Source organism: Panicum virgatum, chromosome 9N (assembly GCF_016808335.1).
Source record: "Panicum virgatum strain AP13 chromosome 9N, P.virgatum_v5, whole genome shotgun sequence".
Taxonomy (NCBI): Eukaryota; Viridiplantae; Streptophyta; class Magnoliopsida; order Poales; family Poaceae; genus Panicum; species Panicum virgatum.
In genome coordinates, this window is record NC_053153.1 from 21911551 (window position 1) to 21980132 (window position 68582).

The following is a 68582-nucleotide window of genomic DNA, read 5'->3' on the forward strand; positions in this document are numbered from 1 at the left end:
TGGATCCTTAGACCTGAGATCGCCATTGTTTCTCACTGTATGTAGTGGTGCATCTTGGGGCTACTAAACGCTACTCCGTGACTGGGTAGTTACAAAAGTAACTTACAGGTGTGTCATGAAACATGGAATGGGATGTGAGCGAATCAAGATGGAATTTGCCCCTCCTAGATAACGGGAGAGATATCTCAGGGCCCCTCGAGATAGTTGGATTTGAAAGTGCATGGCCATGCCAAAGTGATTAAAGAGTTAATCATGATGACTAAAGGTTAGTTATGAATAGAATTCACTATTAGATCGAGAGAATGGTCGAGCTATCACAAAGGTGGCACACATCTCGCTTTTGAGCTTGACTGGTATCGTGTGGCAAAGGGATCGGTGTATGAGTATATCTAAGGTTCAGCCGATATGATCTTTATGTGTATTTGTGAGTCACTATGCCCTGCTAGGTGCCGCTATTGACTTGTGATTCGGAAATGATTTCCGATCACGACCACCTACACATGAACCTAACGGGTCACACACTTAAGGGGTTTGGAATGTTGGAAATCTTGCATGTATGATTGTCTCTAGTGTAAGTGGGAGATTGTTGGTGATATGCCCAAGAGCCCATCATCACAATACGGTTTAAAGGCCCAAAAGGATATTGATCCAAGAGGGATTAGGGTTACTAATGGGCCTATGAGATAGAAGCCCATTAGTACGCCCTATATATACGAGGGAGGGGCTAGGGGGCGAAACCCTGAGCTGCGCCACCTCCCTAGCCGCCGCCGCCCCTCCCTCTCTCTCTCGGCCGCCGCCCTTGCCATGCGTGCGGTGCTAGCACACCGACGCCCGGCGTTTCATCCCCGTACGTGTGGACTCCGTGGAGGCGCTGCTGCGACTGCTGCGCTGATCGGCTGCTGGGATCAAGTACGAGGAGCTCGGTTCGTGGGACGTGATCGACTACTTCCTCTACATCGACGCGCGACTTCTTCCGCTGCGCTGCGCGTCTAGTGGTAACGATCTATGATCTTCTACTCGCAAGCGTCTTGGGTATATGCGGTAGTGGTGCTAGCGTAACCTACCCGTTTACCTACACTTTTAACTCAAACAAAGAACTTCGGTGCTATGGAAGGATGGAGTGTTGTTTGATGCAACTTTATGGAGGTGATTAGGGACGGGTCATAGGGAGATGGCCAAGGAAACTTCATGTTTCACAAGGAAATACAGTAGTGTTTTCTAGCCTAAAGAACACGTTGAATTATCATCTTTCTAGCCTAGCTACAAGATATGACATACAGAAGTATCGGTTATAGGTTCTTAAGAAGCACATTAAAAGACACTAAAACTCATGAAAATTGTAGATTATGACAAACGCTCAAGTAAGCACATCAACATTTTCTGTGCTTGACCCTCAAAAAGTAAACATTTCTGTGCTAGACATGACACTATTTCTATAACACAAAATATAATACCAAGCACATTGCCAACTAAATTGGTAACAATTGCACACTGAGCTGCAGTACTAACTAAATTGCTAACTACATTGCAATATCAAATTTTGCTTACTAATTTGTAACTAACATGTAATCACAAGCTAAAAGAGCAAATGGAAATTTAGAAAGAAAATTATACCTTGAACGAAAGGGAGTCGACGAGGGCCTACGCGGCAGGCCTGTGCGGCGGGGCACCGCGGACACGCTAGGCCGAGCAGCCAAGCATCGCCACCGCGCCGGCAGGGGCCTCACGAGCCGCCGAGGCTCGGCGACTGCCGCTCCAAGCCGAGAGGGCCGCCGCGACGACCCTCCGCCAGGGGCCGCGCCGAGCCTTGGGCGGCTGACGCCCCGAGCCTCGGCCGGGCGCCGCGCGGAGGCCGGGGGAGGCGGCGGGGCCGGTCCCGGCGGCCGGGCCAGGCGAGGGCACCCAGCTGGGCTGGCCGCCGTGCGACCCGGGAGTGGTCGACGCCGGGCGGGGCACGCAGCGGCGAGTCGGGGCAGGGCCGGAGGGCGGGGGCGGGCGGGGCGGGCGGCGGCGCGTCGAACACGCGGGGTGGACTGAGGAGGCCGCGCCGGCTGCAGGGGATATGGGCAGCGGACCTCGGCGCCGAGATCTCTGGCGCCGAGCTCGGCGTCATGGGATTTGGCGTTGAGCAACGCCCACGTCGACGACCGCGTCAGCGGTTACGTGGATTATTGGTGCCGACCTCGGTGCCATGGCCCACGGCGCCGAGACGTTAAAGCTCGGCGCCATGGGCTGTGGCGCCGATCTCCAGGGTCCAAATGCAGAAAACGTTTCGCCAGAGGTTTATTTGTGAATTTCTTTCGCGAGAAGGACAAAAAGCAAAAAAGGCTTGGATTACTTTACGGGGTCGATAACGTGGCCGCTCCTCTTCTTCATTTTTTTTAATAAAAAACGTGACCGTTCGGTCCCGGTCGCTTGGAGCTACTACTGTCCCTTTTATCGCCCCGGTGCTGTGCCTGTGCGTGCTCGAGAGAGTCTAATGCATGACACGTGACTTCGCTGCAAAGGCTTGTAGCGGTAGCATCAGTTTGGCGAGTGGGCTTGGCTCTGCTTCGACTGGGAGCAGGCCGGTACCGTAAGCCCAATTAAGTTGAGGCAGCTCCCGGGTTCTATATTGAGCTAACACGGAGCTGCCTAATCTGTTTCTGTCAAAAAGGAGTCAACGACATGGGACCGACGGCACCTGCGGGCTGCGGCCGCGAGTTCCAGCACACGCCGTTCAGACGTCCCGCGCCTGGACGCACGAGTCCGTGAACAGAGGGGCATCATTTAGAACTCCTCCGGCCGGGCTTGACGACGCAGCACTGACCCATTCTACGCGCCGCGCCCCCACGATAACCTAAAGCCAACAAGGGAAGGGTCCCGCCTGCCAACCACCGCCAATCCGAGCCCATCTCCATTCTCCAGCCAGTCAGCCACCCATCACCAATGGTTGCTCGCTCTCTCATCACGGGGCCGCTAGTTGACGATCGCGCGCCGCGGCAAGGAAGCAGCGAACGAGCGCTGCAACTACCAATCAACGCATGTGCAGCGTCAGTAGTAATAGCGAATAAGCATTTGACTTGCACCAATGGTACACCTTATCATCGTTGGTTCCGTGATCTACTCTGCTTTCTATTTTCTTTTCGAGACAGCGGGTGTGTGGGTGAGTAAATGGGCGGGGGGTTTCACATACATATGAATGTAGAACTAAAAGAAGAAGAAGATTGAGAAAATAAAAACAAAAAAGTCGCAATATTTAATTAAAAATGTGGAACAATTATCTAGGATCTCGTGCTCAGGTGTACTGGAGGGATAAAATTTAAAAAAAAAGAAAAATTGATTGTTGTTGTTCTCCAACGTACATATGCATTCACGAAGTGGTTTTGCATCTTCCTGTGTGAGAGAAAAATACAAAATTCTATTTAAGATATTTCTGTACATAAAAAATAAAAATAAAAAAGAGAAAAAAAATGGGACCTGGTTTATAGTTCTAAAAACTTTGAAGTCTGAAGCTATAAACTTTGAAATCCAAAACTATGAACTTTGTACTAGCACAATAATAGACTTTCTGGTCCCAAAAAAACTTGGAAAACTGAAACATTGAACTTGTACTAGCACATTAGTAAACTTTTATAGCCTCCTCCCCCCACACACACAGAGAGAAAGAAAACTTTGAAATCTAAAACTATGAGCTTTGTACTAGCACATAATTATGATTTGGAGACCCAAAAATTTTGAAATCTAAAACTATGAACTTTGTACTAGCACACTAATAAACTTTATTGTCCCAAACTTTAAAATATGTAACTATGATCTTTGAACAAGTAAATATATTTTGAGTACTCATGAGCCATGAAAGAAAATAGTGATGGGTAAGAAAAAGTGTACTCACTGATCTTTGTGTACTAATCTTAGAACCAGGAACCAAGATCTTTGTGTACTAGCACATAATAAGCTTGATGCTTGAGTTAGTACAAAAAAAATGTTGAGGTATACATATCGCCAGTACAAGAATACACCCCCCAACGATTATTGTAAAACATATATAAGAGCATTTTGACTTAGTACACAAAAAAGAAAACAACATGAGCAGAAAAGCATGGGTTATTGGAAAAAAATGAAATATGTGTGCATGCAGTAGCTCAACAGGGGCATCCCAAAACTTATTTTAAAAAACTAAAAAAAAGAGTCAAGAATGAAGAAAAAGACCATTTCGAGCATTTTGAACTACTAGTAGCCTGACGCCCATTGACTCATTGACATGCTTTATGCAGTAAATTCAAAAATTTTATACTATTGGATATGAAATTTTATACAAATATATTATAAACTTTATACTTAAAACTTTACAAGCTCATTTTAGAAACTTTTAAGTAAAAATATATCTGTGGGTAAATCTGAAACTTCATATAAATAAATATGCACAGTCCAAAACTTTTAAGTAAATGCCTATAAATCTTTGAGACTGGGTATGAAAAAATTTCAAATTATATATTTAAAACTTTTGACAAAGTACAGCTTTCAACATCATTTTGAAAAACTTTGCAATCAAATTTTGGTAACTTTGCACTTTGAATTCAGGAACTATGAAGAAAACTCGTTTAAATAAGTAAAAAGATATGGATGATCAAAACTTTGAATCTAGAAAAATGGTAGAAGCCATAAATTTGAATACAGAAACTTTCTACTAGTATATTTAAACAATTGTACTCTTGGAGCCAAAACTTTGCACTCCAAATTCAAGTACTTAATGCTTGCATATTTGAAGGAACATTAAAAGTACATATTCAAAAACTTCATATCGATACTTTGAATGCTTATAAACCACATGTATTGAACTGATGGCTGAAGTTGGTCAAATAATTTCAGATACATTATTTAAAAAATGTATGCATCCTTAACTTTCAAGTTGTATACATAGCAGTTTGTAAAAAAAGCATGTGAAAAAAATTTAAGTGCACATATTAAAAATTTTAAGTGCACATTTTAAAAAAGGCTTGAAATGCACTACTCAAAACTTTATAGAATCTCTAATGTTTGGATGAACATAATTCAAAAACTTCACATTAGTATTTTCTAAAACTTATGAACCAAGTACACAAAATTTTACATTTGTAGTTCAAACAACTTGAAGATGGAAACAAACCTTTTTAATAGATACATAAAATTTTTCCAAAATAGTTTAGAAAAATTTGGAGACATATCAGAAAACTTTATATATCGCAACTTTAAATATATACATTTATAAGCTTTGTACACCACTAACTTTAAAATCACATATTAGAAACTTTCTACATAGTTCAGTAAAACTTACTAATGGTATACTTAAAACTTTTAAATACATATATGTTTTTACTAGCAAGTTATCTATTGGAAAATAGATGAGATTATTACATCTTAATTTCCTGGGAGTTTGTTGTGGCATGAAAAAATTGGGGTACTTAATTACATGGTAAAAATAGCTACCTCACTAATGCTTGAATGAAGTGGGCAGTAGGACAAAAACTTCCAAAATGAAGTTGTATAAAACTGATGGCTGAAGTACCAGGAAGAAGGCATGCAAAGCAAAAAAAAAAAATCCCTAAGTAGCAAAAGTGGTTGCCTGACCAATGCTTGCAAGAAGTGACCAGTAACACATAAATTTCTAAACTTAAGTTATATGAATTGATGGCAAAAGTATCGGGAAGAAGGCATGCAAATCAATGGTCCAGCATTGTAGAATATAAAAGAATAACACAGTAGGGGTTACTGGTTCCTAGAAAATCTAGTCTAGAAACACAATACGCACAACCTCCAATCCATTAGTTCTTTATAAGACAACTGTTCTTAGTTCATCATGCTATCATATTTTTATTCCGTAGTCAAATTAATCAGACAAGTGAACTGATACTTCGCCTACAAAAACACATTCGGCAGATGCGAGCCAAATTAGTCAAATGAAAGACAAAAACAAACAAAAACTACAAAGTAGGGGGGTGACGACGTGGCAGCGGCGCGGGCGGTGGGTGGGGGGCGAGGCGACACAGGCAGCGAGCGGGGGGATTGGATTGGGTAGGACTAGTAGTAAAATAATCCCGGGTCATTAGGGGCGCGCGCGATGGTTATCGCCGTGCGCTGTGCGGGGGCTAATACTAATCATTTGCCGCCGCGGCGCGACCGCTGGCTGACACGGGATCATTGCGCGTTCTAGCAGATGATGAGAGCGAATTTCTTAGTTGACACTCATTCGCCGGGACGCATGGCAGCGAACACCCCATATTAGTCCACCTTCCCTATTTCACTTCCCTTTTTTGGTATCCGTGTCACGTTGTTGTCCACGCCCTCTTCTGATTTTTGAATCCCGCACTGTTTTTACTCCCCCGCCTGTGGTCGGTTACCAAGACCGATTCCAATTCCTTCAACCCCTGCCGACCCTTCAGTTTCTCGATATTTTTTCACCGCCCGCCCCAAATCAGCTACGCCCGCCTCAATCTCGCCGCCACGTCGGGGTCCTCGCCGGCCGGGAGCGAGAGGGCGCGCCTCCCCTCGGCAATAACAAATCGCCGGGCGACCTCGATCTCATTGTGGCTCCCGCTCGATGAGCGAGGTAGGTAGGAGACCAGAGGGGTAAGGGGCGCACTTACTAGCTGAGTTGCCGGTGGGATCGGATCAGGGGAGACCGCGACTAGAGGCGGGAGCGGCTGCCGAGGATGCGGCGTCGAGAAGAGAGATGCAGAGGAGCGTCGCGCTCGTGCCCGCTTGCTTCGCGATGGGGGGCTGAGCTCAGCGGCGGGAGGAGGCGGGCGTGGGGATGCTTTTTGGCGCTGGTGCCTCGAGGAGGCGCTCCCCCAGGACGAATGCGCGAGGATCACCTCCTCTCTCTCTCGGTGCGGCTCCCGCATGGTGAGGAAGAAAATCACCGGCCGGCGAGGACCCCGACGTGGCGGCGAGATTGAGGCGGGCGTAGCTGATTTGGGGCGGGCGGTGAAAAAATATCGAGAAACTGAAGGGTCGGCAGGGGTTGGAGGAATTGGAATCGGTCTCGGTAACCGACCACAGGCGGGGGAGTAAAAACAGTGCGGGATTCAAAAATCAGAAGAGGGCGTGGACAACAACGTGACACAGATACAAAAAAGGGAAGTGGAATAGGGAAGGTGGACTAATATGGGGTGTTCGCTGCCCTGCGTCCCGGCAATTGAGCGTCAGCTAAGAAATTCGCTCTCATCATCTGCTAGAACGCGCAATGATCCCGTGTCAGCCAGCGACTGTCGCGCCGCGGCAGCAAATGATTAGTATTAGCCCCCGCACAGCGCACGGCGATAACCATCGCGCGCGCCCTTAATGACCCGGGATTATTTTACAACTAGTCCTACCCAATCCAATCCCCCCGCTCGCTGCCTGTGTCGCCTCGTCCCCCCACCCACCGCCCGCGCCGCTGCCACGTCGTCGTCCCCCCCCCCCACCCCCCCCCCCCCCCCCCCCCCCCCCCCCCCCCCCACTCACCGGCGAGGCGAGGCGAGGCGAGGCGAGGACACCCAGGCCCCAGCGCATCTCGCCAGCGCCGCGATGCCGTATATATCCGCGCGCCGAGCTCCAGGGTGAGCCGCCTCCCCCCTCCACCACCACCACCACCCGCCACCATCGCAAATCACCAAACTGCCCCTTCCTTCGTCGTTCGTTGAAAAAATAAGGCGAGAGCAAAACGAGGGAGGGGAGGGGAGGAGAGGGGAAAGGGAAAAGGATTTTTTGCCTTTCAGATTTTGCGGCAGCCACCGACCGCTGGTGGACCCCCGAGCTGCAGCGAGCCACCTTCCCCCGACATGACGCCGCATCTGCCCGCCGCCGCCTCCTCCTCCTCCCCCTCCACCACCACCTCCCGCGCCGCCGCCGCGGCGCACCACCACCTGCTCGGCGCCGCCGCGGGCCCGCCGTCCTCGCCGCACCACCGCCGCCGGCGGCGGCGCCGGGTCCCCGGCGGCGGCCTCCGCCCGCGCGGCGCGCCCGTCCGCTGCTGCGCTGCCGCGGCGCCCGCGCCGCAGGCCGCGGTGCCGGCGCGGGCCCGGGCCGCGCCGGGGGCCACCACGCGCGTCTTCGTGGTGTCCGACCTCCACACGGACTACCCAGAGAACATGGACTGGGTGCGCCGTCTCCCCGCCGAGGTCGGCGCCGGGGAGGGCGCCGGCGTCGACGCGCTCGTCGTCGCGGGGGACGTCGCGGAGACCAGGGACAACTTCGCGCGCACCATGGAGGTGCTCAGGGGCCGGTTCGGGGCCGTCTTCTACGTCCCCGGGAACCACGACCTCTGGCTGCGCCGCGAGGGCGGCCGCTACGTGAGTCGATCCTCCCTTCCCCTGCCCCCGCCCCCGCCCCCAGCTCCGCCTTCCTTGCCCCGCAAGCAAGGTGTTTGACGAAATGGCTTCTCGTATTTGTTCCGTTATAGGTACTTAGTCCACCTTCAACGATACAGCTAGCCGTAGCCGAATCTGAATCTGATCCAACGGTCCATTGTAACTGTTTGGCTGCCGCAGCCTGGTTGGTGCTTGCCCTTGTTTAGTGAGCTGCCAGCTTAGTACTAATTTTAGATGCGGAAAGTTTACCGATGGTTTTTTTTATTTTATTCACTGGTTTCTAGCATTACTATCTATCTGAACTACATTTCATTTGTGAATGTTGTTACACGTTGACAGTAAGGTTTACCATCACACTTAGATAATTGACACTAACAGATTGCTTATTGTTGGCTTGGGAGGGAGCTCTTAAGTATCTAATGATGCAAATTGTTAGCTACTTAGCTACCACTCATTCAGTCTTGCTTCAAAGCATGTGGACAGCTGAAAAGGATGAAATGGGGTTGCATTCTTAGCTAAAGCATAGATTAATTTTTGTACATTATATCCTTCTTTTCAGTATGGCATTTAGCTTCTTTACTGAATCAGTACAGCATTGATGTATCATTGTTGAGGCTCTCTCAGTTACTCAAATTATTCCTTCCAGATGGATTCGCTGGAGAAACTGACTGCATTGCTTGATGCGTGTAGTGAGCTGGGTGTGGATACAGGCCCAAGAATGATAGGTGACTTGGGAATCATACCATTGTTCTCATGGTATCACAAGGTCATTTAATTTTCCTTGCTTCAGTAACACTGGACATTACAGCCATATTATAATGCACTACAATCCAAGGATTACTGCTTTCTCACTTGCTTGCTTAATTTGTCTCCAGAGCTTTGACAAGGAGAAGGATGTTAACAGTGTGCGTGTCCCTTCTCTAGAGATGGTAGGCTGGCCTTTCCCTCAATACAAATGCCTCATTTGCAAATAACTGTTACAGTTTTATCAAGTATAGTCAATCAGTGCAGTTTAACATCTCTTAAATTTTTGTTTCTTGAGTATAGATAGTGAGCTGTCCCCTGCAATTTGCATCACGTGTTTTACTTACAGCTTGACATGACCCAGAACCTATTCTTTGACCTGGATGGCTAACTATAACTAGATTTGCTTTTTTTTTTACAGTGTTATGTTGATTCCATATTAGCAAAAGGATCACTTGGTTTCTTTTTGCAAAATTGGGTATCTCAAAAACCAGGCCTTCTACTAACAAACTCACTGTCTGAGTACACGTACTGAGATGCACAATGGGAAAGATTGCATTCACACACACTGAAGCACAGATATTTTATGATTAGGCAGGCCATGATTGCCCTCTTTCTTTGTTTCTTCTTAGAAAAATTGCCACAATAAATCCTAAAATTCCTTATTTCTATTAACTGATAATTCCTGGTTTTCTTTGATCAGGCTTGTAAAGACTTTCATGCTTGTAAATGGCCTTCAGACCTGGCAAACGATGATGAGTCTATTGCTCTTTACTTCGACAAATTGAATGACAAGAACCATGATGCTATTGAAGAAGTAAAAAATAGCAGCAAGCAGATACTAACATTTTCACACTTCGTTCCAAGGTGAGTTTCTTTTCGTCTTAGCTTAGCCTTACAGTTTAAGCCCCTTGTAGTTTGATTGCATTGTTTGGTGTGTGTCAATTGATCTGTTCTATGCAAGCTCTTTAATATTTATAAATTGATGACACTTGCGCATTAGAGCTAAATTAGGGGCGTGCATCTCTTTCTTTCTTTCTTTGTCACCATTCCTAGCAAATGCACTCTCTTTCTTGTTGTATTTTTTTTTATTATGATGAGAACACCTCAAACTGTTAAATGATTCTTAGCAAATGCACTCTCTTGTTGAACAGTCAGTGGATATGCTCTGTAACATAGAGGAAAAGAGTTTTTCCTATGTCTAAATACATTCAATTGCACAACCAGCTGCTATGTGAAGTGGATCCTTTAGTCTTCTAACTGGCCTTTCTTACCCCATTATATATTTGGTTTCCCTTGCTACTTCAAAATTTCAGCACTATGCTCATGATCCCAGACTGATATCTTGTCTACAAATCTACAGGCAAGAGTTGTGTCCCGAGAAACGGATGCTTTATTACCCATACCTTCCAAAGGTCATCGGCTCTGATTTCCTGGAGAGGAGGCTGAGACTTATACACAGTAACAGAAAAGATGGAGCTGCTTGCCATGTTTTTGGGCACACACATTTCTGTTGGGATTCCGTGGTTGATGAGATCAGGTACTGATCCATCCATGTTTAAGATCAAGATGCAAAATGCATATAACTCTAATGATGTAAATTTCCTCCGATTTAGGTACATACAAGCACCTTTGGCGTATCCCCGAGAAAGAAAGCGGAGAATGAATAGCCAAGGTTGGCTACCATTTTGTGTATACCGTGACGGCTTCAACCCCGAAATATATCCAGCCTTGTGGTCGGATTACTACAACAAGAACAAAAGGGAGCCTGAGAACACTCAGCTGGCGCCGTGGGTTGCCAGACATTTCGCCAAGTACCATAAGTTCCACTGACCCCTACTGGAGTTTATGTTTTGCCAAATTGGATGCTGTTCGTCCGATCAGGACGGTGTTGGAACCTGCATTTACCTGGAGGAAAAGGAGATATTGACGTTTTACCTGTACATGATTTCTTTTTCCCACTTTTACCAAAGACTTTGGGCAAGGAAGTGTCTGCCTGTGTTGAAATGTATGTTTTAGAAATCAGAATAATGTGTATAAGATTCTTCAAAGCCGTGCCGCGGAGATAGTGACATATAGATATTATTCTGGTCATCTAACCAGCCCCATTTTAGTCCACTCATGATTAGACACTAAATCTGCGTCGTTCCCCCGTATTCTGGTATGTTGGTATCATGCATTTTTCGATTCCGATTTTCCGTTTGATGGCATGTTTGAATGGGATTTCCGGGAAACGCGTGCCTGAGTGAAGGGGACTGCACACATCTGCCACAGCTCAGACATCCCTCGCTGGCTTGCTCGGTTTCTCCCTAGCGCTGTCTGACAGGCTAATCTTAACGGGAGTAATATGGAAGTAGGCTAATTTCAATGGGAGTGTTATGAGAATGTGATGAGTATTAAATTTGATGGTATGGTAGAAGAGAAAAAAAGAGTATCATGGGATGCGAGAGAAGTATCGTCACCATAACATTCCTCGGCTTACCTATGAGATATGAGAGAAGTAATCACCACAACATTCCTCGATTTACCTAGTTCAGTCTTACTAACTGTGCGATGATAGTTTCCACTGAGACCTTGTTTAGTTCGTCGTGTAAAGTTTTTGAAATAAAATCTTTTTCACATTTGAAATATTAAACATAGACTAATCACAGAACTCGTATGCAAGCTACGAGACGAATTTATTAAGAAAAATTAATCTGACATTAGCACATGTTTACTGTAGCAATTTTAGACCCTGTTTGGTTTACAAAAGACTCTAGCCCCTCCAAAAGATCCTGGGTCTAAAAAAAGTCTCACCCTATTTGTTTCCAAAAGACAAGGGACTAAACTTCATTAAATGGTGTGTTCAAAAGACATTTTTACCCCTTCTCCCTACATGCATGTGCCCAGGCGCCACCCCTCTCCCTACGCGCCATGCACTGCATGCAGACCCTCTCCATGCGCGCCATGCATTGCATGCATTACTATTTCAGTACAAATGTTACAAATCACAAATAAAGTAAACCATAATGAAATGGTGCTCATTATTACAAATAATGTCTTCCGCAACATGAATAAACCACAAAAAGCACTACTACTTCAAACTCCACAAACCATCTGCAACCCAATCCCGGAATAGGTTCATCACGGCGCTATCACTTTCATTTGTACCGATTCCTTCAGATCTTGGTACAGCAAGTGGAACATAGTTTTCATCATGGTCGCACTTGTCAAAATCTATATCCGATATCTTGCTTTCTCTAATGAAATTATGCAATGCCATGCATGCCACAATAATTTTGCTTTGCTTGCGCCGGGGGTAACTTGGAAGGTGAAACAAAATTCTCCACTTATTTTTCAGCACTCCAAACGACCTCTCTATCACATTTCTAAGTGAAGAATGACAAAAATTGAAGTGCTCCGTTTTACCTCTAGGCATTATGCCGTCACGGTACTCCTGGAAATGATATGTATGACCTTTGTACGGTGCTAGATAACCCGGTCTGTTTGGATATCCTGAGTCCCCAAGATAAAATTTGTCTGGTGGTGGATGTGGAAACTTGTGTCCAAGTCTAGTCATAGCATCATTGAACACCCTCATATCATGAACCGATCCAGGCCAGCCAGCAAGGACAAAAGTGTACCTCATATCAATGTCACATACGCACATCACATTCTGACTAATCCCTTTGTTTCTATTTCTATGTTGGACAGCGGTGTCATTTGGAACCACAACTTGAATATGTGTGCCATCTATTGCTCCTATACAATTATCTATGAATGGAGTATACTTTCGATTTTTCAACCTTGGGTGCACATTTGTGAACTGAGGGTCTTGTGGCCTAATGATATCTTGTGCTAGTTTAATCAAACATGCCAACACTTTTTCAAACTTCCTATTACATGTCTCCAAGGATCTAATAAATATGTTCCTTTGCTGCCTAACTGATTGAGGGGCACCTACTGTCCACAAAAACAGAGCTAGAGACTCTCTTGAACACATTCTTTTGGTGGACTTCAAACCATAACTCTCTACTAACACATTATGTAACTTCTCAAATAGTGGCCTGCTGACTCTAAACGTGTCATAACAATCAGTCGGGTTCCCTAGAGTTCTCATTACCCACTCAATTCCAGTTTCTATTGCTATCCTTCTTGGTGCTTTATTTGAGTAAGAGTCCAAGTGACACGTACCAATCAAGCAGGCAAGCAAAGCATTCTTTCTCCTCTCCATTTGCTGCAGCAAGGTCAGTGCAACCAAGGTATCAACTCCACTTGAATCGTCACCATCATTTCCACTAGAATCTTGCTCATCATTGGAGTCCTGAAGCAGAACAAAAACAGCATACACAATCAGCTAAACAGTTGTGAACAAGCAGCAATAGCACACATCAATGATAAACTCCAAACAGCAAACAAATAGTTCACAAATGGTTCCAAATAGCACACGACTAGTTCACAAATGGTTCCAAATAGCACACAACTAGGTCACAAATGGTTCCAAATAGCACACAACTAGGACCAAGTACATAAACAAAGAGTACACAACTCCAATTATTACAGGAAGCCAAACATAGCTAATGTCTAGGTCAAATTCTTGAGAACACAATATCTTCTCAGCCACATAAATCTGGCCTCCTTAGATTTCATGTTCATGAACATCACTCTGTTGGCCTTCTCAACAAACAACTGTGTTGCAGCAAAATATTCGATAGAATCTTCTGCAGCCCCACAATCTATAGCAAAATTCTGACATGTGGTCAACTCATCAACAGTAGTGTTAGGCCTCTTCTCCCTTGCCTGCCCAATCTTCTTAATTAACTCAGCTATGAGCTGATTGGACTTTTCACTCTCAATTGAGAATTTCTGCATGAAACCCCTCACTAGCTTGACTACTGGGCTCTTGCTCTTCTTTCCAGGACTAGTGGCTGTTGTGTCACAAGAACTACTCCCTCTTTTGCGGCTGCTTGTGCTCATGGGACTGTTGTTGAATCCATCATCACCAGAAATCCTTGCAGAACCAGGTTGAACAAAACCCTCATCAACAGAAAATTGTTCAGCATCTGGTTCTTCGTCTTCTTCATCTCCAGGGAAGTATGCAGTGGTACCATCCACTGCCACACCTTGAAACAACTCTATGAGCATGTCCATGTACTCAGGATTGCCCCTCTGAAATATCTTGGCATTTGGATTTCGCTGCATTTGAATTTAATAGTTAAGAGCATGTCCATATACACATTGCAAAATGATATCTGTATCACACAGGTACTTACTGAAATTTTTTGGTTCCACCATGCAGTTGAGGCAGCGATTTCGCCGTTCTCTCGAAAACCTTTTCCAGTTTGGCAGCCCAACCAAACCCAAGCAACATACCATCTCTTCAACGTAGTGAATCTGTTTTTAATTTGTTTGGTTGTATGTTTGAGTCCAGCCCTCTCAAAATATTTGTTCTTCAAATTCTGGTACCCTCTAGTTGTCCAAGCTCCTTTCACACAATTTCCATCCCTAAGTTCTTCAACAGCTATTTCACATAATATAAATGTATTTTGTTCTGTCCATCTAGCCTTGTCAAACTTGTTCTAGTAAAGAAAACTTAGTTCATAAGTTCAAAACAGAGGCACAATGAAATTCAGTTCAAAACAACCCAGTAAATTTATCTAAATCTTTACCTTTCCATCAGGTCCACACTCATCTTCGTCCTCGATGTCTTCATCGTCGTCGGCGTCGCTTGCATCTGCTGCGGATGATGATGGACGCTCGCGGCCACGACCTCCACCTCTGGACGTTCCACGGCCTCGACCTCTGGGAAGTGAAGCACCTAGTGGCATGCAGAAGCCACGACCGGCAGAGGAGTCCCCGGCGTAACACATGGGGGACTGAAGGCCGGTAGAGAAATCGCCGCCGTAGCCCGTGGAGGTCTGCCGGCCACCTCCAGAACGGCCAGGGACTGCTGTGCCGAGAGAAGATCCGGGAGGGATGACCCCCCAGCATCGATCGGCTTGATCCCGCGCCATTGTTCTGGGATCTGCTTCCGCTTGCTCCTGCACTTCCTCCCCCGCGTGCTTTTCTTCCAGTTTTTCCGCGAAGACCGCTGGATCTGCTGCCGGGGCGAATTGGTGGAAGGCCGTGCACAAATCCATCTTCAGGGCGCAAGATTTGTGCGTACCTATCGAAATCCGGGAAGTCATCGGCTCCGGAGTTGAGATCGAAGCCACCGAGACCCCCACCACCACCCGCGGCAAGGCCGCCGAGCGAACCTCCAGCATGTGCAGAAGAAGCTTGGGAGAAGTCGACGTCAACAGTGTCGGTGTCGAATCTCCAGTGAGAGTGCGCTTGGGAGAAGAAGCCCATCGTCTCTTCGTCGTTGCCGGCCATGGCGGACGCGCGGCTGCCGGATCCGGGATGCGCGGCCTCCTCCGGGACTAGCTGCGCAGCGGCCACCTCCGGATGCGCTGTGGCGGCGGCCCAGGCGGCGGAGAGACACGCGGGCAGTGGAGGGATGCGCAGCTGCGGCGGAGGCCCAGGCGGGCGGCGAGGGTGGCGGCGGCGGCAAGATCTGGGCGCGGGAGAGGGGAACGGGGAGGCAGACGTTGTGGATGTGGCAAATGGGAGTGGGGGGCTGTGCGTCGGGTGGGGAGGGGGCTCGGTTAGGGTAGGGGGCAGTAGGTGTAATTGTAGCCAAAAGTCCCTAAAAAGCTCATCATGAGGGTCTTCTTTAAAAAAGTCTCTACCCTAAAAAAAGTCCCTAAAAGTCTCACCTGTTTGGTTTCAAAGTGCCATAAGTTCTAGGGACTTCAACAAAAATCCATCAAACCAAACAGGGCCTTAGTGTCTAATCATGACCTAATTAGACTCATTAGATTCGTCTTGTAATTTTACAAGAAAACTATACATTAATTGTTTATTTCGTTTAGATTTAATACTCCATGCATGTACCACACACATTCGATACAATAGTTTTGGAATTTTGAATTTTACATCTAAACCAGGCCTAAAACCGGTATAACCCACCCTTACATTCTTCCCGAACAGTGGCGGAGCCACCCATCACGCAGGGTGGGGCATATGCCCCAGCTAGCCGCCGGGAACCCCGAGCCTCCTCTCCTCCGGCGAGTCCGCGGCCCCCCAATCCTCTGCCGGCGGCGCTGCTGGCTACTGCTGTTTTTTTGCAGCGAAGCGTCGAGAGGAAGAAGAACAGGGTTAGAAGACGAACCGTTACTTTGGGCTTGGGCTTGGGCTGGCTGTCACAGAACAGTCCAAATAATACCAATCAAGTGCAATAATTAGTACTTAAACTCAAACCAGAATTACTGCACTCAACCAGTACACTCAGACCGCCTGCTGTAACCAGGATCGATTACACAGGAACTCTCGCCAAAAGACGAGCACAGATGATTACCGACAACAAAAGCGTTTAAAGTCATTTACAACCCGAGTTTAACAGAAGCACCAACTTAAACTACAACAAGTGTTTACAAGCCAGTTTTACAATTCAAACCTCAGAGTTCAAATGCAGCGGAAGCAATTTAGAGTTAAAAACAAGTTCCAAAACAATACGATAACCAACATCGCAGACAAATACGAGCTTCACACCTTGCCCACTGATGTGAGGCTCACCTGCCCGAACTTCACGAAGAGGATGGGACCCACTCAACCGACCAACCCGGAGGAAGTGGTTGACCGATCCACTAGGCGCAGATCTCTTCAGAGTCCTCCGGAACGTAACCTGCTAAAATATGTGGCAACAACAAGCCTGAGTATTCTAATACTCAGCAAGACTTACCCGTCCATGGGTATACTTAGCCCAATAACTAGACATGAAAAGCTTTTTTGCTCTGGAGTTTTTTTTGCTAAAAAGCTACTAATACTGGATCCTTACTTGCAATATTTTAGCTCAATTTAAGTTTATCAGGTACCAACTAGATTTGCCTAAACATCTAGAGCACGCATGGTTGATCGCATTATCTTTTCAGATTACCACAGCCAACATTCTCAGTTCAAACTCATTCCACTTCTTTACTACGATGTGACAGAGAGATCAAGGTTCTCATATCCGCGAGTCACGGCGAATCGATTCGATTTAACCTTGCAAGGTGGACCTAACACACACGTCACATATAGGCCCCGTCGGACCCTACGTGGCAACCCTTCACATATGCACACCGAATAACCAAACTGCCCTGCGACCCGGGACTGCTAGCCCCACCGATACCATCGAAGGGTCAGCCATGAGTTTGTATACTAGCTCCACTGGTGAAGACAGTATCAAGTCCGGCTACCGGTGCACATATGGTGATGAGCTTGGACGAATGAAACCCTTATTCAGTAGATCTTGCAATTGTACCTTCAGTTCTGCCAATTCATTTGGTGGCATCCGATATGGCCTTCTAGAGATAGGTGCTGTACCCGGTTGGAGTTCAATAACAAACTCAACGTCCCGATTAGGTGGCAGTCCCGGTAAATCCTCTGGAAAGACATCTGAATAATCGCACACTACAGGTATGTTCTCCAAGCTTTTACCCTCCAATTTATTTATGGCCGGATTGTGTGTCTTGTACTTGGTCAAAGGTAACACCGTAGAACCATGTGCACGTGAATTGATATGAACAGCATGCGCCCGAGTATCCAACACAACTCCATGTGCCTTCATCCAATTCATACCCAATATGATATCAATCCCTTGATGTGGGAGAATGATAAAATTGGTCGGAAAGATTCTCCCAGCCAAGTTGATTGGTACCTTTCTTGCCATTTGGTTTGTGATTATTTGACCACCTGGGGATTGAATTTTATATGAAGTATTCATGCAATCAATTTTCAATCCGTGCCTATCTGCACAAGCCTTACTAAGAAATGTATGCGAAGCACCAGAGTCGAATAGAACCCTAATTGGATGATCATTGAGGGAAAATATATCTGCCATCACGTTTTCCCCTTCTGGCACGTCCTCACAAGTGGTGTAACTCACACAACCATCCTTAATATACGACACCTTCTTTTTCTTATTTGTATTGCTAGAGCCTTTTCTCGGCTTGGGTGGAGTATAACAGATATCCTCTGAGTGATGGCAACCCTCGGCTAGTTGATGCTTGCACGGGTCAGAGTGGGAGCGAAAAACATGCTGCATTACGGGTTTCTTTTGCTCCAACTGTGGAGGAGCCACAAGTTCAGGCATCCCCTCTTGTAGTGGATATTGAGTTTGGGAAAAGCTAGTGGACCCCAGGCGTAGGCGTTGCACAACATTCCCAGAAGACCCAATATGTGATTTCTTCCTATTTTTCGCCCTTTCATGCTTCAGCATCGCATCTTCTTGGAGGATAGCTTTACTGACCAGGTCACTATAGCTGGTAAATGTTCTCGTTGCTAAACGCATGAGTAACTCGGTATTTAACCCTTTCTGGAAACAATCTTGCTTCTTTTCATCGGTATCTACGTGATGTGCAGCATATTGTGCAAGATGATTGAAAATGTTAGCATACTCCATCACTGATTTGTTCTCTTGTTTCAGATTTAGAAACTCCTCCACTTTCACTTTTATGAAACCTTCTGGAATATAATGTGCCCTAAAAATCTCTCTAAATTCTGACCAGGGAATCTGTCTCTCTGTGGGTTGCATAGCTAAATGACTAGCCCACCATATCTTTGCCGGGCCTCTCAGCTGTTGCGCTGCAAAGGCAGTCTTGTCCACTTCTGTGTAATTAAGAATGCCAAACTTGTCCTCCATGGTGCGAATCCAAGCATCTGCCTCAAGGGGATCTTCGGCCTTGTGGAACAGAGGTGGTTGGGTGGCAAGAAAACCGACGTAGTCAGTTTCTGCTGGTGGTGCTTGTCGACCTCTGCCGGCATTGCTTTGCACTAGTTGCCTCAACAATTCGGTCTGCTCATTGCGGTCGGCGATAAGAGCCGCAATAGCCTGAGTAAAGGAGAAAGACGGTGGTGGCTGTGCTCCTTGACCCCCATTTCCACGGTTAGCAACGTTGTTATTGCCCATCTGCAAAAGCACCATCCCTTGGTTAGCCATTCCGCTATCGGGACTAATCCATGCAAATAAAGAATGTGCATAATTAATATGAACACATAGCATGAATCGTTCCCTTCGCGATATGGTTCACCAAGAGAACAAAATGGTTTACTTCAGTTGAAACCGCATCTAATTGGGTTGAACAACAGGTTGGTAACTCGGCTAGCTATAACGTCGCAGTCTTAAGGTTGCACAACTATTAACTACGAAGCGACCAACCAACTCAAATATGCAAGATGCATGCACGTTCTATCGTTCTCACCCAAACAATTACCAAATATGGTATACGAAGACGACTAGTGGCACAATTACGTACTCTCCCTATATATACTAGTCGTTTCTACGATCAAGGATTCATAACGTGCTTACGTAGTTAGTGTTCCTGCAACAAACCAAGACAACAAGAGATAGATATAAATATCCATTTCTGGACCCTTCGTGCCAGCACACACGAACGGCCCCCATGTGTCCTACGCCACACGGGTAACGCATATGCAGTTTCCCACATATTCACACATACATTACCATCCACTATAGAGATGGCACCCAAACGTTCGACGCTGAATGGGCAGCGCTGCATACGTTACCGAAGCAACGTATTCACTTCCCGTACAAATCGCCTTACGGGACACCCAAGGGTACACGTGTCCCAAGGTACACGGTTATGACCAACTGCATAACGAGTCTTCACCTCATAACATTGCCTTACGAGATGGCCGTGATCACAATCACACGGTAAGAAATCCGCACTCCATATCAGGCGGCAGATAGCGACAGGCTCGTTTGAATTGAGCCTTATCACCTCCTCGTATGCTCAACATACGGGACCCGCACACGTATAAAACTTGTGGGCTATTCTAAGGACTATCAGAACACTCACCTTGCTTACCTCAGCGTAGGTGCGTCGTTACAGAATAGTAGTTGTGCATAAAAGTAAGGTTTAACGAGAAGTAAATGCTGGAAGTGCTTGAATAAAATAGATACTTAGATGCCACCTAACTTATAGAACATAATTAGGGCATACGAACTATCTACTCTATTCCTTAGCGTATCTTGCGTCAACTTTTCGAAAACTCGAAATTTTTGCAAAACAAAGTTTACTTAACGTAGTTAAGTACGCCAGTAATCACCCCCAGTGCAATTAGCTCTAATGCCAGCTGTCACAGAACAGTCCAAATAATACCAATCAAGTGCAATAATTAACACTTAAACTCAAACCAGAATTACTGCACTCAACCAGTACACTCAGACCGCCTGCTGTAACCAGGATCGATTACACAGGAACTCTCGCCAAAAGACGAGCACAGATGATTACCGGCAACAAAAGCGTTTAAAGTCATTTACAACCCGAGTTTAACAGAAGCACCAACTTAAACTACAACAAGTGTTTACAAGCCAGTTTTACAATTCAAACCTCAGAGTAAAAAGCAGCGGAAGCAATTTAGAGTTAAAAACAAGTTCCAAAACAATACGATAACCAACATCGCAGACAAAGACGAGCTTCACACCTTGCCCACTGATGTGAGGCTCACCTGCCCGAACTTCACGAAGAGGATGGGACCCACTCAACCGACCAACCCGGAGGAAGTGGTTGACCGATCCACGAGGCGCAGATCTCTTCAGAGTCCTCCGGAACGTAACCTGCTAAAATATGTGGCAACAACAAGCCTGAGTATTCTAATACTCAGCAAGACTTACCCGTCCATGGGTATACTTAGCCCAATAACTAGACATGAAAAGCTTTTTTGCTCTGGAGTTTTTTTTGCTAAAAAGCTACTAATACTAGATCCTTACTTGCAATATTTTAGCTCAATTTAAGTTTATCAGGTACCAACTAGATTTGCCTAAACATCTAGAGCACGCATGGTTGATCACATTATCTTTTCAGATTACCACAGCCAACATTCTCAGTTCAAACTCATTCCACTTCTTTACTACGATGTGACAGAGAGATCAAGGTTCTCATATCCGCGAGTCACGGCGAATCGATTCGATTTAACCTTGCAAGGTGGACCTAACACACACGTCACATATAGGCCCCGTCGGACCCTACGTGGCAACCCTTCACATATGCACACCGAATAACCGAACTGCCCTGCGACCCGGGACTGCTAGCCCCACCGATACCATCGAAGGGTCAGCCATGAGTTTGTATACTAGCTCCACTGGTGAAGACAATATCAAGTCCGGCTACCGGTGCACATATGGTACTGAGCTTACCGGTTTCGACTACCTCCTACTCCCGGCATGTGGTTAGTACTGTTCAATCCTCGATCAGTAGTGCCAACAACGGTACGGTCCTCAATTGACACAGGCGGAGGCTCACTTTCCATAACTTCCATATCCATAACCAATCCATCTCCGCCCGGTCTCCATTTTTCCTTTCTTTTTCTCAAAGATTCATTCTCCAGTAACTTTTTCATAAGTAACAAGACCTATATCTCGCGAGTGACAGGAATCACTCGTCTTCTACCGAATCCTAATTAAGTATTGCAGTACTAACGACCTGTATACTAGTAGAGTGACTGAGGAAACCTAGGGATCATGCATCTAAGGTTCCAATCAACTCCTAGAAACGTAAATGCACAATAAATATATAACAAATATTGAATACTGAAATTAAGGGTTATGCACCGGGGCTTGCCTTGCCAGTCAGCGGGGTTAGCGACTTCTGGATCTGGCTCGACGGCTGCTTCGGCTCGTGTTTTCCCCTGCTTGCGGCTCCTGGATCGGCTTAGCGACCAACTCGTAGACGACTTCGCTCGTGACGTCTACACATAAGGAAATATGCCACGCACTAATTAAAATGGGGCAATGAAAAGATACAAGCGATCAAGATGCAAAGATAGCACCGAAAGGAAGATTATTTGGCAGCGCAAAAAGGAAAACTGCAGCTAGGAGCGAAACACGTGCAGGAACTCAACTTCCCGACATGAATAAATCAACAAAATTTTACTAGCAAGAAAATACATTGATATCACATGCAAGAAAAAATTATTAACAATTATTGAGAAAAGGAAACATTTACTTTGCTACTAACTACAATAAATCGAGCATAAATGGATTTGCAACACACGCAAAGCTTTTACCCATGGAAAATTTTCAGTGAAATACACATACAAAAAGTAATTTACTGAACAAATTTCATAATTTTCAGAGCAATAGATCAACCGGTATTAAATAAACTAGGTTAAACACAAACTGAATTTTTAGCAGGGGCAAAAGTGACATTTACCAAGCACAAGAATTTTTCTTCTGAAGATCTTGATTCTAGAAAACTAACAAAATTTATTTTGCATTTTTAGGATTTTCCTATGAATTGTTTTGCAATTAAGAAATTTCAGCCGAAATACACAATAAAGAAAACAAACAAAATTACCCTTAATCCCCCCTCTCTTACTGACCCATGGGCCCCACCCGGCAGTGGCTCAAAGAGAGAAAAGGGGGGCGCCCCTCCCCTGCTCTGTCTGGCCTGCCCCGGCCACGCCCGCCGGCGGTGCGCCGAGCGCGCGCGTGGCGGCTTGGGCCGGCCGGCCGGCGGGGCAGCACGGCGGCCTCGCCCGCAAGGCCCAGCACGCCCGCGGCTGAATAGGGGCGCGCGCGGGGGCAGCCCAGGGTGGAGCTAGGCGGCGGCGTTGGCGCGGCGGCGGCGGCTCGCGGCGGCGCGCAGCGTACCGGCGGCGGGGAAGCAGGGCGTCCGCGGGATACGGCGGCGCGACATCGAGGGAAGCTCGGCGGCCACGGGGCGTGCGGCGGCACAGAGCGCCCACGGCGGCGCGCGGCGTGCGCGTGCGGCGGCGCAGAGCGCCCACGGCGGCGCGGCGGCGCTCCGGCGCCGGCAGCCGCGGAATCAATGGGGAAAAGGGACGGGGAGCTAGAGGAAAACACGAGGAAGCTCACCGCACCCTCGATTTGGGGCGGAGTACGGCCGGAGGTGGAGCTCGACGGCGAGGGCGAAGCTTCAGGCGGCAACAATGGCGGACGCGGCCTGCGGGTGTGACTCCAGCCGAGGAACGGCGAAACCGGACTCAGAGAGGGGCGGTGGAGGTGGAAGGCGAGGTTAAACGGCTTGGGGTGCGAGCAATCGAAGCGGAGCGGCGAGTTTGGCCGGCACGAACGCCGGCGACGGCCTGCTCGGGCTCGGCTCGACCCGTGCGCGATGAAGGAGAAAGGGATGAGGACGAGAAGCCTCCAGCGCTCGCGAACGGATAAGGCACGCGCGGAGGGCGAGGTTCGCCGGCGATCGCGACGCGTGGAGGTCGCCGGCGCTGTGACGGTCGCGGCAAGCACAGTGACGAACCGTGTAGCACAGTGATCGTTTTGACTGATTTTGACCGGACTTTGACCAATTGAAACTCAAAAATCCATATAGGAACTTGAAATTTGGCCAAAATAAAAGTTGTAGAGGAATAAAAGATCTACAACTTTGCTTTTGGGCGAAAGTTGATTCGAAGCATGGATCATGGAGAAAAACGCGCTCGAACTCGACTGAAAGTAACTACATTGTGCAACTTGATTTGCGCTAATAACCTTGATTATCCCTAATTAGCAACTAAACACTTGATTAGCGTCAAAATTAACACCGGGGTGTTACACTGGCCGGCCCATTCACACTCCTCCCTTGCGGCTAGGTCAGACACCACCACGGACGCTCGCTTGACCAACCGCCAGAGCAAAACCCCCGCCCCGCCGCCCGACGACACCCACCGGCCATCGACGCGCGCCGCCACCCCCTTGCCGGCCTCCGCCCGCCGGTACAGACCGCCGCGCGCCGCAACCCCTGCTGGCCTCCGCCCACCCACCGGCACAGACTGCCACACCCTGCCGGCCCCCGCCGGCCAGCACCCCGCACCCGCCGGCCGCGCCCCGCCGACGGCAGCCCCCTGCCGGCCTGCCACACCTAAAATTTTTTGCTAGCTCCGCCACTGTTCCCGAACACGTGGCCCGCGCCCGTGGCAGGAGTGATCCATCGGATCCCGTGGCGTGGCAGCGTGGGTTCGTTGTTCAGGAAGATCGGTGCAGTGGCTCTGACCGTGGCGTGGCTGAGCGAGCCGGCTCCTCTGTTCTTGGTGCGCCTTTGCTTCAGCTTCTCCTACTAACCCTTTGATGATCGTGCTGTTTATGACTCGACTCCTTTATCACTTTCAGATCATGTACTGGGGGATCCAAGTACAAGGCTGTACAAAATGGAACAGGTATGTATGACGACTCCGAGTGACGACTTAGTCGGAGAGTAGGATGTTCACGGTGTACACTGCACGGATCACGAATCACGTGTCAACTGAGCAGCCAGGCAGCACACACACGATGACATACAAGTAGTGTGCTCTTTTCACCTCAAGACTTATTACACGCTTGCTACTGACATCGTGAATGTACATCGCCTGATTCACTGTCTCCAACGCTAGGATATCAACAGGGCACGTACGGGCCCCTTATTAACCACTTCACACGACACGAACTGTAATGTAAACACATACGGAGTGCTGTTCAGACAAACAACATTGAGACCCGATCGGACCCGAGGAGACGCCGCCGCACGCCGTCACCGTGCGCCACCGCGCGCCGGCGCGGCTTAGTAGTCCTCCGGCGCGAGCGGCTGGTGGCCGTGCGCGTGCGGCGCGGCGTCGGCGGACGGGATGACGAGGTACTCGTACACGAGCCCGGCGACCCCGGCGCCGAGGAAGGGGCCCAGCCAGTACACCCAGTGGTGCCTCCACCGCCACCCGACGAGCGCCGGCCCGAACACCCGCGCCGGGTTCATCCCGGCGCCGTCGAACGGCCCGCCGGCCAGCACGTTGGCGCCGAGCAGGAACCCTACGGCCAGCGGCGCGATGGTGCCCACGGGGCCGCGCTTCGGGTCGATCACCGTGGCGTAGTAGGCGTACATGAGCCCGAACGTCATGGCGGCCTCCAGGAGCACGGCGTGCCACTCGCCCACGCCGGACGCCAGCGCGAACCCCGGCGGGCGCGCGCCGCCCGTGGCCAGCCGCAGGAGCAGCGTCGCGGCGACGGCGCCCAGAAGCTGCGCCACCCAGTAGAAGACGGCGCGGATGAGGGAGACGCGGCCGCCGATGAGCGCGCCGAAGGTGACGGCCGGGTTCACGTGCCCGCCGGAGATGTTGACGGCCACCGCCACCGCCACCGCCAGGGCCAGCGCGTGCGCCAGCGCCACGGCCACCAGCCCGCTCGCCGTGCTCATGTCGTGGTACATCTTCCCTGCATGCATCGCAACCGTACCGTCACTCCCGGCTTCCCAAGAGGCCATGGACCATGGTTGTGTGCTAGTACAGCGTAGTATATATAGGTACCGAGCGAGAGGACGGAGCCCTCGGCGGCGAAGACGAAGATGGCGGTGGCGATGAACTCGGAGATGGCGGCGCGGATGGTGTCCGGGTGCGTCGCGTCCTCACTCCGGCCCACCGTGAACTGCCGCCCCGGCCGCGCGCCCGTGCTCATCTCCGCGCCGACCAAGCTAGCAGCCACTACCTTGCTTGCGACCTCGATCTCCTCCGCCTCTGCTGCTCTGCTGCTGCTGCGGCTGCTGCTTCGTCTTCTGCTTCTTCCTTCTCCTCCTCCTCCCTCTCTGCCACTCGCCAAGAGACCAGCTGGTGTGCTTGCTATCGCCGCCTTGGCCTTGCCGCGCTAGCGTTAAGAGGCGGGTGCCCGGTCAGGAGGTGCGGCGACGGCCGGCGCGCGTGGCTTATAAGTTATAACGTGGCCGGGCCGGGCGCGCGGGCGCGCCACGTGTGGGCGCCGCGGGCCAGCTGGGCGGCACGTCTCAGCGTGCGGCCGTCCATGCGTACGCGCTCGCGCTCGCGCTCGTGCTGATCCCTATCCGCGGGGTCCGCCGGCCAGGTCACGGGCACATCACGGCGACCGAGTAGGTGTACGTTTTCCCCACGGATATGTACGTCCATGCAAGCCGATCTTGCTCTGCATCCGTCGCCATGGCGGTCGCTTGTCGCCATGCTGATGCTGATGCCAAGCCGATCAGTGTCTGTTCCGACGGTGCCGGAAACCGTTTTCGATTTAGACTAGCTAGTTTGTGTCTCGGTGCTTCCTTGCTTGTGAACGACGGGAAGGTCTCGCCGTTCTCGGTCCCGTGTGTGAGGCTATTTCTTCACCGTTTTGGTTTGGAGGTGCAAAATAATGCCTCTTAGAATATCTACTATTTCTCTTTTTTTCCCCCAAAAATTTATACTTTTTTTTTGAAAAATAAGCTACCATGCCCTCCCTACCCTCCTTCGACATGCCACCGCAGCGCCGCTTGCTCGTGGATGCATGTACAAGATACCCTATATCTATATCTATATCTAGATCTGATCGTTTGTCAGGTCGGGTCGGATTTAGGTCGTGTCACTTCAGGTTTTTGGGTCAAAAATGTTGGTCCATGCCCGGCCCATGATATAGTTGGGTTGGTCGGGTTCGGGTTGGGTCGGGTTGGCTCGCAATTTTGTGTGTAATTTTCGAATTAGATCGTATTTTTTTAGTTTCGGGTCAAATATTTCGACCCGTACCCGACTCGTCACTTGATCGGGTCGGGTCGGGTTGGATTTTTTTCAGACGGGTTGGGTCGGATTTATGAGGTCGGGTGGCCCGTGATCAGGTGTACCTATATCCATAGGTATTTTACCCGTTTGCCATCTCCAGTCAGTTGGTCTAGTGCAATGCATTCACGTGTATACATTGATCCAGCAACTCAACTCTAGCAAGCAAGGGTACAGCACGTTTGTTCGGTGACTGGGTCGCTAAAGCTGCCTGCAAGAGTGTCGATACCCCAGTGGTCATGCTCTTAGTATGCAGGATTTGGTTATGACGGATTTAAACGTAAGACAGTGGCGGCGTCAAGAGTTACTAGGAAAGGAATGCTTATTTAGTAGGTGTGTTGACAGTGTTGTTATATCACGTCGGGAAGGGCCGACCTCTCATTCTTTACCATCCCAAATAGTTCTCATCGTCTCTCGAGTCAGATCAGGTTTGAGTTGGATCAAAAAGAACCTGCAGGTCTTTTCCTTCGGCTCTAGCCCAGTCCAGCTCGACACGTGGTCGAGTCAGATCGAGTAAAATCCAATTTTTTATGCATAATTTTTGGGTTGGGTTGGGTTTTTTTCCTAGTTTTGAGGCAAAAATATCGGCCCGAGCTTAGCCCATACATTGGTCGGGTCGGATCCGGTTCGTCAGATCGGGATCCGGTTCATCAGATCGGGAAGCCCATAATCAGATCTAATCCCAAATGACTAGTCTCTTTTTATTAGGCTAGTTGCGAGCCCTTTTATCTATTTCGTAGTTCCGTATTTTTCGGATTTATGGTATGAAGTCTAATGCATCTAGTAAAATCGCTGTGTTCGCTTGGCTGTGGCTGATTTGTTATGAGAGAACAGTACTGCTGACTGGCTGGTAGCTGGTGGGTTGGTGGTTGATGCTGATTTAGTATGAGAGAACAGTACTGCTGGCTGGTTGGCTGACAAGCCAAGCGAACACAGCGATATATTTCTTCTTAATGAAACGGCACTGCCGCACTGGCGCACTGCTAGCGTCCAGATTCCTATCAGAATTTTTTTATCGGACGGTCCGTCGTAACGTTGATAAATAACAGTTGCCATATCAAAAATCAACACTTGTAACATTAAAAAATATGTATACAAATGACTCTAATATTTGGAATTTCCATTGCAACATTAAAATCATGTTTCATGCAACATCCACTGTGTAACATAAAAAAATAATAATTGCAATATCGGTATTTGACTCCTCAACATGAGTTGCAGGGTCCGATCTTTTCTGCACGTCAAACATCCTAATCCTAGCATTACCGTTAATGAAATGCTGGCCTACGAAAATCCTAGAAGAAGAAAAAGTACGGTTGACCGATTGTTGTTTTGTAGAGCCAATGGACCACTCTTATATCCATTTAGGGTCATCTGTCTCAGGTAAGAGATGCTGGGTTTGGAGGAGCTGACATTGCTGAGCATTTCTGCGCACCTGCTTACCTCCGTGCATGGCAATCGGACGGCTCATAAGTTTTTACCTGGTAGTGTGCACGCCACGTCGCCACCAAACTGCCGGAAGGGGATACAAGATTGAAATGAGACTCAAATACGCACCAAAGCAATCGATCAGGGAGCATTAGCGTACGTACTACTTCCTGCTCGATTACAATGTTACAAAAAATCAAGGCGAAACCGAAAATGAGACACAAATCATACAAATTTCAAACCAAGAAGAAGATCATGTCGATCAGCCCACGCCCAGCACCGCCGTGGAGCTCAACGCCCGGCAAGCTCCGGCCCGTCGCCGGCGGCGATCTCGTCGATCATCCTGACGACGTCCTGCACCTTGGGCCGCCTGTCGGGCTCGGGCGCGGCGCAGAGCAGCGCGACCTCCGTGAGCCGCAGCATGTCCCCGTGGCGGCCGCGGTCGGCCACGATCTCCACGTCGAGGATGTCCGTGGACCACTCGTGGCTGAGCGCCAGCCGCGCCCACTCCGCCAGGTCGCCGTCCTCCTCCACGGGCACCTTCCCGGTCACCAGCTCCAGCAGCACCACCCCGAGGCAGTACACGTCGGCGCGGGACGACAGCCGCCGGCCGCCGCCGCGCGCGAACTCCGGGCACTTGGCCGCCGCCAGCCGGTGCGCGTGGTGCGGGAGCAGGGGGTGGAACCCGTGGTCCGTCAGCTTCGGCACCGCCTGCTGCTGCTGCTTGCCCTTGGCGCCGGCCGCCGAGAAGAAGACGAGCACGTTGGAGGACTTGAGGTTGCCGTGCGGCGGCCGGTGGAAGTACGGCAGCGACTGGTGCAGGTACGCCAGCCCGCGCGCCATGCCCTGCGCGATCGACAGCCTCGCCGGCCACGGCAGCGGCGTTCTCCCCTCGCCCCTGTTCCCTGCGCGCGAGCGAGCAGAGCATGGTTTAGCTTTCATGGCGATCGTGGCCGCCGCCAGGAGCGTACGGACTCCGACGACGTACCGTGCAGGAGCTGGAAGAGGCTGCAGCCGGGGACGTGCTCGTACACGACCAGCTTCTCCTCCTTGGAGTAGAAGGCCGCGGCGAGGTCGACGACGTTCTCGTGCCGGAGCCTGCCCAGGAGCTGCATGGTGTGGGTGAAGTCCCTGCGCGGCACGTGCGCCATGTTGCGGAGCCGCTTCACGACGACGACGGGGCCGGCCTGGAGGGTCACCCGGTACGTGATCCCCAGCCGGCCCTTGCCGAGCATCTCCGCCGTGGACCGGAACAGCTCGTCGACGTCGAACCGGGCCCTGTCGTCGAGGAAGAACTGCAGCTCGGCTCCCTTGCCGGAGTCCGTGCTCCGGCTGCCGCTCCCTCGGCCCTGCTCCGCCTTGTCCTTGATGTCCCCTGCTCCGGTCACTCCTCCTGCATTGTACGGAACACGAGTCTCTGTCAGTGTCAGGAACAAGAAGAACGTCATCGCAGAGGGGTAAAAAGAAATACTAGGAAGCGAACTGAATTGTCACCTGCGGCACGGCCGCCGAGACGGACCTCCCGGCCCTTCTTCTTGTGGTGCAGGAAGATGAGCACGGCCGCGAACGTTACCAGCGCGGCGATGAGGGACATCGCCACGATGCTCCACGTCGCCAGTCTGAACCGCATGTGCTTCCGTGCCGGCCGATCGCCGTCGCCTGCCGGCCTCACGACCTGACTGTCGCTGCCGCCTCCAGCGGCCGGAGCGCCGGACGACGACGGCGTGCCGTCCTGGCACTCGGCGTTCACGGCCTCGCCGCAGAGCTTGAGGTTGTGGTCGAACGCGCTCGCGGGGAACCGGCGCAGCGCGCGGGTGGCTGGGACCTCGCCCTGGAGGAAGTTGTAGGACACGTTGAAGACGACGAGGCCGCGCTGCCGGAACGCCGGGAGGGTGCCGTTGAGCAGGTTGTCCTGGAGCTCGAGCCGCGCGAGGTCCCGCAGCGCCGTGGCGTACCCGCGCGGGATGGGGCCCGAGAACCGGTTGCTGGACAGGTCGAGGGCGCGGAGGCGCGGCAGGCCGTCGAGCCCCGGCAGCGCGCCATGGAGCGCGTTCCCGCGCAGGGACAGCGCCTGGAGCCGCGACACGCCGCGGAGCGCGCCACGCGGGAGCGCGCCCGTGAGCTGCGCGCCGTCGAGCGCCACGCCCACCACGCGGCCGTCGCCGTCGCACGACACGCCGCGCCACCGGCTGCGCCCGCCGTGGCAGGGGGGGCCCGTCCAGTTGGAGTGCAGGTCCAGCGCCGACCGCAGCGTGTCCCGCAGCACCAGCAGGTCGCGCCGCTCGCCCCGGCGCTCCTCGAAGTCCAGCTCGGTCACCTCCGCGCCTCCCGCCTCCACCACCGCCGTCGTCGCGAGCACGCAAGAGACCAAGGCCCAGCGCCATAGGGGCCACCGGCGCCGGTCGCGCTTGCTCCCGCTCATGGCTGGCGTCGTCGTCCCCGATGAGCTCACGTCAAGCAACGTGCATGGCGGCAGCTTCCTTCTCACCCGATGAGGTTGAGGGTGGTAAACAAATCGATCCGGATGCTTTGCCGAGGTGTGCAAGGCAAGGCAAGGGAGGCAGCGGGCGGGGGAGAGAACCATGATAAGATACGTGGAGACGGAGGGGCGCCGGCCGGGTGGTGGTAGGCGGCGGTGGTGCGTGCTGGTGGTAGCGGGAGGGATGGAGCTGGGCTTTCGGTGGATCCGACGTGAACATCTCGGCAATTCGGTCGCGGCTGCAGCGACGGGCCAACCGATCCGGATGGACGCAGCTGGAATGTGGGAGAAGAGCTGAGCTAAAGCTGACAAGCCCAAGTGGCCTAGTGCTGAATTGGTTGAGACTGGAGAGACGCATCCTGATCTTTAGTCTTTACATTGCCGTCTGCCACAAGTCCACAACATGATGTGTATATACGATCATCTTTTACTTTCATTTAACTCTTATTTATCTCTTTTATTTATATATAATCCATCCATCCTGAAATGTAAGGTACTCCATCCATTCATTTTTGATAGCTATATTTCACTTTGACACAATGATCAAGAAAAATAACCTTACTTATCATATAATAAATGCAATACAGACTTTTTTTTGTTAGTCCTCCAATGTTTTAACTGGAAACTCCCGTTACTAGTGCTATTTATTGTCATAGCCTATGTCAATATCAAATATAGCTATCATTTATGAATATTTGAGTTTTTCAAATATAGCTATCAAAAGTCAATGGGGAAGTATTTATTTCATCCTAAGTTAAAATAGTCAAAACTTGAAAAGAAAATTAGCATCTAAGACATTAAATAAGTAAATTATGAAAATATATTTCATAATGGATCTAATTATTTTTATTTAACTTTCAAAATATTATCACCTTTTTTATATAAATTTGGTCAAACTTAGAACAATTTAACTTAGAATAAACCTCAATGTCCTACATCTTTAGGTGGAGCGAGTACATCTTTATATTACAATGTTTTGTTTATGTTTCTTACAAGATTGATGTGCAGTCACAATAGCGACCGTAACTTAAGCAGAAGCTGTGTGAATCGCTGGTTCCCTGCTGAGCGGCCAGGAAATCGGCAAATAAACTGCAAGATCATGCAGAAAACGGAAGGAAGAATACGTGCAGTCGTGGAGATTAGCTTTTAATCGTGGCGGTTCTTCCAGAAAACGGACGGAAGAAAAAAAACGTGATGTCGCTAACTTGCCGTCGCAGTTGCGACTGTCACCGGATCCATGGCCTAGCCGAAGGCAACAGGAGTGAACTGAAATTCCAGCAGAGTTGCAGTAGCCCACGCTCCATAATCATATATACTTTCTGTTATACATACCAACTTTAGGGGGTGTAAATAACTGTGCTATCAGAAAGTGCTATTTCTTAGTTATTATTTTTTGTTGATGAAACAACAAAAAGATCACAAAAGCTGTGACGCTCGTATTTAGTTTAGAACAAGCTAATTGGTTAGTTTGTTCTAAGCCATGCATATTTAAAAACAGAAGGAATGTCTATACTATACTAGCTCTGTTCTTATAAATATTAAATAGATGACATGTTAATTTTGTACTCAAACTTTCAACAATAATATTTATTTAATGAACTAGTAATCAAGTTAAAAAATTAGTACAACTAGGCATTCCTTTACTAGAAAAAAAAAACAGGTTAATGCATTTCGGATAGTAAAAAAAAGCAAACATCTGCTTATGACGGCGAGCCTAAAATGAGAACTACTAGAGACACAATTATCTCTGAGCCTACGGTCATATTAATTTTAGCTAGGATAATCTAATCATGGGTCGTCCGACCCAATAAACTCAACCTGACTCACACGAAAAAAACTTGATCTGACCTGATCAATCAATATGTGGGCCAAGCTCGGGCCAAAATTTTTACGCGACGCAAAACTCGGGTGGGATACGGGTTGAATATTTTTGACCCAAAACCTGATCTAACCTGACCAACCCAAAACTTGTATAAAAAAATCGGGTTTGACCTGATCCAACTTGAACTCGATCCAACCCGACTACATGTCGGGTTGGGCTCGAGCGAAAAAATCTGACCCAATGGTTGGGTCGGGCCGATGAAAAAAAATACCAAGGTTTTTACCTGTTCCAAACCCGATAAATGATCAGGTCTAGTTGTGGCAAAATATCAATTACAAATTTATTATAATGGAATCTATTATCTATCCACCTCAGCTTGAGCATATGGACTTACGTGCTCATAATTACCATATTCATAGTAGCTTATTTGACAACTTATATTAAGCCATGCATAGAATTATGATGTTCTTTCTGCATATATAGAGATGAGTGTGTAATGTACCATGAAAATTGGGAAAAAGTTAACCAACTCAATTCCGGGCAGTTGCACCAAACGATGGATTGTGGACCGTGAAAATTGGACGACAGGGATCTGATACGATCTGCGGCGCTCGACTAATGAGACGCAACAGGAGGCTGACCTTTACTGTTCCTACAAACCACCAGGGTGAAGATCCAGCCTATACACTTTTTGGTAGCTGGCTGGATAAACAAAGGAGACGAAGACGCAAGAGGAGTGCAGGGAATCAGAAAGACAGAAACCGTCCTCATCTTTATCTTTTCCTTTCCTTTCCTTTTGTTTTTTGCAATCTTTTCCTTTGGAGCTTCAAAGAAGCATCATGCTCAGTGATTGCGAGGATCTTGTGCTTAAAGGCTAAAACCATTCTCCCAGAAGATTATTAGGCTGTAAATCACTGTCGATCCTTGTGAAATGGGCACTGGAAAAAGGAAGCAATGACGCTGATATGTATGTACTAGTATGTACCTGCGCGTCATTGGTTTGGAAAGCTAGAGAGTAGAGATCATGTTGAAAACAACTGGAGTTTGCATGATATGCAGGTGCACACTGACAGGGCCCCTTTAAGCTTCATTGCAACTCACGGTGCAGGCGGGGCGGGTTGCGGCCTGCCGCAAAGCCGCTAAGCTTGTCGCTAACATTTTTTGCGGGTTTGTGGCTGCCCACAAGGATTAATACGTGGCCAACACACAGTTTGCGGACCTTGTGGCAGACACCGCATGCCCCGCATAACCCGCATGTATACATATCTAGCTTGCTTGCTTAGACAGGTAGCTAACCAGCTGCTTGTTTGCCTAGTATCAATCCCCAATGAGTATCGATTACATTTGATAGAAAATAAATTAAAATACTGAGTGAAAACAAAAATCACAACTGCATCGTTCTATCATCAATCAAACTAGGATTAGTACATCAATCATCAAGAATAAAAAGGGTGAACTAAGATGGCCACTAAAGATTACAAGATCTGCAGTAAGGCATTCTTTAGTTACACCAATGATTTGTAGTTGCCAAACAAATGTTTCTAGTTTCCAAGTCGCAGATCAAGATGCTCATCTTTGCCGGTGCTTCGACTGAGGAACTACTGCAAGGAAAATCTTTCCTTGGCCCTGAGAAAAAAAAACCATGAACACTTAGTATCAAACCAGACAAACTAGTACACACTGGAGGATTCAGAGTTGCAAGCAAAATAAACAAGAAAATAATGCTGAGATGCAAAAGCAGCAAAGATGAACATGCTGAGATGCAAATTAACGCCAAATAACTGAGTGAGCCCGCTACCTTGCAGATCGTCTCAGATTTTAGGCCGCGCACCGCCATATGTGCCTTGCTTTTAAAGCAGCTAGCAGCAGATTGCTTCCGCCTCGGGAGGATTAACAAATCCATCAGCCCGGCCGAACGAGGGAATTAGCAGCGGAGGTACTAGTCTACTGCCTAGTAGGTTGGAGATGCTGCCGCGGCCGCGCACTGCATCGCCCGGGGTAGATCGACAGCGAGGGAGGGAGAAGCGTGGTGGAGGGCACACTCACCTGCGGCGGGAGGCAGCGCGGGGTAGTCGGGCGGATCCGTTCCTATCCAACGGAAGGGGTAGAAGCGAGGGTGCAGTCGAGGTGCGGGATGAGGCGCCGGCGCGGGGTCGTGGTCGACCGCGGCGGCGACGGCGGCGGTAGCGAGCGCTAGATTATTGAGGGTTCTTGCGGGTCTTTGCGGGTTGTTGCCGGTGTCCGTTGGGCTTAGCGTCGTGGACAAAGCAAGCCGCAAAAGCCTTGCAGCTGGGCCGCATCAGCCACATGTGGCGCTTTTTTCATTTTTGTATTTAAAAAAAAATTTCAAAAATATATGGCGGTTTCGAAAAAATTCAAAACTATACCCCTGTCGCCCCCTGCCTGGGCGACATGATCTAAATGTAAAAAAAAATTACATTTAGGTCCTGGCACTCGGGACGCATTAAACAGCGAACTTGTAAAATCGATATAAAATCGTAGAAAAATCGGAAAAATACAAACTCAACTGTTCTGGATTCTATAAAACAAGATCTACAACTTTTGTTATATAAAGTTTTTCATTTGATTAATGTATCTTGCTCTATTTTAAATACTAGTTTAATGCACTTTTATTTAAATCTCAAGATCCATCCTTTGGATGCAGGTCACCTTTGGCTAGAGTGTTGCATATGGTGAGCATAGGCTTGCACAAAATTGGTAGATCCAGAAAACATTTCTAGAATAAGTTTTTAAATTAAATCTTGCAATATGTCTAGTTTAAATGGGTTATTTATCCATGCTGCTATACTGAGTTTTAGAAGCCATAACTTTTACAGTACCATTATTTTATTTCCTAAGAGCTATAAAAAAAGTTTGGTAAATTTTATATAAGCACAACTAGACCAAATGAATTATGACTAAGGTAAATGCACTAAATCAAGAAAAATAGTTCTTGTACCTAGAAAAATTTGAAATAATTCATTTGGTCTAGTTGTGCTTATCTAAAATTTACCAAACTTTTTTTTGTAGCTCTTAGGAAATAAAATAATGATACTGTAAAAGTTATGGCTTCTAAAATTCAGTATAGCAGCATGGATAAATAACTCATTTAAACTAGACATATTGCAAGATTTAATTTAAAAACTTATTTTAGAAATGTTTTCTGAGCCTACCAATTTTGTACAAGTCTATGCTTACCATATGCAACACTCTGGCCAAAGATGACACGCATCCAAAGGATGGATCTTGAGATTTAAATAAAAGTGCATTAAACTAGTATTTAAAATAGAGCAAGATACATTGATCAAATGAAAAACTTTATATAACAAAAGTTGTAGATCTTGTTTCATAGAATCCAGAACAGTTTTGTTTGTATTTTTCCGATTTTTCTACGATTTTATATCGATTTTACAAGTTCGCTGTTTAATGCGTCCCGGGTGCCAGGACCTAAATGTATTTTTTTTACATTTAGGTCCTGTCGCCCAGCCAGGGGGCGACAGGGGTATAGTTTTGAAATTTTTCGAAACCGCCATATATTTTTGAAATTTTATTTTTTTTAAATATAAAAATGAAAAAAATCCCCACATGTGCTCATTTTGCAGGCGCGCCTAGTGGGCTCGTTTAAGAACCCGCCCCACCTGCACTTTTAATTGCAACCTACGTGTGATGTGGTCTGTGCGTCTTGCTCTCATTGTCAGATGACACGTGGGTGGTCAATGGTGGAAGATATATACTTCTTTCCTAAAATAATAATATAATATAAGTGACATTAATTCAGTTTTAAGCTTAAGTTTCTTCTGAAACAACTTTGGAACCATGTACATTTACTTAAAAAGTTTAAACTGCCAATAAAAGGAACATTTTGCTAACCACTAGTTTTATTAGATATTGACGTCTTAATATATCACAATACTAAAAACAAAAGCTGGTTACATAATTATACAAATCCAATGATTTATCCAATAGCATTGAGGATACAAGTGGATAACCAATGGTGTTTTTCGTGTTAGGCAATTACGATGGCATGCCATTCTAGCTTATTTCTCCTTCCAACTTATTTACACAGAATGACATTCTAATTTATTTTATCAATTTTTGGGTCGATCAAATGACCCAAAATATATCCAACTTGCATCCCTGAATAGCATGAAGTTCAATCACGGATGAAAATTGTTGAGTATCAAATTTGGTGCTCCGTGGACACGTTAGAGGGGAAGTGCGAGATATGAAAGTTGGATCAAATGAAACCATGTGCACAGTGAAAGATGAAGGGTGACAAGATGGACAAAAACACGATAAAGATGTGCAGAAAAAACAAAAAGATTCCATGAGAATGTTCGAAATACCAACGTAGAGGCCAGAGAAACCTCGCGTTAACGTAAGATGGCACCACGAATCAAAATCACACGAGGCAAAGAACACACCAAAAACATCACCAGCAGAGCGCGAAGTACACACCAGAAAACGTCACCAGCCGCAGAAGAGGCGAAGTACACACCAAAAATATCATCGGCAGGGGCAAAGAACACATGTCAATCCGACGGATAGCAACCGCGAGGCGCGATGCTCCACACCCAGCCAAATCTATTGCTGCATCCGGGAACCACAATTCCTACGCCAAACGAAGCCAAGTCACAGCATCCAGGTCCAACGGCCCAACCGTGCCGGGCGACCGCAGCGAGCAGGCGGCCGTCTACCACGGAACCACGGGAGACCGCCTGAAATAGGCGAGGAAGATCACGGCGGGGCCTCCCGTGCCCGCGCAACCGGCGAGGCAGGCAGAGCAAACCCTGGGTCCAGCCGCCCCGCCCCGCCGCGCCGCACCAATCCCACCCCATCCCAACGCTATCCGCTGCCCTCAGGCTCGCCCGCGCCGCGCCCCCTCCTCCTCCTTTCCACCCTCCTCCCTCCCCCCACCATCCTACCCCACCCGCCCCGCCGCCGCCGAGGAGAGGAAGGCGCGTCCCCACACCCGCGTCCGCCAGGCAGCAGGGATCCCTCCCTCCCTCCCGCGCGCGAGCATGGAGCTCCCGCTCGCGTCCGCGAGGCCCTCGCCGCGGGTGGCGGGGGCCGCCCGCCCGCCGCTCCTCTTCTCGCCGCTTAAACCCTTCCCGCTCCTCCGCTTCCCGCCGCGGAGGCCCGCCGCGGCGCGGCTCCGCCTCCGCCTCCGCGCCCGCGCGGCCGCGGGCGAGGCGGCGCCCCCCGGCGAGGAGGTGTTCGGCGGGCCGAGGGAGCTGGCGGGCGTGCAGCCGCTGGTGGAGGCGCTCCCGCCCGCCGCGCGGACGGCCGCGGAGCTGGCGGTTGCCGCGGCGGCCATCGCGGCCGGCTACGGCATCGGGCTCCGCGCGGGCGGCGGGTCGCGCGCCGTGGCGGTCGCGGGGGCGGCCGTGCTCGGAGCGGCCAGCTTGGCGGGCGCGGCCGCGGTGAACTCCGTGGTGCCCGAGGTCGCCGCCGTGGGGCTCCACAACTACGTCGCCGGCCACGACGACCCCACCAACATGGAGAGCGGCGAGGTGGAGGCCATCGCGAAGAAGTGAGTTGGTCTTGTTTGCTGTTGCAGCATTGGGTTTATTGCTCGAACGGTTCGTACTGCTGCTGTACCACCAAAATTATGGGGCTAGTTTTGGTATTTTTGTCAGCCATGCTAGATTTGGTTCTGGATGAATGGTTGTTATTCTAATATTTATGGTGGATTTGGTAGAGTCTTCTGGTTCCAATGAAGGCCCCCTTAGTTGATGTTTTCATTCTGTTCATGTACTAAATAGTAGTATTCGCAGATAGATACCAGCATTTTGATTAGCTCAACCTTTTATTGTGATACACACTTTTGTTTTTTTTCCCCAATTGCCATGAAGTCTGGCATGCATGTTCATTTGGGCACTTACTTTTGAAGTTCCCTTGGGCACTTACTTTTGAAGTTCCCATAGTCCAATTTGTCGTTGGAATGCCAATAAATTTTGATTTAGCTACTTATTTGTGATGCTAAAAGAAGCTATGTGTAATTTCCATGTGCGGGAGCTAATATTTTCTTTTGGGAATCTAAACCGAATAATTAACTGCTACTTTCTTTTAATTCTTTTAGAAGCTAATTAATGCTGCTGCTGTTACTCCTTTCTCCATGTTCTTATGATGCACAATTTTTTGTTTTAGATATGGAGTTAGCACACAGGATGCAGCCTTCAAAGCAGAGCTCTGTGACTTGTATGCCAGGTGAGCTTCTTGATGCTCTTGTTTTTCAGCTGGCTCCTATGCTTGTGAATATGGGCATGCACATAACCACCATGAAATATGGTTTCTAGGCCTAGTATAGTTGTATATGCATTAATTCTGTTGTGATCAGGTGCTGAATTGGTTGGAGCAACACTTATCGCTACTATGTTGCCCCTAGAGGGGATTATCTAGAGCATTATTTCTACACTCGGGAATTGAGGCAACTAAATAAATTTCAGCTATGGAAACAGACATGCAATTATCAGCTGCCCTAGTTGATGTGGACGCTGGTTTATATTGCGATAATTGCCACACATAAGAAGGTTGATTACATGGCCTGGAAGGGATGAAGAGGTATTGGAAGGGAGATTAGACCATGGATTGAGATGAGGAAAGTAGAGTGGTCAAGGGAAGCAAATAGAGTACTATATTACTTTCCTGATACTGATATTGAACACACCTCCTTTTACAGTGTGCGTTCTCGCCTCCTGTGCTAGCTCTGTTAACTTTGATTTAACTTCCGAATTCTCACTATGATTTGCTTCAAATCATGCTCTCTGACCAACTACGCAATATGCCTATTCTGCTCTAAATTTTTCAACATGGACACCAATCTCCTAGAATCATTGCTGGATGCACATATCAAGCTGCCAGATGCTGCTATACTTGTTGTCTTGTTGCCCTGGCCGTCCCATTTTGCAATGCCGATGCTGAAATGCTGTTGTGCCTCGTCCTGCTGCAGTATAATCATTGATCCAAACATTTTTCTCGTTAATTTCTACTGTGGCCAGAGCTAACTTCCACAACACAACCAAATGCTAAGCTCATTAGCCATTTGGTGGTGTTGCTAGTGATGTTTGTATTTGTGCATTGCGGTTGAGGTCTCCAATTTTGAATTGCAGCCTTCCGATTTCATGGATGGAAGTCAGATGCACCTTTTATAGAGTAAATACAAAAAAAAAAACTACTACATATATAATAGCCAGTACTCATGTATCAGCATTTTATTCCTCAAGAGGTCTGACCCTTCTGAACATCGGTTATTTGCTCATCGTTGTCCTGGCCGTGCTTTTATGCAGGTATGTTTACTCAGTACTTCCTCCAGGAGATGAAGATCTCAAAGGTAGCGAGGTTCAGGCTATTATAAAATTTAAAAGAGCTCTTGGGCTTGATGATGTAGATGCTGCTAACATGCACATGGAGGTATGGACTCCTGATCCAAACCCTTTCATATCTTATCATCTGTCTCATATGTTCTTATTCTTTTCCTTCCACTTTCCATGTTCCTGTTTTAAAACCTTTTCCTCTTTGCTTGTACTAGATTGGTAGACGCATATACAGAGAGAGGCTAGAAACGAGTGACCGTGATGCTGACATGGAACAAAGGCGGGTAAGTTTGTTTATGCTTTGATGCATAAATAAGATACTTAAACTTCCTGTTGACCCAGATTATAACCATGCCAAATTCTTTGCAGGCATTTCAAAAGTTAATTTATGTGTCAAATCTTGTCTTTGGAGATCAATCTGCATTCTTACTTCCATGGAAACGTCTCTTCGGGGTGACTGATTCTCAGGTACTTTATTATGAATTTTGAAGTCTACTCGTCCATTTTATGCTTCGATCTCTCAGAGTAATCTTTTTGTTCTGAATTTTGAACTCTAGTTTCGTCCAATTTCTGACAATATTGCTTCAGTAGTCATGAAAAATCTCCTTTAAGTATGATAAGCTTGCTTTTTACGTAGTGTCGCGTGCTCTTGATGCATTGGATGTTTCAGAGGGTTAATGCCACTACTCGTTCGGTCCAAATAAGAATGATTTTTTTATTTGCCATGGCCTTTAATATCATTGTTTGTTAAGAACAAAATGCAACTTGTAAGGCTATTGAGGTATTTTAATAGAAAACACATATTGTGGCTGATTTTAATAGGTACATATATATTGGTAGTGTATATTTGGTTGGGGTGTTTGGACATCTCCCATTTTATGAGAAGCATGAAAAATCCCCCACCTCCCTCTCAACCCAGAAAAGGGGAAAAATGATGAACACAGCGCATGTAATGTTACCCACATATATGGCATTTGAAAATCCACCCTTCAGGAGAATACAGTTTGTGCATTCAATATAAAAATGCTATTCCTTTTTAAGTAGCATCAACATCGTATTTGACTAGCATGGATACAAATGGGAATAACCTTTATTTCGTAATTTGAGAATAGAGGGTGTTTGGCACTTGTACTAGATGGATGTTTTTTGTTTATATTTCCGAGCACACACTATTTTGAAATGCCTGTCCATTCTACATTAGTCCGGTGATGGCTTCTATGTTTCTATATGTCTAATTTAACATTATGTTTGTTTCCAGATTGACATTGCTATGAGGGAAAATGCCAAGAGTTTATACTCGTCGCAGCTCAAGTCTATTGGGAGAGGTACTATTGGAACATGTAATTTTGTTTAGGCGTTAGTACAGTTATGAAGTCATACTGTTCTTAAGATTTGCCTTGCCAAGAGATTAGTAGTACACTGTACGATAGCAATGCCATTTTCTTTTGTTATATTCATTGCTTGATAATCTCTCAATGCAATCTCGTGAACATTCTGAACTCAAAGGGTTTTCTCTTTTCAGGTCTTGACATAGGCACGCTCATTGATGTAAGGAGAGCACAACTTGCATATAAACTTTCTGATGAGGTAACCCTTTTTTTTTCTAAATCTAGTGCTGCTTATTTGCTTTAAATTCATTTGGGCTTAAATCTTCAAAAATGGTTAGAGCACATCACGATTTATATCCATGCTAACTATGTACACACACACACACACACACCAGTCAACAGGCTAGACAAAAATAAAAAACGTCAGTGTAACAGGGGTATAAATGTCATTTCATGTGATGCCAATGCCTCTCCCAGCTGTGTTACATTAAAAATAAACAGACCCCTAACGGTTGTGGCAGTGAGGAGATAAATCTTAGATTCAATGGCACTGAGGGAAATTCAAAAAAAATTATGTCACCCAAGGAAGACATCTAATTTTTCATGGCACTGAGGGAATTTGCTCATTTGTTATTGGTGTTCGTCTAAGTATGCTGGGGAAAAAAGACAAATGGAATCAATGTAAACATGTTTTGTTGCTGAGTAACGTCCTAAATTTGTTACACTTCTTGCAGATTGCTACTGAGATGTTCCGGGAGCATGCGAAGAAGCTAGTTGAAGAAAACATTTCATCAGCGTTAGACATCTTGAAGTCACGTATCCCGTATGGAACCTACTTATCTATTGCAAAAGCATGTTACCAGATTCCATTATTACTTCATTAGATGTTGTGCATGAAAACCTGAGGAAAAGGCATAGCCATTTTTCTGAAACTTGATTTATCGGTTTGCATTTTGCAATTGGTAGATGTTTTGGCAATTCTGGGCATATATAATGGAGAGAACACTAACACTTTGTAAATGGCACTGATCTGTCTTTTGCCCCTTGTTTAAAACAAGAGATGATCCATAAAGTATTTCTGTGCCACCTTGTTTAAAACAAGAGATGACCCATCAAGTATTTATGCGCAACCTTTTCCATACATGGCCCTTTCATGTTGTTATGCATGGTTCCAGGATTTTCTTGTTTATCATGGGCAACCGCATAGCATCCTTGAAATCTCTATTTAAGATCTAAACTTGAGGACTGCTGATATAAACTAGCTTTGAATCTCTATTTAAGATCTAATCATCTAAACTTGAGGACTGCTGATATAAACTATCATGTAGGCATGTTGCCAAGAAAAGTTGCTTAGGTACTTAGGTTATTTTGTACATATATGCCCGCTTTTACTAGTAGATGGAGTATTTAGCTACTACTAGGTGCAGCCTAGGCGTCCTCCTGATGGAACGTGACATTTGAGTGTGTCATGTAATTTAGCAAAAGTATGAATCCTTGTAGACGGGTGGCCAATCCCCTGAATTTAATTAGCTTACAAATTCAATATTCACCATTTCAGAGCATCAGTGGATTTACCTTACTGAACCATGTGATTACAGGGATAGTCTAACTCAGGCTGTGGAAGAAGTGAATATTGTTATTAAGTTTAATAGCTTGCTTACAACATTAAGCAAGCACCCCCAGGCTGATCGGTTTGCTCGTGGACTTGGCCCTATTTCATTAGGTAAAATGGTGAAGCTTTTTGTAATCACATTTAATTGAGCTGGACCTTGTTTAAGATTGTGTTTTTGGTGCTTGGCACGGATAGGTGGAGAGTATGATCATGATAGGAGGGCTGATGATCTCAAGATACTCTACAAGGCCTATGCTACAGAAGTACTTTCAGACGGAATTGTTGATGATGAGAAGGTGATTTGATATATATTTTCGTTTCTAGTTTACTGACGTTGCTTGTGTAATGACAAGTTGATATAATCCCGTTCTAGTTCTGATGCAGTGGCAAATTGAAATAAGCCCCACCAGTAAATTAGCTTGATTGCAATGCTGCATTGCTCTTCAATTAATAGATCACCATCATTTTGTATTGTTTCTGCACAAGCGTTGTGATCATGTCGATGTGAATTATTGGGTAGTATCTGAACATAAATTTTTCTATGCTTAAAAAAATGCAGCTTGCGCCTTTGAATGAACTCAGAAATATATTTGGACTGGGGAAGCGTGAAGCAGAAGGAATATTGTCTGATGTCAAATCTAACATATACAGAAGGACACTTGCTAAAGCATTTAACACTGAACTGGCTTCAGTCCCTAGCAAAGCAGCATTCCTCCAAATTCTCTGTGAAAAGTTGCAATTTGATCCTGAACTTGCTAGTAAGATGCATGAAGGTACCATCTTGACACTTTTCCTTCTTGCAACATTGATTTACAGCATAGATGTGGTGAATAAGTGTTTTTGGCTTTTTGCTCACTGGTGTTATGAACCTTGATCTCAATGGCCCTGAACCCAGGCAGCGCAACATCGCTGATAGGCAGCGGCCGCATTATAAGGGCTGGGATAGAATGGGGACTGGGGCAATAGGTTGGTTTTCATCTTGCTTGCCTTGATTTTATTGAAAGAGGCCAGAGGTTTACTTGACTCCTAAGGATGCAATCTCTAATCTTATTCTAACTAAATGTAACCCTGGGAGATCCGGCCTACCACAATGTCTAGCCAGCCCAATGGTCCAGACAACTACCCATGACATTGGCCAATACTGCTTCATTGTTATTTTATAATGCTGTTGTCAAAGCTATACCTTGACTATAGGAAGTATATTTTTTGGAAAGATAACTGTGTGTTTGGTTCACCTGGAATGTATTGCTTACGATCAGGGATGAATTTAACTGGCAAAAAACATGGCGAATATGTTTTGAACAAAAGAAGCATGTCATCTGTTTTCATAGCACTATTACTTGTTTTATGCACCATGCAAACTAAGCCATTCTGAGTTATGGCTACACAGACTTTAATTCAGAAAACACTGGTCTTGCCATATTCACTTTATTTTCATAATATCAATATGTATTAACTCTACTTTGAAATCCAGAAATTTACAGACAGAAGCTTCAACAGTTTGTAGCTGACGGAGAGCTGAGCAAGGAGGAAGTGGAAGCTCTGATGGCATTCCAAATGCGTCTCTGCATCCCTCAAGAAACTGTGGATGCTGCTCATGCTGAGATCTGTGGCCAATTGTTCGAAAAGGTGACACTAAATAGTTTTTGCGGTGCCTTTCTTTGCATTTGTTTGGCTTTTGTTCCATATCTTGTAGCAATGCTGATGGCTTGTTCTGTATCAGTGTTCTTACATTTGTTTGGACATATTACAGGTTGTCAAGGAAGCAATTGCATCCGTTGATGGATATGATGCTGACAGACGAGAGGCTGTTAAGAAGGCAGCACAAAGTCTAAACTTGAAAAAGGAGGCTGTCATGGCTATCTTTAGTAAAGCAGTATGTATTTTTTCTTTAAATATGATCATTTATTATGTACTAGTTTATTTTCTCGCGATCTTCTCTGATAATCTATTTATATTCTTTTATTATATTCCTTGAGCAAATTCAGTTTCAGTATTCTAAGTAGTGACATTGTTTAGCAAAGCATTATGTATTTTCCCTTTACATATGATAAATTATTATGTGCTAGCTTATTTTCTCATGCTCTGCTCTTCTCTCATAATCTATTTATATTCTTTGTTATATTGCTTAAGCAAATTCAGTTCACTATTCTAAGTAGTCACATTCAAATGGTCAGGTACGAAAGTTGTTCCTGAGCTACATTCAGAGAGCAAAAGAAGCTGGGAACCGCATTGAAACTGCAAAAGAGCTGAAGAAGCTAATTTCCTTCAACACAGTTGTTGTTAGTGAGCTTTTAGCGGACATTAAAGGAGAGCTGTCTCCAACTGCTGAAACTGAGGCATCAAGCGTGACTTCGGAATCTGAGGGAGAGGATGATGAATATGAATGGGAATCATTGGAGACATTAAGAAAGACTAGACCTGATAAAGAGCTTAAAGAAAAGCTGAGAAAGTCAGTCCAGAAAGAGATAACCCTCAAGGATGACATTCCATTGAGAGACAGGACTGAACTCTATGAGACATACTTGATGTTCTGCATCACTGGGGAGACAACGAACGTATCATTTGGAACAGCAATCTCCACAAAGAAAGACGATTCAGAGTTTTTAATGCTGAAACAGTTGGGTGACATACTTGGTTTAACTCGCAAAGAAGCTCAAGATGTCCACATTAAGTTTACAGAAAAAGCTTTTGTGCAACAGGCCGAAGTAATTCTTGCTGATGGGAAATTAACCGAGGCCAAGGCCGACCAGCTTGCAAAGATTCAAAAGCAGTTTGGTTTGCCTACTGAAAATGCGCAGAAAATCATTAAGGGTATCACAACAACAAAGTTGTCTTCTGCAATTGAAGCTTCTGTTGCTCGGGGTCAGATTGGTATACAGCAGGTCCGAGGATTGAAAGAAGCAAACTTCCAACTAGATAGCTTGATTTCGGAATCACTACGGGAAAGCATTTACAGAAAAACTGTTGAGGAGATCTTTTCGTCAGGCACAGGAGATTTTGATGAAGAGGAAGTGTATGTAAAGGTCCCAGCTGATCTCATCATAAGTGCTGAGAAGGCCAAGTCAATTGTTCAGGATATTGCAAAGGTTAGGTTGGAGAACTCCCTTGTTCAGGCTATTGCCTTGCTTCGGCAGAAGAAGAGAGACAATGTGGTATGTAATAATTGCCCCTTTATTTGGTCCCTGAAAAATTCGATTATCTGGAAACTTGATCTAATGAGTGTATGCCTGCTAACTATAAATTTCCCCATGCAGCTTTCTTCTCTGAATGACTTGCTCGCGTGCGACACCGCTGTCCCTGCATCACAACCTCTGTCATGGCCCACACCGGGAGAGCTAGATGACCTGTATGCCATCTACCTGAAGAGCATACCAAAGCCAGAGAAGCTATCAAGGTTGCAGTACCTGCTCGGCATAAGCAACGAGAAGGCTAACAAGATCCGGGACGCGGCCTCGGAGGGAACACTGCCGATTGCTGCAGCTGAAGAGAAAGAGGAGTTGACGTTCTAGGAAGGGGCGCAATTTTGTTAGGTTAGCCAGCAGAGCTGAGGTACCTTGCCAGCCAACCAACGAACGAACTTGGTGATGTGGCCAACAGCTGCCATTGTAGCTAGGGGCATATATGTTTTTGGAAAAGGAAAGCGACGCCACATCCGGACATATGACTATCTGTATAGACAAGTTTGTGACACCAAATTTGGTGACGCTCTTTTGCTGTTGCATTTTTCCAGACCACACTGAAAGCATTTTTGTTTTGTTTAATGATTTCCTCTCTTCGTTCAACATGTATTACAATAACAGATATGACTGCAACCGTTGCTTATAACCTGGTTTTGTTAACCCATCATAAGTGCCAAGCTATCCATGTTTCTTTGGTGCGTATAAGCCACCACACGCATCTTTTCCTATATACTCCTTCTGTTCCAAATTATTAGTTGTTTTGACCTTTTTAGATTCATAGCTTTTCATATGCATCTACATATATATTATATATATGGATGATTTTTTCTACACTTGCATGTAGCTACTCTCATTATCAGTATATTATCGTGTGTATGTCTACATACCCATTTATTACTTTGAGTATATTTATATACTAATTCTAAGATACTTCAAATGGATATATATTAAAATTTTCAAAAGCAACCCTATTTTTAAAATATATTATAATTATACCTTAATATTAATATATTAAAATAAGTATGTCCATATACAGAATGTATGGTCACATACCCAACATATATATCATCATAGATATTTTAGTATGAGCACATACTCCACATATATATTCTTCGTTGGATCAAATATGTCGTATATCATGAGATATACATGTGGGAGTAGCTACAAACGAGTGTAGAAAGGAAGTTTCCTTATGTATATGTAATATATATGTCTAGGTGCATAGCAAAGTCTGAATCTAGAAAAGTAAAAAAAATAACTAATATTTTTTTTGGGATGAAGGGGTATATCTTTTGAAGTGTGGAATAATACCTCTGCGTTTGCAGTTGAGGTTGCAACAAGCCTGCAACCAATTAGCCACAACTTAGAAGGCAGTCCTAACTCCTAAATCATGGTAAGGGGCTTGTTACTAGGATTCCATAATGCATCGTATTAAAGCACTCAAAGCAAATTGTATTAGCGGCCAGGGGAAAGATGACTCAGCGGCTAGTGAAATTACGTGCAAGAAGATTTCACAATTTGCTTATTCTCGCACGAAAATGTGGTTACGAGCTAGAACGCTGCCGGATCGAACGCGACATTCAAAAGTTAGCACGCCTCCATAATCACTGCAGTTAATATCTGTCTTTGAAAAAAAAATCCTTAATCCATATCACAGAAATAAGGCCACTCGTAGTAGGAAGTGTCATTGCACAGTTGACAAGAGTGTCCCACCAGTTTAACACTGGAATAATAGTCACTCTCAGTGCACAATGTCATGGCGCAGTTTTATAGACAACTTACAATATTAAATAGTGCAATAGTTATGTGATCAAATATGACATGACTCAACGAAGACCGGCCTAAGTGAGGAGTGTCATCCCCCAGTCATAACTTGGCAACCGTGTCATGAGAGGGTCAGGGTGATGATCCGGATCATCTGTCTCTCCTCTTAACTCTATTGTCAAATCAGCAATTATGCTGATGTGATATAGTCTTTCATACCTATGACATTTTTATGATACTAGCACTGAGACTGACCTAAAAAACTAAACAGTGACACCCTAAAACATGCTAAACACCACGATCGCTTTACTCGACTCCCAAAACACACTAAGCAAACTGGATGTCGGCTTTAGGAGTACTCAGAGATCTGCAGCTACTCGGCTACGTAGAGCTCGGGGCTTGTCAGACACGGGGCCACGAGATACTTGATGTGGCACGGTCCTGTACGAGATATGAGGTATGGAATATCATGTACAGATACACCATGTAACTACCTATATGATATCTTGTACTAGTCGGACTAGATAGAAACCACCCGAAAAGTACTCGGGATAAAGTTCTAGATGGTAAATTTCCATATAACCCTGCTCCTTCGACCTATATAAGGGCGGGCAGGAACAGCTCCAACCCATCGACCCTCAAGGGACATCAAAGCGTCCCTTCTAAGCAATACAAACCATACATGACGTAGCGTATTACGTAACATTCGCGGTCCGAACCTGTCTAACCCTTGTGTTGCTTGCACCATCGTGTTTTTGATCTCGACGTCTTCCCATGATCATCTCTCTACCTAAGGGTATCCCTAGCTAGATGTGACGGTAAAACACCAGCACTATTTATTTACTTTAACAACACACTAGTTAGTACAACCTCGGTCCACATGCCTCATGTAAATAGTGGCGGAGCCAGCCCCAACATCCAGGGGCTCCTTCCTTTTCCTCCCTCTTCTTCTTCTTTTCCCCTCTCCTCCTCCTCCTCCTTCCCCTTTGCCTCCAATGGAGTTCTCGAGGATAGGGGGCTCAAGCCTCCTCCCCCCATGTTGGCTCCGTCCTTGCATGTAAATAACCTACAATACCACAACATCGCAACGAGGATACTACCACAGACGGCACTAGTAATTATTTTCTCCAACTCGCACACCGCTCCAAGGCATTTGCCAATGCTCCTAGACATTTGCCAATGCAGGCAGAGACGACTTCGACCGTCCAAACCCAGCGAGGCCGCACCCCAACGTCACCGGCGCAAAACTGCAGAAAAGGTTTGTAGAACCAGGTGAAATGACATTTTTAGAGGCGGACGCCGCACCCGTCCCTACTTTTCGCTGCTAAAAATAACAGTTTGCAGGAGCGGGTACGCTACCCGCCCTGAAGATGCTTTTCTAAGGATGGTGACCCCTTAACCGGCCCTGAACACCCGCCCCTACAAATAAATTTTCAGGGATGGGTGCGCATCCGCCCCTGAAAATCGATTTGTAGGGGGGCGGGGGGGTCCACTCCTACAAATCGATTTGAGGGGGGGTCCACCTGTGGGGCCCCTGAAAATGCCTTTTGAAATCCGTGACCCTCTAGTTTCTTCAATCTCTGGCTACTAAAATAGCTCCGGCTGCAATGTTTTTTAATAAAGTTGAAGCTAAAGCTATTTTAAAAAACATTTGGTAAAAAATAGCGTCAATCGCTTAGGATCACGACAGCTGCATAAGCTTCAGTCGCGTAGGCAAAGCCATTTAGCAGTTTATTCACGACCTCAATAATTAAACCATTTTGAAAATAATACTTTGACAGCAGTGAAGCCGGTGAGAAAGCTATTGCAAACAAGCTCTCAGAACGTTACTTTTTGCTTGCTTGTAGCTGTTGCCTATGGAGCTATCTGCTGGACTTCAATTGGAAGGGTAACGTAAGTTAGTAGACATTAAACTTGCTGTAGAACTACTTATCTAATTATTTGCTGCAAAGAAGAAGGGAGATTAAAAAAAAATCCACCGTTAGGGGGTGCTGGCTCCGCCGTTGTCTGCGTTTGCAGTAGCCACAACTTAAAAGGCAGTCCTAAATCATGATAAGCGGCTTGTTATTAGGATTTCACAATGCATCGTGAAACATGTTTTAGGATTTCAGAAGGCAGAGCAGTCAAAGCAAATTATATGATGCAGCGGATGTGAAATCAGATTTGTCTTTTTTTAAAAAAAATCCTTGATCCATATCACAGAAATAAAGAACTAAACAGTGACACCCTAAAAATGCAAAAACACCACGATAGCTTGAACTACCTGACTCCCAAAACACATTAAGCAACCTAGCTAGCTAATTGGCCAGCTCCGCCGCGCTCCGGCTCTCGACGGCGTAGGTGAGGCCGCACCTGCCGCAGGCGTGTCGGTCGGCGTGCGCCGCCATGAACGTCCCGGGCCCGCACTCCGGGTTGGGGCACTCCCTGCGCAGCCTCTCCACCTTCCCCGCCGCCTCGTCGACCCGGTACCTCCCGAGCACGCCGGTGAGCCCCACGCTCCTGTGCTCGTGGGCGGCCTTCTTGGGCGTGGTGAACGTCTTCTTCTTGCGCTTCTTGCCGCCTCCGCGGAGGCGAAGGACCAGGTGCAGCGTCGACTCCTTCTGGATGTTGTAGTCGGCCAGCGTGCGCTCGTCCTCCAGCTGCTTCCCCGCGAAGATGAGCCGCTGCTGGTCCGGCGGGATGCCCTCCTTGTCCTGCACCTTGGCCTTCACGTTCGCCACCGTGTCCGACGACTCCACCTCCAGCGTGATCGTCTTGCCCGTCAGCGTCTTCACGAAGATCTGCATCTTGAACCCTTGGATCGCGATCCCCTCCTGGCGGCTGCTGCTGCTTCCGGCGGCGGCTGCCGGAGTCGGTCGAGAGATCTCGGCGGCGGGTTGTGGCGGAATTGGTGTGGTTTGTTGTGGCCGTGGCCCGGGCGGGGAATGTATGAAGGCCTGGCTCGCTCTCCTGGGCCCGTCCGATCGGGAACGGGCGGTCGTGGTGGAGTCTGGGTCGGAACCGACTCGAGAGCCCAGGTCGGCGCAGTGGGCCCGACACGGGACGACGAAGGCCTGACCAAACCACACGCGCCGGCGGGTTGCGGTCAAACGGGACACCGAGGCACAGAAAAAAAAACGGAGACGGGGGGGGGGGGGGGGGGGGGGGGAGCGGAGCTGCGGAGAGCGGCGCGGCGCTGGCCGGGCGCCGGAGGGGGGGATTGGGGGAGGGGTGGAGACGAGAAGAGGCGATGGCGGCCATCGGCTCCTCCAACATCGGATTCCAGGTTCGTGCGTCGCCTCATCTCCCGCGTTGCTGGTGTTTCCTGGTTCCCCACCACGGTTGGTTAGGGTTTGATTCGTTGCTTCAACTTGCTGCAGCTGCTGAAGAAGTCAGGTTGGAAGGAGGGCACCGGCCTTGGAGCGCAGGAGCAGGTCCGTCTCTTCGATTCTCGCTCCCTCCCACGTCATGATTTCTTATTTCCATTTCCCCCAAAAATTGATTTGGGCCGATTCTAGTGGGGTTGTCTGTTGTAGTTATAGCACTGGACGTCGCATTGATGCCTGAATCCGTGTCCTTTGGAAGTGCTATTTATTGCCTTTTGTTACATTTATGGTTGAATTATGAGATTAGTTGTGAAATGGGCGATCCGAATTGCATTGGTTTTTGCAGATCAGGTCAGAAGGCATGGCGAAATCAACCCTTTTTTTCTGGGTCTAGTAGGAGTAGGACTAAAAAAACTCGACCTGTGGGGGGAAAGACCGCCCCCATGGTATTATCACGAAAGAAAGAAGACCTTTCTCGCACAGGCCGAGAAAACCCCCGAACCCCTGCCCCATCCGTACACAGTGCCCGTAACCAGTGAGAATGGGCGATCCACGCACATGGGGGACCAGCGACCAGGGTCGGACCCAACTGTGCTTTGGCACATGGGGCAGGCGAGGAGATTTTTTTACCCCTGCACTACCCACCGGAAAGTCCGCCCCCGAAGGGGATCGAACCCCGGCCGGCAGGCAGGGGGTGCTACTGAGCCGGCTAGCCAGTCGGGCTTAGCGGCCGTTCGCGAGTAGGACTTTTGCTGATGACTTGGATTTTGTAGCCTAGTTTGTTCCCATATCCGGTAACTCCAAACGTTCAGTAGGGTCTTTAGTTAAAGTAGTTGTATGGTTCTGTGATTTACTTGGGATTGGATTTAACCAGTGTGCAGTGTTGATTTGTCCAGTTGCTTTGTTCTGTTTCTCTGCCTACTCACTAGCCCCTATTGTTTGTGGAACAGGGAAGGTTGGAGCCTGTAGAGAGTCGTGTTAAGAACAACAAGCGTGGTCTAGGTTCTAAAGAACCAAAACCAAAGCCAAAGGTGGATGATGATGTTGAAAAAGATCCCCAAAAGCCCAAGGTAATTCAGTAATGAGATTATTCTAGTGCACCAATTTCATTATTGTATCATTGCAGTTTCTCATTTCTTGTAAATCTTAATCTGTAGTTTGTTAGTCCACAATTTAGTGTGCTTGGCCATTTCTTTTACTTAATGAATTCTGTTGCGTAGCTGAGATTGAGACTGGTCACTTTTCTTATAGACAGATTAACATGGTTCCTTGCATTGGTTTTGTGGAATATTATTTTGATTTAGTAGACAATAGATAGTATTGTTGTGTTTTTCCTTAAGGCTTCAATTGTCTACTTTTATTTGTCACATTGCAAGAAGAGGTTCTAACTATTGTTTCAAACATGTCACTATTGCAGCAGGACATGCAATCAAAGAAAAGGGCAAAGCTAGCGGCAAAGAGGATAAGGAAGATGCAAGAAGAGGGCAAGCGATTGCAAGAAAAGGAATTCGAGATGGCTTTCTTTAGGGAATTTTGGCCTGATAATGTGTAGAGCAGAGCTACTGACTTTGGCTGATAAGGCGAATGTACAGGTCTTTAAACGCATAGCATGTTTTGCGACCGCCAATCTGTTTTGTCATCCCACTAAGAGCCAGTATCCAATTGCCATTCAATTCTCACTAATATGTGCTGTTGTGTTACATCTGATTGTTGGTTCTTAAAAAATATGATTTGGGTTGTTCGTAATATCCTGTTTCGGTATCCTTGGTGTTATTTTACGCCATTTGTTTAGTTTAAAAACTTTTTTTACGCCATTTGAACTTATCTGAAATCGTATCCTTTGGACCCCTACCCGACCGTCTGCACTTTTTCATGTCTGCACTTTTACATTTAGCCACTCGTTCAGATCAGTTTTAAGGTGGCTGCGTCGAATGATGGATTTTTCCAGTTAATAAAATTTTACCTGTTCCATTAATATTTTGTGCCGCTGCAACATTACGAGCATACTTGAGGTAAACTGGATTTTCAAAAGAGTTGTCTAAAAGTGATAACGTCTGAGATATCTTCAGGTTTAGAAATGGATTTCTACGAGAAAACAATCCAAAATGATCTAACTGACTCTTATTAAATATTTAAATTCAAGAAAGTGATACAACTCCAAGCAAGTACACTCTGATGGGCCAAAGCATGCACATCTTCTGGATTACAGTAATCTTACATTATTCTTTGTTGATCTGCTGAATATGTTACTGTGCCAACAACGATCTCGGATATGACAGGCTCTGTCAGGACGGGCTCGTGCAAGCATGCATGAGGCTGTTGCCTAAGCTCTTGATTACCAACGAGACAGAGCTTTAGTTCTGATGCTGCTGCTGCCCTCCCTTAAAACTGTAAGTATTTCTTCAGTAGAACTGGGCCGGGGGATGCCCCCTGTAGGCTGTATGCCATGGCATTACCCATAATTTGAGAACAAACGTTATTAAGTATACATATTTATGTATCATGTACATTCAACTTATAAAGAAACAAAGTTCACTAGGTTAGCAAGGGAGAAACTCCGTCTGTTCGTGGAGGAGGTGTTTAGTTACTTGAGGCTTATAATAAGACCATTCCAATAAGCTCCAAATAAGTTTCATTCCATCCAAAATAAGGGGTGCTTATGAGGTTTATTTCCTGTGAACCCCACCAAGAAAACAACACTTTCTGACCCCTACCCCTCCATAACCCTATCTATTCAACGCCTACAAAAGCATATTAACGAGGGGCACAAAGATCATTAGCTACTAAAGAAGCTTATTTTAAGATCATACAACCAAACAACCGCGCTCGCCTCGGCGCCTTATCCCGCAGGCCGCGTCGGCGCATCCCCGGCTTGGCAGTTGGCGCTCGACGGCTCCCACACTAGCGATCGACGGGAAGCACCAGCACCTCGCACCCTCGCCCCGATCGGCATTTGCTCGCGGGCTGCAATTACATTCGATAGGCGATTACATTTGCTTAGTTATATTTAGATATGCGATTACATTTGCTTGGTTATATTTATTGAGAGAGAATTCTTCGGGGTGGAGCTGGAGAAGCTCTGCGAGACTGCGACGCCTCCGGCATATGCAGGATTCTGAACAAGATGACAGAAGACCAGAAGTGGATCGTCGCCTCCTCTTGCTCCTCCTCCACCTGTGAAACAGACCGGGTTTCCGAAAGGCGAACCCGACTCTCTGTATCGTCGTGATAGTCCCTGGATCAGTAGCTATCACATACAGAACCCATTTCAATCGAATATCACAGACATAACTCACGTTACAACATCACATGGGTTTATTTATTACATAATCCAAAGGATTGTATACGAATCTCAGAGTACAAGCCCCTTGGGCTAAAAGAAAACCAACAGAAAGCGAAAATGATATCTAGTCTTCTGGGCAAACTTCATCTTCACGAATCCTCTCCACAGGCAGCTCGGAGTGTACCTCGGGCCATCATTCACATCATCTTCCTTTGTCGTCCTGTCGACTCCTTCACTCGGATCCTACATCTATCAGGCTATCCCCAAGGACGGGATAGGTTCACGTCACCATCCGTATGCAAGCTTTATGGTGGATGCAATCGGTATAAAAGTAAAGCCAATGATAGGCTATGTTTTCCTATGCAAGCAAAATATATAAGTCATCCAAATCACCTTTCAACACGGGCAGCTCCGGCATCCCGGACTCCCGGACTCCTATCTTCCTCTACCAAGTATCTCAACCTTGTTTCGGTGAGGGAACTCCCTCTCCCCGCACCTCAGCTGCTATCCGAGAGGAAAAGTGGTACTAGAGGGAGGTAGAAAAGTATATGTGGTTCTACCTACAGTGTGGTGCTAGATCCAGAGTTGTACATGACCGAGTACGCGGCTATACGTATAGTTTTCACCCTGTAGGGGTTGTACACCTGTACCCACTCGCCACGAATCCGGCCAGGAGCGACCCGACCTTCTCCGAGGCACCAGTCAACGAAACTAACGGCTACGGCACCATCCTACTCCCGGTCTGGGGCGCGTCCTCCCGCAGAAGGTCGCCCGGGGCTGTGAAGCTATCTAGAATGGAATCTCCATGGATCCTGCGATCGGGGGCGATAGGGTCCTGCCCTCTCCCCCTGACACTGAAACACTATCCTCCTGCAGTAATGGTGCCGCGCATAGCTAGCTCGGGCTGGGTCCCCCCTCATAAAGGATAAGTGGTGTGCACGTTTGATATAGTTCCGTCACTAGGGCCACAAAGTCAAGTCCTTCATCCAGCTGAGGCGAGCGTCTTTGTCCAAAGTTAGCATTCCGTCAGCACAGTCTGCAATCGATACCCATTACAAATATCTCCTCCAAAACTACACCTCTACTATGTTCCCTACAGGAACGGTCTAGCACCCGCCACAGGTGCCCGTCACCCATTATAGGTGCACACAGGGTCGTGCCCAACACACAATCCCCCGGCTCCTGATCCAAAGATCAGGGAAAAGGGTCCGCTCGCCCCCGCTGTAACCTAATCACCAACTCCCATATATGTGGAGGCATCTTCCAGCAAGCAAGGACTAACATATCATATATTCCCTTACCCAATCTCACTCATAGAAGCAATAGCATACAACAATTCACATCTAAGTATGGGAAATAAGGAATACGGTAAAAAAAAGGCCATGCAAGCTCATCTCATCACACTCAATTTGGGAGCGTAGTGTATCTAGCAAGCAATGCCTAATAGGTATTCAATCGCGGACGGGCGTGAACTTGATAGGTCTCCGTAGTCTTCCTGGTCCTCCGGGGGCTTCTGGTCTCTGGGTACGTCCTTCTGGATTCTCCGGGTGTCGGGGTAGTCGGTCAATGTCTCCTTGTCAGGACCTAATCGTAACTACATATAAGTACAGGGGCCAAAGTGCAAGGATGCACAAAACAGGCTCAAAATATATCCAACTCACAACAAAGCCTATTCTAACGCGTATATCATGATTTTAGAAGAATTATGAAACTGGTTTCATATTTTTCGGAGCTCCGGTTGAATTACTGTGAATTTTCTACGGTTAAAGTATTTTCTAGAATTAATAAATAATTATCGAAAAAGAAAAAACACGGAGGTGACACGTGGCAGAACCAGAGCGTGCCACGTGGCATGATGACATCAACATGACGTCACCTTGGGGTCAGCTCTGCTGACATCAGCAGTGGGCCCGGCTGACATCAGCGTTGACCAAGTCAACATTGACCGTTGACCGGTCAACTAGGTCAGTGGGGTCCGCAAGTCAGTGGGCCCTACTGGTCAGCCTCTCAGTAGTGACTTACAAGTGGGGCCCGCAAGTAAGGGATAAACAGAAAAAGAAAAACGGTTCAAGGTTTAACTGGGCTGAAAAGCAAGTTGGGCCGGCTCACAGGCCACTCGGCTTGGCTCACGAGGATGGGCTGGCTCGGGCGACGGCTCGCATGCCGGCTCGGTTCGGCTCGGGACAAAAGGGCCGGCTCGGACTTCGTGGCTTGCTGGGCCAAAAGCGGCCCGGTTACTCTCCCTTCCTCTTCTCTTCTTCCTTCCTTCTCCTTCTTTCTTCTCCCCTGCCTTCTGCCTCTGCTTCCTCCCATGGCGAACTGCCTCCTGGCGGCCCGGCGATGTCGAGGACGAGGTTGTCCCAGCGCTCGGTGAAGAGGCGGTGAGGTGGAGACGGGCGGTGCAGGGCCAGGTCCCGGAGCAGCGAGGTCCTAGGCGTGGCGCGAACGCGCAGCGTCGCGCACAGATGCGAAGCTAGGCTAGGGCCCGGCTTGGCACATGTCAATGGCGGAGGGCGAACGGCGACAAGACGTTGCAGACCCACGGCGGAACAAGGCATCGAGGCCGGGCACGGGTCAGGGCTCAAGCTCGGCTCGATTTGTGCCAGCGCGCGATGATTCGGCTAGCCGAATCCGCGGCGGCGCACAGCAGGGCCGGCGGCGGCGGGGTGCAACTGGCGGCGACGACGGCAGAGTTTTGCTGCGACGAGGCCTTCCCCTCCAGGTGGAGGCATTAGCCCCCGTCCCTCCCTTCATCTTATCTTCTTCCTTCCTCCCCACCTTGCTTCCTTCCTTGGTTCCTGGCGCGGCGGCGGCAGCGCTGTCAGTCCTCCCGAGGTCGTGGCTCGGCGAAGCTCCAACGGCGGCAGGGCTTCCTGGTGGCGCGGCTACGGCGGTCCGGTGGCGACGTGGTGGCTTGTGCACACGGGGTCCGAGCATCCTCGGCTCGCGGCGGTGGTCCGGTCAGGGCGGCCAAGGGCATGGCGGCGAAAATCCCAGTTCGGGGCGGCAAAACCCAGGGCGTAGCGCGAACGCATCGCGCGTGGTCCAGAAGGGTAGAGCGGAGCGGGGCAGGGCTCGGCCGGCGAGGACGCGCAGCGGCAAGGCCGCGGGGGCGTGCAAGTGTAGGTCGAGGTGGGCGTGTGCCAGGGGCTCGGCTTATCGCCGGCGGCGCGCACGTGCCGGACACGGCCATGGCGTGGCCACGGCACAGCAGAACGACGGCTGCAGGCTAAGGCTACGCGATAGCATCGATCCCCTCAAGAACGCAGCAGTGCAAAAGCTGAATGGTAGGGCATGGGGGTCTGGGACAGGGTGGTGGCCTACCGGCGGGCTCGAGGGTGAAAGGATGGCGGCGCAGTGACCATGCGAGGCCGTGGAGGGGCGGAGCAGTGCAGGCCGCGCGGGTTCGTCGATGTAGCCGATCGGGGCGCAGGCTCGATGGCGTGCTCCAGCGGCGGTGTCCTCCTCCTCCTCGCGGTGCTCCTCTTCCTACTCGCAGTGCTCCTCTCCCTCAGCTCCTTCCTCTCCTTCTGGCTTCTCCTTCCTCTCCTCTTGGCCCTCTGTTTTGGTGGTTGGCGGCGGCGGATGAAAAGAGCTCGGGGCTCTAGGGTTTGCGGCGGCCGCGGGGTTTTATAGGCGGCCACTAGGGTCTAGGGCTCGGCGCGGGGTGCTCCCAAGGCACGGACGCCCAGGAACAGTGGAGGGCGCTCGGTGCGGGCTCGCGGACGCGTGGCACGCATCGCGCGGCTGCGCTGCGCGGGGCTATGGCTCGGGAGCGCGCGCAGGCGGTCAAAAGCGAGGCGAGGAAAGGTGCTCGGCGGCCTCCGCGTGCTGTCGCGGAGCGGAGAGGACGCGGGTGATGTGCGCGGCAGCGGCACCAGCGTGAGAGGCGAAGAGAGGGCGCGGGCGGTCAAAAGGCGAAAAGCAGGGTAGAGCGGCATGGCTGGCGCGGGCAGGCAGCCTCCGCGCGTTGTCGCGGAGCGGGGAGCACAGCGCGGGCGGCCAAAGGGAGGGGCGGAGCATTGCGGCAGAGCAGAGGAATCGGCGTTGCCGATTTGGGGAAGAAAGGGGAGCAGTTCCCCTGGCAGGCGGGCCCGGGATGGCAGCGGCTCGCGGAGAGGAGGGCGCGGCTGTGGGCTGTGCTGCGCGTCCGCGCAATGAGGCGCGCGCGTTCGCGGGCTGGGGCGGTTGCAAGCGGGCCGGTGGCGAGCGGGTTGAGCTGGGCCGAGCGCGAGGTGACGGGCCGTCGTGGAGGCTGGCAGCTTGATTGGGTCCTGCTGGGTTTGGGCTGGACCGGGATTAGGGTAGAGCTCGGGTTTGGACTGGGTAGCGGGTTAGGGGGGTTAGAGTTAGAGGTTAGGGCTCGGATTTAATTTGAATGGCTTAATTCAAATTAAATCCCACACAAGTGTTAGCGTTTGAAATTAAATCGAGGGGCACACCTCGATTTAATTTCCACACAAATTCACACAATAAAATAAATCCAAATTCGAAATCGAATTAAACAAGGTAGAGCCAAATAAATTCAATAACTCCAAATATTCCCACACTAGCAATTAATATCCTTAATTAAGAACAAGTTTTAATTTACTAGGAATTTTGGAAGGCAGAAATCCTACTTAAGTTGAGATTTACAGCATTGCCATGATTTTTTTTTTGAAATTCACATTTTTCGACTTTATAACATTCCGGGAAAATCCGGGATGTTACAACCTGTCCCTCATCGCCGGCGACCGGAATCGCCGGATTTCGGCCGGCCGTCGCCCCTGTTCCCCTCCCCTATTCTGAAGTCCGGCCAAGGACCTAGATGTAAAATAAAAACTGGTTTCCAGGGGTGAAACGGTAAAATATGCATGAACTCTGAGCTTCAAACTTGTAAAATCAATAACAATTCATAGAAAAATCGTAAAAATGCAAACGCAACTGTTCTGAAATCCTTGAGACAAACTCTATAACTTTAATTACATGCGTATCTTCAGTTTCTGTTTACGTTTTAATCTAGGATAAAGATTAGAATAAATCACATATAAAGTTTCTAGGAGTTCTACACATGAACTAATGTTGATTTTTGGATAGTAGCTATATGCATGAAATATGAGCTCTGTGTAAAATTTTCATGCCCAGAAAATGATTGTGACTATAGGTTTTACTTAGATCTTTTTCTATGCTAAGAATAAATGCTACATTTTGTTCCTGATGTTGTAATGAATATTTTTGGATGAAACTTTTTCTATACACTTAAGATCCTAAAATAATAGTGTAGTAAAAGTTTGAAAGCCATAACTTCTATCTAAATATAGTTTTGATTTAATCCATGTGTAATAATGCTATCTAATGATAAATAGTTATATTACTTATAAAAATCTGAAATTTATATAATTACTTAGTTTTGAGTATATTAACCTGCATGCCAAGTTTTAGGGTCAAATGTTAAATAGAACCTAAGATATTAATTACTCTTGCTATCACCTTGATTTGTTTTTGTATTTTCTCCTGGTAGCTATTGTGTGTGTTTATCTATGAAACTGACTCACAATCATACTAGATGTATATGGATGCAGAAAAAAAAGTTTGAGCATGTTTAATTAAAATAAACTACCTTTAATATTTATGCATATTTTTAAATGAGTAAAGGCAATACTGAATATATAGATGGTTATAAATTCTAACTTTTTTATTGTAGATTTTTCATGCCTAGTGTAGACTCTGGTAAAAATTTGATATCCATAAACATTATATAACTCTCTATACATTTTAGTCTTGTTTTATGTAAGTTAAGTTTGTCAAATTTATTACTCATGTTCTATGTGTAGAAAAATCCTGATAAATTTTCAGTGTGTTAATTATCTTGTGTAGAATCCTCTTTAAAATTTTGAGCCACAGAAATATTTCGTACATTCCTATAGAAATTAATCTTGCTCTACATATGTTTATCTTGTCATAATTATTGCTCCTGATATCTGCATGATTAAAATCTGGAAAAATTCCAGTAGAGAGTATAACTTGTAGAGTCTCCTGTAAAAAATTGAACCCCAGAAATGCTTTAGATCATTCTATATGAATTTATCTTGTTATGCACTTGCTTTGTTTAAATGATTTTTCATGCCTAAATGTTTTGCTATGTGTAGCTGAAATCTTTACTACTAGTTCACTCTTAAATTTACTACCTTGTGTAAAATTTATAGCACCAAAAATCGTTATTAGCTTATAGAATGAAATTGTCAAATATCCTTATGCATAATGAGTAGCAATTAAAAACCACCACCCAGTTCATTTTGGATATAAACTACTCTATAAATGACTGCCCAATAACATGACTTAAACAAGTTCATCACTAAAGTAACACATTTGTTGGACTACAACTTTATCGTGAAGGAAATAAATATGTTTGTGTCATTTTGTAACAAAGAGCACTTTTGCATTCATATAGAGTCGACCTCTCCCGCTGATGGAATGTCCGAATTGATTTCCGAGTCCGAGATTGAACAACAGGAAGCTAATTTATATCTAACTGAATTGAATCAAAACTCGGACCAATGTTCGAAAGAGCCCAAGGCTAACTTTACTCGGGAAGGCAAGCCCCGGTGCATAATCCCATTATTTTCGCGCTATTTACATCTAACTATTCGTTATATATTGTAATAATTTTATTTGCGCATTTACGTTCTTAGGCGTTGTTCGAAACCATAGATGCATGTCCTCTAGGTACCTATGTTTGTTATCCGGATCTTTTTCTCGACTAGTTGTCCCGCTAACTGGGTACGGTAGAAGTCGAAGGGTTTCTGCCTTTCGCGAGATTATAGGAGTTGACTGACTTTATTTACTGCTGGAATATAAGGGCAACGGGCAGGGTTATGTAGGTGTGATACCCCGTCGGTGTAGTCAAAATTGGCTAAGGTCGCGGTGTGTGGTAGCTTTGTTAAGCGTTTGAACGTACTAGCCACATGCCGAGAATATGATAATCGGTAAACTCGGTACCTGATTTGACCGACGAGTGGACTTCTCCCACCCGTCTAACTTTGGTCCCGTCTAACGGCGAGTACAAGAGTAGAAGCGGCCCGGCTGTGCCGTGGTGCGTGGAACTCTTGTACTTTGGGCGGGTGGCCCTGATCCACGGACCGGAAAGAAATGGGAAAAATTGTGTGTGTGACTTGGTTCCCATACGTGTGTGTTAGGTTCCCCTGGCCAGATTAAGAAACTCGATTCGAATCGTTCCGCCGCTCACGGACATTGAAACTACTTAATACTTTTGCCACATAGAGTAAGAAGTGAAATATGATGATGATAATACTGTTGTATACTTAATGTTTTCACTACCATGCTTGTTTAGAGATAGTTGCAAATTTAGAACGGTTAATTCAACTAGAATATGGCAAAGTGAAAATCTGAAAATAAGGATCTACTTTTAGTGGCGTTTTTGGCAAAACAAACCCCACAAACCAAAAAGCCTTGCATATCTAGTTATCGGACTAAGGTATATCCGGAGACGGGTAAGTCTTGCTGAGTATTAGTATATTCAGCCTTACTTGTGGGTTTGTTTTCAGGTATTGCTGTAGAAGATATATTTGCTGGTTTAACTGCTTTACCGTCGGGTTGGTCGGTGGAGTGGGTTGTTTCCCCGGCCAACACTAACTCTACTGATTGATGTCTCGTACAGGCTTCATCGTGACATCATTATGACGTTAGCTATTTTCATCCTTCCGGTGCAAATAATGATACACTGATGAACTGTTGTATATAAGACCTCTGTAGTACTTGTCTTATTTTCAGAACCATTTTGTAATAATTAAATTTTCGCTGCAACTCTGAGATGTATGAAATAATCTGTGTTGTAATCTCTGGGCTCACCTTCGTGTGAGTGTTGTCTGTGCGATCCTGGAAAGCGTGGCTTTGATCGAGGCTTCACTCGAGAAACTACCGGTGAGTGCCATTTTTGGGTCAGTGTTGCCTAGCAACAAAGATTAGAGCACCCGGACCCAGTTACTTTGGGTGGTTCCGCCACACATACTAGGTAGATTATGAGATTTTGGTATGCCCCAGGCCGCATAGACCGAAGCTCATACCATTTTCGTGAATCGGCAGTAAAAAAATAGATGTTGTATCATTTCATTTTCATGATAGAAACAGCACCGTTGTTTCCCCTGCCAATTCCGTTTGGCAAGATTATCCTTTGTAAGAATAACGCCTCGTCTAAGATATTAGAGGAATATTTTTATCTTGAGTGGGGCTTTTAATTTCCATATTCTCTTATTTAGGTTAGGAATGTTCTGATTGATTAATCCCAGATAATGTGATTTTACCGAAAAAACACATGTCTGGTCTAAGTTCCATTTAAAGTCATCTCTTTCTTGGCTTAGATCGATAGTTGATAGACGTGAGACAAGATTGTTCCACATTATCAATTTATTGCCAATTAGACCTCAGACCCATTTATTTTCCTTGTCGAAAACAACCAGGGTAAGGATTGTTTTTTGCACGAATTCATTCTTATGCAGAGCATTTGATCCAAGAAGGTTCCAGAGCCTTATGCAGACTATGCACGCCGAGGAAAGAAATGCTGAAAATTGCAAAAGAGAAGTTGGAGAAGGCAACTGCACAGTGATTACTACAGCATGGTTGGGTCGTGTCTTCAGTTTTGCCGATGCTTGGGACTGCCACGGGGCCAGTATCCTTCTGTGATTTGGTGATCGCAGTTGATGTGTGTGTTTTTTTTCCGTTGCCTTGACCTACCTGCTTTGGGGAGGCCAGTTTTGAGGCACACTATTTCTAGGGGAAATGGATGGCAGCCATAGCGACTAGTGAGAGTCTGTCGGAGTTGGTTTTTTGAGTGGGTCATGGTGGTGGGGGTGTATCAGTGAACACTGTGTTGACGCTGTGGTTGGAAATAGCGGGCTATGAAGTTTAGCGGTAATCTTCTCTAAAAATTATAGAACAGGCTATAGCGAAAACTAAATTATTTAGAGAAATGATAAAATAATAAATAATCTCATACAAATTATAAGTATCGTTGGTCTAACACCTAAAATTTGAGTCTAACACATCTCTTAACTACCCAACAGTACACAATTGACATTTAGCGCTGCTAAGTCTCACAAAAACATATTTAGCGGACATTTAGCATGGCTAAATCTCATAAAACCTCATTTAGCAGATATAGCGGACAAATATTGTATAGCGTAGCGGTAGATCTCCTAAAAAGTTATTAGCAGGCTATAGCGAGACTATAGCGGGCTATTTCCAACCATAATTTCGGTTGATGAGTCGGTCCTCTGCTGCATGGTACACTACACCGTGGGCACACCACAAGGTCGCTGCCTGTAAGTTTCGGGGGTGTGAATCTAAATTAGACACCTATTATTGTTATACCATTTGTGTGCCCGACAAGGGTTATTCGACGGGTGTTTGTTTTGTGGCTTTGGGTGACCCAATCCAGTTCCTTTTCCTGCTTCTCCCTTGATCGGCACCATGCTGTAAAATGCTTGCGCAACAGACAATGCATTCGTTTGAGTGGTTGCCGCTACACCATTGCTATAAATTTGTGCTGCACTCCTTTTTTTTTTGAGGTTATGTTGCACTCCTTTCTGAACGGCATGACTGTTGGTGTACGAGGATGTGTGCAGGACCCTTTGGCGAAAGAGGAAAAAAAAACATTCAGACCTGGGCTGTCCTTGCAAGTCCAGTCCCAAACAATTACATGTGGCCCATTAGAGATCATGTCAGCAAAACAATTACCACGCCGCCATGCCTCATCTCGTCGCGGTTGTCGCTCGCTTCAGATCAGACCGTATAACGTGGCGTCACAAAGATTTAATTTGTTGGGTGGGTTCACATTAAATAGCCATTTTGGTTGACTCGGGGCTAGGTTGGGAAATTTGACGAATGGCCTCACTGCCGGCTCGCTGCTGCTTCCTCCTGCCTCCACGAATGGAGGTGATCACTGCCTGCCACGTTCCGAGCGGTCCGCTTTGCTCTTCGTTCCGGGGGTAGGTCAGTCAGAGCAGTAGTGCTGCCTGCCTGCGTTACCGGGCGTCAAAAGCTGGGGAAAAGAAGGCCTGCCCGCCGTCGTGCGTGCTTGCTGTGTGACTGCAGGGCTGCGCTGGTGGGCTACGGCTCGAGTACCGGCCTACTCTCACTCTCAGCGCAGCCATGCCTCTTCTCTCTCTTGCAAAGTGACGGCAGTTTAGAGGTATGAGCTTAACTAGAAATTAAAACTTGTTTATCCCTGGTGAGAACGGGATCGAGAGAGGAATATGACGGGATTTAATTAGGAGGTCAAACCGGCTTCCATGTTGTCCCTCCCCGTCACTTGCCACACACACCGGATCGATGGAAATTTGGAAAAGGGCACATAAATGTAGCAAATACCTTCCTCACTTTATTCTGAAATCGCATATCACTGCATTTAACAAATACGTCCTCTGTTCCAAATTATAAGTCATTCCAAAAATCTTGGAGAGCCAAAAAATTTTAAATTTAACCAAATTTATATAACAAGATAATAATATTTATGATACCAAGTATCATTAGATTCTTTGTTAGCTATATCTTCATAATATATCTTTTTAATGTCATAAATCTTTATGTTTCTCTCTATAATTTTGGCCAAACTTTGAAATGGTTTAACCCTCCAAGATGGTTTCGCCTAACATATACTCCCCTCCGTCCTTAAGCTTGACGTTAAGCATGGCCACAAAACCCGGCTTGAGCTAGGAGTCGCGGTAGTCCAGGAACCTTGCCTTCGCGTCGTAGCCCCTGCATTCAGCCGCACGAAGTTGGCCATGCCCTCTTTTCTTTCTGATAAGCATTTCGTCAAACAGCTCATGTGCATGCTAGCAGCGCCATTTTTCAACCATGTTGCTTGATTTCTCTCTCCTGTTACTGCCATCCATCGCACATCAAACACTACACTTGATGCTCCTCTACTTATACAATGAACAATATATATGGATGCAGGTGTTTGGCAAGCTCTGGAAAGCCTGATCGACAAAAAGAAGCTACCATGGAATGAATCAACATCCTTTGGTCCCTAGTATTCAGAATCTCAGCATTCACTCCGTTCGGCAGCCAGCCTGCCGAACGCAGTGATTCTCCTTGCTGAGCTAGCATGCAATAGTAGCAAAAAGTACAGGTCCCATAAGCAGCTAATCCAATCCAACCTCCATCCCTAATCCTAGGAGATTCTGCCCACAACTACTGGTGAACCCAATGCACATGAAATAGTTGACATCGCTGCGAAGCCCATTGTCCATGAACAATGATAAGCAAAACATGTTCAAAGGTTTAAACAGGTTAAGGCCTGTTACCCAGCATTGACATTAGATCGAGTCACAGCTGCTGTTCTGATTTCCATGGTAGAAGAAAGTGAACAGAAAGGACCCATTGCCTAATCCTAGAGGATGCATTAGCCTAGATGCACTAAAGTGAGTCACAAAATGGCCCGAAGGGTTAGCTGATCCAGTCATCCCCTCGCAGACGCTTGTTAGGCTTCTGCAATCTGGTGGACTTCGACCTTGCTCTTGCCATGCTAGCGCTGCTCTCAGGGGCAGGCTCCTCCTTGCATTGATGAGCAGTGGTAGGAGCAGGAACTGCCGCTTTAGTGCTGCCCTTGGGGGCACGCGCCTTCTTGCATTGAGTAGTGGATGCAGCAGGGACTGGGATGGTAACATCGTCCATGATTGAATTCACCGAGAAGCTCCCGCTCCTGTGCTTATCGAATACTTGGAAGGTGTGTGTTGATCCAAGAAGAGCCCTGATTTTATTTGGAAGGGTGAACCATTCATCATCATTCTTGATCTTATCAACCAGCTCCTCCGCAGAGACACCAACCAGCTCTTCAGCCTTCTCACAGAAGATCATGAAGTTCATTGTGCCGGGGGCATCTTTCACCTTCGTATTCAGCTTGTACCTAACATGCCCAGAACAGCAGTGTGGTAATTATGACTCTTGAGCAACTGGTAAAAATTGAGAACCAATGTGGCAATGACAGCATACCAATAAATCGGCCTCTTAATCGGGCCACATCGGCAGCACTTGTACTTTCTTGGGGCATCGTACATTGACTTTTGGCAGGTGTCGCATCCAAGATAACACCATCCACTGGTGCAATCTATATCTATCAGAGAGACTCTGCACAAAAACATGGTATCCTACAAAGTGCAAAGAGATATTATATGAGTAAAAAAGATAAGCTTTGCAAGTCGCGAGAAGATCAGCAACTTAATTTACCTCATGGTACTCCTTTGGATTGAGGTTTTTCAGCTGTTTAATTGTTCGCCAACTCTCGGCTAACTTCTGAGCTCGACTTGTTTTGGGAACAGGGTTTCCTTTCTGGATGTGCAAGCTGCACACACACACACACACACACACACACACACACACACACACACACACACACACACACACACACACACAAATCATCAAGCCATGTACTAAATAAACTACTAATACATCTTAGATCAATCATCAATGTACGTATATAGTTCTGAAGTCCACTCACTTCGCACGGAATTTCAGCACCTGTGGTATTTCCAAATCTAGAGAGTCGATTACTTTTTTTTTTAGCATGAGACTCGATTAAATTACTTTGAACATGTTGTCCTTGTACAGCAAACTATAGCAACTGATGAAGACGACTAGGATAGCAAGGGGTAAGTTCCCCGTTAGCTCCCCATCCCTATCCCCGCGGGGAGAACATTCCCTCGTCACCGTAACAATCCAGGCCATAGGGGTGTCAGACGTGATTTCCTCCATCCCCGCCCCCGCGCGGGGAACTGATCCCCGCATTGCGTCCCCGTCCCCGCTTCAATGACGCGGCCATAGATGAGTAGAGGTGACGGACTGGAGAGATGAGTGCTAGGGCAGCAGGGATTGATTGGCTCTCACCGGTTTTCTTCATCGCCGGAGCTTAGGGATTCGTACGATGAAGCCGAGGTGTAGCCGTCGGATCTTTGGGATTCGGAGGACGAAGCCGTGGTGTCGTCGTCGGAGCTTAGGGATTCGGAGGACGAAGCCATGGTGTCTTCAGCTCTCGATCTGGACCCACGGCGCCCGTCGGCCGTCGCTCTGCCGCGCAAGACCCGCGACTGGGCGACCCGGGAAGTCGGGCCTCGAGTCGTCGTAACCGGCCGGCCCGTGATCGCTGCCGCGACCGGCGGCTGGGGATACATACACGTATCTAGGCAGGTGCTGCATTTGATTGCATCATTTGTATCCAAATTTTACTTGTCATGATTATAATTAGTGCAATAGTTTCATTCATCTTCTCAACCTATGCAACCAGTCTCGATGGAAGTATCATCACACAATTATCAAAATTTAAACTAGAGAATCGAGTTGGAGAAGTGTCATAGTGATAATACTTCTCTTACTTACCTGATTCGCTTTCAAGAAAAACAGAGTTATCTCCTTTCAAAAAAATACTTCTCTTACGTCCTACAACACTTTCCATCATCGCTCTTCATAATAATTGTATCATGTCAGCAAATTTAATGATCATTACACCCCTATAGTCCTATTACACATCCATTAAAATTGGTATGAGACAGCGAGTAGAATATATACTTGTACTAACTCGTTTAATTTGTTATAACATAATAATGATAATAGATGCTTTTTAGCATAGTTTGTTGTACGACATATTAGTACCGTACAATGGTAAAAGGTTTATGTTGGTGAACCATGCTACAATCCATTGGCTGTCCACTAAAGAACCGACTAAAATTACTCCCTCATTTTTTATTTATACATTGTATTAGATTTTTCTTAAGTTAAATTTGATCAACTTTGATCAAATTTATAAAAGAAATAATAATATTTACAATACCAAATTTATTTCATTGAATACACCATAAAATATATGTCCATTGTGCATATCTTAGATAGTATAGTTGTTAATATACTTTACTATAGACTCGATTGAAGTTAGCTAAATTTAATATAGAACATAATACGATGTGTAAATAAAAACGGAGTGAGTAATCTCATTTAGTCTCTATGTTATTGACCCACACTTTCTATGTACCCTTCCAAAAGAATTAGATTGTAAATGATCAAACGATGAATGTTCCTTATCGTACTATTTCGTTTCTTTTCTTTATAAAGAAGAACTAAGATTGTAAAAAATTAATTTGTGCGGCTCGATGCTTTGCCCGATTGTCACATTTCAATAATATATCTATACTTTCTCTTTCCGTGCATGATCCAAAATCGTCTGCTTTACCTCTAGACTAGATGAATCCTAGACACGGTAGCCCAATTAGTTGCGCTCCTAGTAGAGTGTGGGATGGGACGGGCAATGTTCGAACCCTAATCCTCACGTTACGTTTCTCGGGGTAGCTGGAGGCTAATCTACCTTCTAGCATGCCACATGCTCACATCACACTCACACCTTGATGCTGATATTCTTCTTTTAAAAAAATGGTTTAATTTTTTTTCCAATTTATCAGTACCCTGTTTTAATTC

The 68582-nt window shown here is 46.9% G+C and overlaps 8 protein-coding genes and 1 long non-coding RNA gene across 12 annotated transcripts; 3 read left to right on the forward strand and 6 right to left on the reverse strand.

Moving 5' to 3' along the window:
* The first annotated feature begins 7563 nt into the window (after positions 1-7563).
* LOC120691426 (acyl-carrier-protein phosphodiesterase PptH-like) lies at positions 7564-11190 on the forward strand. The gene is made up of 6 exons (XM_039974496.1): positions 7564-8291; positions 8956-9075; positions 9185-9238; positions 9757-9920; positions 10417-10593; positions 10670-11190. Exons 1-6 carry the CDS (start codon positions 7782-7784, stop codon positions 10884-10886), a joined length of 1242 nt encoding a protein of 413 aa, XP_039830430.1. The 5' UTR covers positions 7564-7781; the 3' UTR covers positions 10887-11190.
* A 936-nt stretch (positions 11191-12126) lies between these two features.
* LOC120688847 lies at positions 12127-15407 on the reverse strand. Its single transcript, XM_039971209.1, has 5 exons — positions 15290-15407; positions 14702-15198; positions 14306-14611; positions 13073-13356; positions 12127-12292 (listed from the first exon to the last, which is right to left on the reverse strand). The coding sequence occupies exons 1-5, from the start codon at positions 15405-15407 to the stop codon at positions 12127-12129; spliced, it is 1371 nt and encodes a 456-aa protein (XP_039827143.1).
* An 8960-nt stretch (positions 15408-24367) lies between these two features.
* LOC120687825 (aquaporin TIP3-1-like) lies at positions 24368-25716 on the reverse strand. The gene is made up of 2 exons (XM_039969861.1): positions 25365-25716; positions 24368-25272 (listed from the first exon to the last, which is right to left on the reverse strand). Exons 1-2 carry the CDS (start codon positions 25510-25512, stop codon positions 24629-24631), a joined length of 792 nt encoding a protein of 263 aa, XP_039825795.1. The 5' UTR covers positions 25513-25716; the 3' UTR covers positions 24368-24628.
* A 1986-nt stretch (positions 25717-27702) lies between these two features.
* On the reverse strand, positions 27703-30841 carry LOC120692413 (probable inactive receptor kinase At3g02880). 3 transcript variants are annotated; one of them, XR_005682614.1, is made up of 4 exons: positions 29526-30841; positions 29020-29448; positions 28263-28936; positions 27703-28115 (listed from the first exon to the last, which is right to left on the reverse strand). XR_005682614.1 is itself a non-coding variant. In XM_039975694.1 (3 exons), exons 1-3 carry the CDS (start codon positions 30613-30615, stop codon positions 28323-28325), a joined length of 2133 nt encoding a protein of 710 aa, XP_039831628.1. In that variant the 5' UTR covers positions 30616-30841; the 3' UTR covers positions 28105-28322. The 3 variants fall into 3 exon arrangements, 2 of the variants coding, with proteins under 2 accessions (XP_039831628.1, XP_039831630.1); XM_039975694.1 differs by having other exon boundaries at positions 28105-28936; XM_039975696.1 differs by having other exon boundaries at positions 28105-28936; positions 29020-29424; positions 29526-30835.
* A 2770-nt stretch (positions 30842-33611) lies between these two features.
* On the reverse strand, positions 33612-34581 carry LOC120692021. The gene is made up of 2 exons (XR_005682456.1): positions 34379-34581; positions 33612-33958 (listed from the first exon to the last, which is right to left on the reverse strand). It is a non-coding gene; the product is annotated as an uncharacterized LOC120692021 (long non-coding RNA).
* Positions 34582-37282: 2701 nt separating this feature from the next.
* LOC120693509 (protein TIC110, chloroplastic-like) lies at positions 37283-46440 on the forward strand. Its single transcript, XM_039976966.1, has 15 exons — positions 37283-37865; positions 38483-38542; positions 39622-39745; positions 39864-39932; positions 40018-40116; positions 40907-40973; positions 41171-41235; positions 41711-41799; positions 42575-42699; positions 42784-42884; positions 43148-43361; positions 44063-44217; positions 44342-44464; positions 44766-45743; positions 45846-46440. The coding sequence occupies exons 1-15, from the start codon at positions 37354-37356 to the stop codon at positions 46098-46100; spliced, it is 3036 nt and encodes a 1011-aa protein (XP_039832900.1). The 5' UTR covers positions 37283-37353; the 3' UTR covers positions 46101-46440.
* A 3262-nt stretch (positions 46441-49702) lies between these two features.
* LOC120693510 (ubiquitin-40S ribosomal protein S27a-like) lies at positions 49703-50443 on the reverse strand. The gene has a single exon (XM_039976967.1). It carries the CDS (start codon positions 50318-50320, stop codon positions 49832-49834), a length of 489 nt encoding a protein of 162 aa, XP_039832901.1. The 5' UTR covers positions 50321-50443; the 3' UTR covers positions 49703-49831.
* A 230-nt stretch (positions 50444-50673) lies between these two features.
* Positions 50674-52600, forward strand: LOC120691818 (PIN2/TERF1-interacting telomerase inhibitor 1-like). Of its 2 annotated transcripts, none has more exons than XM_039975011.1 (4): positions 50674-50799; positions 50894-50947; positions 51790-51909; positions 52257-52600. In XM_039975011.1, the coding sequence occupies exons 1-4, from the start codon at positions 50764-50766 to the stop codon at positions 52389-52391; spliced, it is 345 nt and encodes a 114-aa protein (XP_039830945.1). In that variant the 5' UTR covers positions 50674-50763; the 3' UTR covers positions 52392-52600. The 2 variants fall into 2 exon arrangements, with proteins under 2 accessions (XP_039830945.1, XP_039830946.1); XM_039975012.1 differs by having other exon boundaries at positions 52260-52600.
* A 12664-nt stretch (positions 52601-65264) lies between these two features.
* On the reverse strand, positions 65265-67289 carry LOC120691817. The gene is made up of 4 exons (XM_039975010.1): positions 67005-67289; positions 66348-66462; positions 66114-66268; positions 65265-66027 (listed from the first exon to the last, which is right to left on the reverse strand). The coding sequence occupies exons 1-4, from the start codon at positions 67286-67288 to the stop codon at positions 65568-65570; spliced, it is 1014 nt and encodes a 337-aa protein (XP_039830944.1). The 5' UTR covers position 67289; the 3' UTR covers positions 65265-65567.
* Between the last annotated feature and the right edge of the window lie 1293 nt (positions 67290-68582).

Bases quoted from the DNA above. Each gene is read 5' to 3' on its own strand.
- LOC120693510 (XM_039976967.1), bottom strand. From the start codon at position 50,320: ATGCAGATCTTCGTGAAGACGCTGACGGGCAAGACGATCACGCTGGAG.
- LOC120687825 (XM_039969861.1), bottom strand. From the start codon at position 25,512: ATGAGCACGGGCGCGCGGCCGGGGCGGCAGTTCACGGTGGGCCGGAGT. The intron at 25,273-25,364 runs GTACCTATATAT...CGATGCATGCAG, and splicing joins GGGCTCCGTCCTCTCGCTCG to GGAAGATGTACCACGACATG.
- LOC120691817 (XM_039975010.1), bottom strand. From the start codon at position 67,288: ATGTATCCCCAGCCGCCGGTCGCGGCAGCGATCACGGGCCGGCCGGTT. The intron at 66,463-67,004 runs GTGAGAGCCAAT...GTGTGTGTGCAG, and splicing joins TCCGGCGATGAAGAAAACCG to CTTGCACATCCAGAAAGGAA. The intron at 66,269-66,347 runs GTAAATTAAGTT...TGCACTTTGTAG, and splicing joins ATCCAAAGGAGTACCATGAG to GATACCATGTTTTTGTGCAG.
- LOC120692413 (XM_039975694.1), bottom strand. From the start codon at position 30,615: ATGGTTCTCTCCCCCGCCCGCTGCCTCCCTTGCCTTGCCTTGCACACC. The intron at 29,449-29,525 runs GTGACAATTCAG...TGACACTGACAG, and splicing joins TCTCGGCGGCCGTGCCGCAG to AGACTCGTGTTCCGTACAAT. The intron at 28,937-29,019 runs GTACGTCGTCGG...GCTCGCGCGCAG, and splicing joins CCTCTTCCAGCTCCTGCACG to GGAACAGGGGCGAGGGGAGA.
- LOC120693509 (XM_039976966.1), top strand. From the start codon at position 37,354: ATGGAGCTCCCGCTCGCGTCCGCGAGGCCCTCGCCGCGGGTGGCGGGG. The intron at 42,885-43,147 runs GTGATTTGATAT...AAAAAAATGCAG, and splicing joins GAATTGTTGATGATGAGAAG to CTTGCGCCTTTGAATGAACT. The intron at 43,362-44,062 runs GTACCATCTTGA...TTTGAAATCCAG, and splicing joins TGCTAGTAAGATGCATGAAG to AAATTTACAGACAGAAGCTT.
- LOC120688847 (XM_039971209.1), bottom strand. From the start codon at position 15,407: ATGGCCGGCAACGACGAAGAGACGATGGGCTTCTTCTCCCAAGCGCAC. The intron at 14,612-14,701 runs GTAAAGATTTAG...TTTCTTTACTAG, and splicing joins AGTGTGGACCTGATGGAAAG to AACAAGTTTGACAAGGCTAG. The intron at 12,293-13,072 runs GTTAGTAGAGAG...TAATTTCATTAG, and splicing joins TTTGAGAAGTTACATAATGT to AGAAAGCAAGATATCGGATA.
- LOC120691818 (XM_039975011.1), top strand. From the start codon at position 50,764: ATGGCGGCCATCGGCTCCTCCAACATCGGATTCCAG. The intron at 50,800-50,893 runs GTTCGTGCGTCG...AACTTGCTGCAG, and splicing joins CCTCCAACATCGGATTCCAG to CTGCTGAAGAAGTCAGGTTG. The intron at 50,948-51,789 runs GTCCGTCTCTTC...TTTGTGGAACAG, and splicing joins GCCTTGGAGCGCAGGAGCAG to GGAAGGTTGGAGCCTGTAGA.
- LOC120691426 (XM_039974496.1), top strand. From the start codon at position 7,782: ATGACGCCGCATCTGCCCGCCGCCGCCTCCTCCTCCTCCCCCTCCACC. The intron at 9,076-9,184 runs GTCATTTAATTT...ATTTGTCTCCAG, and splicing joins TGTTCTCATGGTATCACAAG to AGCTTTGACAAGGAGAAGGA. The intron at 9,921-10,416 runs GTGAGTTTCTTT...ACAAATCTACAG, and splicing joins TTTTCACACTTCGTTCCAAG to GCAAGAGTTGTGTCCCGAGA.